Consider the following 72,089-nt stretch of genomic DNA (forward strand, 5'->3'; position numbering starts at 1 on the left):
TCGTACAAATACGATAATTATCGTACATCTGGCAACACTGGTGTGCACACGTGCTGTTCCAACAAGCATCTTCGAGTGTCCTTATTTTGTGTGGTACTCAGTTTTGTTAAATTTGTTGGGTTCCTTGTCTATTTAATTCAAATCGGTTATTTTGTATTTAGGTTATCGGTTATTTTGTTTTGTATTTTTGTTTGATCTTGGTTTTGCAAATCTTCAGTAGGCTATGGGTTTCTTCTTGTGTATTGTGATTTAGTTTTCATAATGTGAAATTGGATTATTTGACTTTAAGCTGATTTCATTTTTTTCCTTTGTCTTAATTTAAATTTACTTTTTGTTAATTGATTTATTTTTGGTTGATAATATTGTGAAACATTTGTTTGTTCATTTGTTGTAGTTTATTTTGAGTTAAAGTATTGTTTAAGTTTTTTTTCCTTTACAGTTGTGTAATTAGTACAATATATTGTATTAATGTGTGTGCGCGTGTGTGTGCGTGAGTTGTGTATTGAGTTCTTTCTGTCTAGGAGCTGCAGGCCTTCTTGACCAGGGCGACCATTCCTCTATAGATGGTGGTGGTGTTTCTTCATTGTGTGCTGTGGTTTGTGGTGTGCACTGGGGTTCTTTAATGGTATGAGTGTGCTGTGCAGATTGTGAGATCCTTCATTATTGGAGCATCTTCCCTGTAGTTTGGCTGCAGCTCCATGACATTTGAAGTGACTTATGTAAGCCCGTATTAAAATTGATGTGTGAGATTGTCTAATTTATGCTTTTATGTCATCATAATAAAACTTTTGTATTTGATTGATACCGGTCTCCACGTTGCTTGCCACTGGGTAGGGAACCTGTGTCAGCCTTGTGAGTTAGATTCTTTGGGTGAAATTCCCAAGGTGGCGTAGTCAGGCATTATTCCTTAATTTGATCATCTCAAATCCATTTGTTAAATTTACCTGGGCCACACAGGGCCTCGGTTACAACTGCATAGTTTATCATAGATTAAAGCTTATAAAAGCCAAAATTATTCATTATATATAATTTAATATTTGATTTGCGACTGATTTTCTCTTTGCCTTTTGTTGTTTGATTCACATTAATGGAGCAATCGTCAGCAGGTTTATTAGACTGCTGCCTCTTTAAGACCAAATGCAGATCTATTCATACACATCATATTTTCTCCCAACTATTTACGCTCATTTAAGACATAAACTGTATTTAAGTGAATAAACTGTTTAAGTGAATCTCCAAGACGGCCATTTTGACATATTTTTGTGTATATTTGATCGTTTAGATGCGCACACGAAGCCCAAAATATACGTTGCTTGTCTCGTTGCGGTGTGTTTCGGAGCACGCGCCGCATTTGGAACAGCGTCTATTGCTCAATTTTGGTACTTTTAATAGCCTTTTATCAAACGCGTCCCGCAGTTTAGCAACAGTATAGACTACATTTTACAACAATCACTGATCGTGCAGCTTCTGAAGTTATGTTTGGGATTTAGGGAGAAATGACAGCGCACCGCTGTGAAGGGAAGGAAGCTGCGCTGGAGAGAATGCGGCTTTAGTTTTTAATGGTTATACATCAAATATCTTTTTTATAATCATTGGAAGCCAAAATCTAAATCTAAATTGCTGGATGAGCATCGGACACCTGCACCACTAGAGCCTGCACCGCCCGACCCGTGTTCGTGAGACTCTCCTCCTGTGCATCCATTCGTGTAATACTGCGGAAGATGAATTCATCCAGGCTGATTGCTGATTCACTTGCTGCATCCATGGTGGGTCAGATCGTTCTGTCACAAAACAATGGAGGATGCAAGATCCAAGTAAAATGGTTTATTTTGAGCAATAAAAAGTCAGGTCAGAACAAACACACAAACACAATGGCTGAAGAGTGGCGCAGGGACCTCGATGGGCAACCCGGTGGTGGTGGATGAGTGACAGGCAACTGGTCCGCGGAGTACAAGAGGTGAGAAATAATCCAGGCGTGAAACGCCGAACACGGAGAGAATAGTCCAGGCGGGAACGCTGAACATGGAGATCGCCAGACAAGACAGGAACGGGACACAACACCGTAGACTCCACAACGATCTGACAACACAAGACACCAGTCACTGAGCATATAAAGGTGAGTTGAGTGGAATCAGCTGGCGCTGATGATCAAGCGGTAATCAGAGAACACACCCACACGCACAATCACATGAGACGAGGAAGAGACAGTGAATTCAAGAACCGTGACAGACACACTTAGACATCAACACTCATCATACAAACGCACAATCACATGAGACGAGGAAGAGACAGTGAATTCAAGAACCGTGACAGACACAGTTAGGCATCAACACTCATCATACAAACCTCAACAATGATGACAGTCAACAAGATATTCAGATAAACAGATCAACTTCAAACGTCACAAAACAAGCTGCTAAAATTCATGTCACAATGCATGCTGGGATCCATGGATGAGTTTTGATTGGTGCACCCAGAATGCATTGCAGCATGAAGCATTATGTTGATTGTCACCATTGTTGAGATTCATATGTTGATTCGTTAGCTGTGTGATTATAAATACAGTAGTTTTCAAGAGAAATAAACTCAATCTCAATCTTTGTTAAATCTCAGAAACAGTTTTATACACTTGTGGAAAAAACAAAGTCAAACTGGCTAGTAACAAGTTAAGCTGGTAATGCTGTTTGTGTAGTTGTTTAATCCTCTTCTGCTGAGATCTTAATTGATTTAATTGATTTGATTTGATAATAGAAAACTTAAAAAGTATAAGTTCACTTTGCTTTCATAAAGTTATTTCAACTACATTTATGTTCAAATAACTACGTTTTTCAAGATGATAATACTAAGTAAATACAGCTTAACTGATTCCATGTAAAAAGATAACCCAAAAAGTTAAGTAAAGTATTGACAGTGTAGTACATGTAAGACTGATGTGAAGCACTGAGGAAAATGTCTTTGTCCCAAACACTTTGGAAGGAAATATATGTATGTATATCAGCTATATATTTAATGCTGTTTTCTCTTCTTTATATCTTGAATTTTCTTCAGCACTCGATCAACTACCGAATGAGCACAGGAAAATACAACATGGTGAATCTGTCTTTTTTAACTCATTTAATTAATTATTAATGTCAAGTCTGTTTTTTTTTTAATCCACAGAATATTTAATTAACAGACATTATGCATTCACATATTTGAGACTAGTATATATCCTGTAATTTGTAATTATTGTTCCTCAATCAGAAATTATATGTTATTAATGCTTATGTTGTCTGAATTCTGTTTTCTCTTGTCTTTATCCTGAATTTTCTTCAGCACACAAACAACTACAGGATAAGCACTGGAAAATACAACATGGTGAATCTGTCTTTATTTAGTTATTAATTAATTGTTAATTTAAAGTCTGATTACAGCCATAAAATATCTACTTAACAGACTGTGTATTCATTTAGTTTTGTGTATATCTTGGGTCTTATAAATGGTTATATTATATATATATATATATATACATATATATATATATATATATATATATATATATATATATATATATATATATATATATATATATATATATATTTATTCAGTCACTGATGTACTTGTGTGATGTTAACACAGCCTATAAACACAACTAATGATTGTAACTTGTTTGTAATTTCAATGTCAAGTCAAGTCACCTTTATTTATATAGTGCTTTATACAATACAGATTGTTTCACAGCAGCTTTACAGTGATAACAGGACAATAATGCAGCAAAGTTTGATTCTGCTGTACATCAGATCTATAATGTTATTTTCTCGTCTCCTCTGAATTTTCTTTAGAACATGATCAACTTTTACGAAGTCAGAAGATTATTCTACCAAAATGTGAATTTGTTTATATGCCTTTATTAAAATATTAATTACGTTTGAATTATTTTGCAAAACAATTAATTCATACACTGTATATTCATATATGTCTATAATTAATTATATTTAATTCTAGTAAGTCTTCTTGGATTTTGTTGCTCTTCAAGCAGTGATTAAAATTATTGATCTCATTATTGATCTAAAGATGAATTCTGTTATGAACCCTTTATAACTTGATACTTTCTGTTTCATACTTAGCTGTTCCACATTTAAGAAAACACAGGTGAGTAAAATCTATTTAATTTATGTATTAATGTTTTTGAGTTTTGGGTATAATGTACTGTAACAATAACATCTTAAAGTGTAACCGAATTTTGTATTGCACATATCTGGATTCCAGTATCATAGAGACAAGGAGGCGGGGCTCATTTCACTTAGGAAACCAATCAGTCTCTCAGGATCATTGTGAAGCTATCAAGCCCTAGCAACCATAGCAACAAGTTCCATAGACTTCCATTCAAAGAGATCAAATGAGATATCTTGGGATAGAAGTGTCATAGAAACATGAAGGTGTGCAGCAAACAGCCAATCACGAATCACCTTCAACACTTCCTAGCTCAACCCTAGCAACCATGGTCAAGCACCCTAGCAACCCAAACCCAAAGAGGGATATCTTCAAATCTGAATGTCATAAAAGGATTGAGCTTGTTTTATATCATTCATTCTGACAAGCAGCTGTTGGAGTTTCATTATCACTGGCAGCTGCCAATCCACTCCCTAGCAACCAAACAGAGTACCCTAGCAACAGTTTAGCACAGGGGTGTCCAGTCCTGCAGAGTTTAGGTCCAACCCCAATTAAACACACCTGAACCAGATAATCAAGGTCTTACTAGACATACTACAAACTTCCAGCTGGCTCCAGACACCCATGGTTTAACAAGACCTGTATCTCTGCATCAGGACGTATATAGAGATGAGCACAGGCTCTCTGTCTCATGCTAGCAAGCAGAACTTACAACACATGCTACACATACTAGCAGTGAGTAGTTACATGCTAATAGCGATTAGTTAAGTGTGAAAACATGTTAAAACACTAATTATTAAAACATGATAAAAACAAGTAAAAATGTGCCAGCATCAAGCTAACAACATGCTAAATCATGTTAGCATATCATAGCTATGTGCTATAACATGCAAAAAACATGTTAAAAACTATAAAACTCCATAGTAATCATCAGTGAAAACTAACAACACCTTAATAACCACTGAGACCACCATAACAACCACCTACAACACCCTAACAACCACATAGCACTAGAAACCATCCAGAACACCCTAGAAACCACCAAAAATACCCTAGTCACCACCTGGCAATACTCTAGCAACCACTCAGAATACCCTAGAAACCACCTAGCAATGCCCTAGAAACCACAGAGAATACCCTAGCAACCACATAGCAACACCCTAGTAACCAGACCAAGTACAGCAGCAACTGCAAGGCAACAACCATACGTCTGGATTTTGGCCGGACAGTCCGGATTTTAAGCCCCCTGTCTGGCATCCGCCACAGCCTCAAGCCGGACACTCATTTGTCCTCCTTTTTGGAGTTGCGCTGAATCAGCCTAAAAAACCCGCTCTAGAAACTTTATTGGGACACAGCAGCATAGTGTCTAATGCCGTAAGATCTCTGGTCAAACAAATGATTGGCTGAAAGCAGTGTCAATCTGATATATCATTGGTTAAAAACGTAAACAGGCCTCCACGACGTGCTGGCTACGGCATATCATAACGTAAACATGCCGAAACGTCAGACCTCATTTAATCCGGAATGGACAAAAGAGCACAAATTTGGCCATGATGACCCTAGAGGTGCCTGAGCTGCTGCAGAGGGTGAACTTCTTTGTTAAGAACTGAAATGTGTATTTATTTATTTTTTATTTACGCATTCATTATTTCGTGAGCTTAGAATTATAAGGTTCTATCTCCACTCGAAATTTAGTTTTTGACATAATCTGATCCATTAGGTGTTTATTAATGCCTGTGTGGTGTTATTTTTGTAAAAAAAATATTTTGTTAGTAGTTATTAATAAAATAAAAAGGTTCCATCTCTCCATTGCCAGCTGGGATGTAAAAACTTTGATGCTCAATATCTCAGAACTACCCTAAACGGAGATAGAACCTTATAATTCTAAGCTCACGATTTGTTTATTTATGTATTTTATTTCCAGAAGTCCAGAAATGTTATGTTTTCTGGCACTGTGCACTTTGCAAGACAGGTTCATCTCAGTGGTCAGTTTTTGAAACAGACCTCACAATGTCTTGAATAAATACAAATACTGTGAACAAACACTTTTTTTCCTCTTCTGTTATACATAGGTCTACATCAAGATATATCGTAGATCAAATTGTCTGGCAATGAATAGAGTAGGCTATTTCAGAATCACTGTATCATGATACCATTGATATGATGGACAACATTGTACATCGAGTACGAGTACACCAGAGTCCTATGCAATTATTCTTGCCTCACTAAATGCCGCAAAGTGTCCTCCTTTTTGGTGTTATGGAAATGGCCACCCTACCTAACAACCATCTAGAATGCCCTAGCAACTGCATAGCAACACCCAGGGAAATGCCCAGCAACCATATAAAACACCCTAACAACCACCCAGAACACCCTAGCAACACACTAGCAACCACCCATAATACCCTAGCAACTGCACAGCAACCAGCTTGAGTACCCTAGCAACCTAGTAGCAAAATCCCAGAACACCCTAGCTACTTCAGACTTTCTGCTCTGGTTTTCTCAAGACAACTTCAATGTTTGCTTACAAACTTTTTAATCTGGTTTAGAATTAATGCAGTATTTTTATTTTTGTTTATCTTGTTCTAAAGTTACCATTATTCTTATAAAAATACATAATTGTCTTTATTTGATCATTTACTCATCTGTAAAGCAGACTTTTCTGCAGTGAATGTGATTCTGGATGCTGTTTCGGCTCATCCACGTCTCATCGTGTCTCATGATGGGAAACAAATGAGAGATGGAAACAAAGAACTGAAAGGAGAAGATGTGGGAAAAGACAGGTTTGATGAATATCTTGGTGTTCTCGGGAAGGACGGATTCTCCTCACAAAGTTTTTACTATGAGGTTGTTGTTGTTTTCTTTCATCGAAGCAGAGACCAGGAGACAGTTGGGATCACGTTCAACAGAAGTTATTCTTTATTGAGAACTCCGCTGTACGTGGCTGCAAGTACTTCCAACATGATCTGACTGAGGGAACTTTACATGGTATCTTATAGGCCATTCAGTGGGCTGTCCTTAAAGGTGCTGAACTTACACACAGCCTTAGAGATGACTACTGAATCTAATCATCTAAAGACAATAGAGGCAATTACCCCCAACTGAGATAATGGTACCCCCCAAATTGTATAAACAACACATGGTCACGAGAACTAAGACTAGGTAAACATTCATACATAGTTCAACTCTTAGTAGAAAGATCAAAGACTAACAAAACCCCTTCAAAGGAAACTGTTAAATCTAATCAGTAAATGGATGCCCTCATGTTCACCTTGAATGCCTAATACAGTTTAGTTCACCTTAGTTTTTTATGTGATGTTATGTAGGGAAATAGGATCAGCAGATCTAAAAACATATTCTTAAATTTTAATCCTTCAAGGTGCAGGTGAAGGATCAAACTGGGTGGGATTTAGGAGTGGCCAGAGAATCCAGTAACAGGAAGGGCTGGATCATTCTGAGGCCTGATGTTGGATACTGGACTGTGAGTCTGAGAGATGAGATGTATTGGGCTCGTTATTCTCCATCTGTCCCTCTTTCTCTAGGAGTGGAGCCTCAGAGGATCGGGGTGTTTGTGGATTATGATGAGGGTCTCGTCTCCTTTTATGAAGTGAAGTCCATGTCTCATATCTATTCTTACTTTTAACAAGAAACTCTATCCTTTTGTTTGTGTGGGGTATCGGTGGAATAAAAACTCCACACCACTGATTATCTGTGATGATTAATAATGACTTCAGTGAATGAATTTACATGATCAGGTGAAATAAAAGGAAATGCAATAAGTGTATTAGCCATAAATATTAATTATTATTCACAAATGTTGTTCAACTGGCACCTGTTCCCCATCAGCACCTCCTCATCTCCACTAGATAGTGAATGAAAAGCATCATGAAGTGCTGATCGGACAGTTAACCGTATCTTCCTGAATAGTGTTTGGTGTTTGTTGATGAATGTCCAGATTGAGTAAAGCTGGAATCAAAGAACAAGCTCAAATATAAGACATTTTAATTTCATGAGATTTGTGGATAGCATAACGAATTTGAAGGCGTGTCAAATCTTCTGATCCTAACTGATTAGATCTTGAAAACAGATGAATACTTGAGTTTAAGTTTATCCATAGTAATATATATTTTTAAGTAATAATTGACATATATTCTTCATTTTAATTTTTTATAGTTCATTTATTTGAATTAGATTTTGCTAGAATGTTTTAAACTTGTGTGAAAAGGTTAATGACTAGGGCTGTGCAATAAATAGAATTTAAGTTTTGTTTCTGATTTTGGCTTCCAAAAATTATGAAAACACAAAGCCTCATTCCAGTCCTTTCCTTTAAAGTGCTGCTCTGTCACTTTTCCAACAGTACACCCGACTCAAGTCAAATCATGTAACGTGACTGCCGTAACAAACAGTCTCCTGCCGGACTTGATCGATGCTAAAAAAAAAAAAAAAAATGTTAAAAGCATATAGAGCTGCGAAAGAGTTGCTGTTTCCCAGGCTTTCTGTGCGCGCAATTCCAGACAGAGCGAAACACAGACAGTACAGGGTACTCTGGGATTTGAGTGTGTGTTTAAACAGACAGTACACACAAAAATATGTCAATATGCCAGTCTTAAACTGTCTAACCCAGGGGTGCCCAATCCTGCTCCTGCCGATCGACTGTCCTGCACAGTTCATCTTCAACCCTCATCAAACACACCTGCCTTTCATTTTCAAGTGATCCTAAAGACCTTAATTGGTTGCTTCAGGTGTGTTTGATTACACTGTAAAATGTAATTAGTTGACCTTACTTAAAAAAAAGTATGCAAACTTGTTGCCTCAAAAAAATTAAGCAAAGTAATCTTAAGATTAGTGAGTTAGAAAAGCTTGTTTATTTTAAGTGTGCAGTACTAAATCAAGTAGTACCACTAGCATGTTTTGTTTATGTTCATGTAACTTAATAGCCATGCTTAGTGTTAACTTAGTTTTTTCATTTTGTGTGGACTGCTTGATATAAATTTAACCCCACTTAGAATTACTAAATACCTACAACTTAACACTTTTAGTTCTGCTCACTCATTTTTAAAGTTCACATAAATTAAAGAAACCAATTTCTGAGTTAGGTTTACTTTATTAATTATAGCAGCACTGTCCTTGTACAGCATAATATTTAGAATTTCTTAAAAGTTTCCATTATACAAAAAAAAATATATATTTTTTGTTTTATTTAGTTTTTAGACACATTGACATCAAGAATCAGCCTGTGAATCTCAACAATGGTGACAATTATAAAGCATGTTGCAGTGCATTCTGGGTGCAACCAATCAAAACTCATTCATGGCTCCCATCATACATTGCTGCATGAATAAATAATGAGCTTATGATCAGGGGTGATCTGTTTGTCACCATTGCTGAGATTCATACGCTAATTCTTGATGTCTGTGTGTGCCTACAAAAAAAAAAAAATATATATATATATATATATATATATATTTATTTTTTATTTATTTGATTATTTGGATTTCATTGAAATGGCTAAAAATATTATGCTGTACAAGGACAGAGCTGCTATAATTAATAAAGTAATCCTAACTCAGAAATTGGGCTCTATATGAGTTCAGTGAATCAGGTCAAATGATTGTGAAATAACGATTATGTTAAAACACAACTAACACCATCAGATCACCTTTTCTCGTTGTTCATCTGACTGTTGTAATTCAAGTACAGCAGCGAAACAAAGTCTAAAGTAAATGATATAAGGGTCAAGAGCACAACTAAAACAAACACTGATCATCACAATGGTGGCTTAAAATTAAGGTTTTCCCCTTCAGCCAATAGTAGCTATTCAAGGACGGGTCTTGGCGTGGCCATATATCGCCGTCTAACGTAGAGAGGAGAAAAGCAGGTGTTAATAGCAGGTTGAAAAAAAGAGATTAAGGTCAATTTACTATTTTTAATTAAATACCATGTTTGCATTTACAGTGTAGGGTTGGAGATGAACTGTGCAGGACAGTCGATCAGCAGGAGCAGGATTGGGCACCCCTGGTCTAAACTGAACATAAACATTTGGGAAATGCTTGTCAGTGTGTATTCTGTGCATTCATTATTAAAGTGACAGAAACTTGATAAACCTGCTGATGTCTGTCATTAGAATATTATAAACATTTTTTTTTAGAAACGCTGATTCATTTGCACACACACATCAAATGAATCTCAACAATGGTGACCTGCTTCATGCCGCAGTGCATGCTGGGAGCCACCATAGTTTAAAACTCTTGGCTCCCAGCATGCATTGCGGCATGAAGCATGTTGGCCCTGTCCCAAATGGCGCACTTCATGTGGACTTTCGGTCTCGTGGACTTGAATTGCGTGTGCTCGCTGAGTCTACGAGTCCGTAGGCCGTCCCATTCAGCATCTTACCGCTCTGAAGTGTGCTCAGCAGTGCCCCCTTTGTACCCTTGAAGCGGTCTTCCACGAAGCCCGCATAGATGTAGGCTCCACACACTTTAACTACCCAGGAGTCCTTGCGAAAGGCCAATCAGACAACGGATGGAAGGAGATTTTGCTCAAGAAAATATTACGTTTTTTATGACCTAGATGTACATTTTACCAGTTGTAACCTACAGTTTACAAACATTATGGTCATCGAGCAATGGTTGATGTCTCAAACATAATAATAGCGCGTTGAATAATACGATCGCATTATGATTTATTAAATAAATAGAACCGAATGTCAGGGCTTTACTGAGTCATATATTTACACAGTATGAATATTGAAACCTGTAAATTCATCTGAAACTCATGCACATTTTCATTATGTGTTAAAATTGTAATCTTAGTTCAAATGGAACATTACGTATTATTATGTACAACTGTACACATAATTTAAATAAGCATGATGTATTGTCTAATGCCCATCTAGATGGCATGCATAATATCAGAATATAGAACTGTAAAATTAGGCTGTGTAGTCGACATGCAGATAAGACGTCGGAGCGCAAAAATGTGATTTCTCCTGTCCAACAACAACCAGGCTGTTATTTCCGGCGTGACGATCGAGTCTGTCCCAAAATACCTCTCAATGCGCCCTTGTGGACTCGCGCCAAGGGCCCTACAGGTCTGCACTACATGATGTCACCAAAGTGTGGACTCTGAGGAAGTCCACAAGTCCGGAGTGTGCCATTTGGGACAGGGCCTTTGTAGCTCCTGTGTGAGAAAACAAGAAAACACATTCAGTAACAAAACGAGAAAGTCAAAGAATGATTATACCATCTGGATGTCATATGCCACAGCTGTGCACAAGGCGCCCCGCGTTTGAGTCTCAGCTCAAGGTTCAGTCTTGTTTATTCATTAATGACGTCAGCAGTGACTAGTCAGCGTCGACTCGACTTTCATCACATAAATGTCGACTTTAAAAAATCTTCAACCAGTAGGATACCTAAGATATTAGTATCTAAAATAAACTAAGTAGCCTATTAGTAGCATGAAATAGATATGAATTCAGGTTGATTGGGACACCAGTCATCCCAAAGGCAAAAACTGTCCCAATCAAATCAATTTACCCTATGTTTTAAGTATGTTAAAATTGCTTGCAATAGTAGGCTCGTTTGTAAAAAAAGGATACTGTGTGGGCTTTTGAGGTTTCATTTGTGCATGTCTGTAATAACGAGGTCCATATTGTGACTGCTTCTTACTTTGTTTAATATTATGCTGTATAAAAAAAAACAAGGGTCCACTATTAGGAAAGCATCTATTTCATCTGGAAATGAACTAACATCTTATAAACACCAAATGTTCTTAATATTTTCCCTGTCCTCGATGTGATCATTTGTGTTGCAACACTTTCAGCCCTCCCCCCCCCCACGAGCAAGCTCCACACTACAGTTCAGTAGGGGGCGATAATTCATCTTGCGTTTCTTTGCCACCCGCCAATAACAACACAAGAAGAAGAAGAAGAACAAGAAGAAGAAGAACAACAACAAACACAACAACAACTCCTCTTGAGTTCAGCCCTCTGTTCTTGCTGTGCGGAGCATTTGGTAAGTGCTGGTTCTAGTTCGATTCATTTTGTTATTATGGTTTCTTGATTTTGGGAGTAATTTTAATGTCTTATATTTGACTTTCTGGAACTGAAGTGGATTCTGTGCTGTCTGGAAATATGTTTTCAGTGACAGACTCAATGTGTACAGTGATTTTACGAATTCACTCCTGTATATAAATTAAGAATTTATTCACTACCGAAACTTTGCAGTGTGCACGTGACTGTTGGTCCACTTAACAGCATGACAAATTATGACTTTATGCAAATACTGAATAAATTAGGCTACATACGGAAGCGAGCAAACACAGGGATGTGTGATATTGACAAATTAATTCTTCATATTATCTGGGATTTTGTCGATAACGTTTAATATTGAACGTTTCTGTGTGACTTAAAAAGTCTTATTTCGCCCTTCCACAAATTAAGACCAAAGCAAAGAGTCTAAAATTCATAAAGTAGTGGCAATGTATAATAAATGCATACTGGAATTTGAATATGGTTAACAATAGCTTCTATAATAATTATAATTATAAATAAATAAACAAAACAAAAATGAACAAAATAAATAAATGAAAAAAAAAAAATCAAACATTGGAGGCAAGGATGAAATGCACAGCAATCTTATTTCACAAATGTAGTGTTGTTATGGTCAAATAATTTATAACTAATCCAGTACACAGAGGTTGTATAATTTATGAACAACAATTACAGCAGTTATGCATTTATAGTGGCTAAATTACATTTATATATTGCACATGATTTAACAAAGTAGTGCAAACATCAGAGATATGTAAGTGAGAGATTATAACTTTTCTGTTCGTAAGGCGCGCTGCGGGTAAGAGAAGCTTCCAACGAGCTTTGCTTTGGGACAGAAAACTTTTCGTGCTGCTTAGTTTTTGTGGCTGAGGTTTGTAGCAAGCTCTAAACACTCATAATACTGAACTTTATGGTGATGTTGTAAGTGGTGGAAAAGATTTGATTTGCTTCCACTTGTTTTTATGGCATTCTTTACAGATGGCTTGTTTTTGCTGCTCATCAGATCTTTTATATCCAAACCATTTCCAATTAGGCTAATTGAACCATTGTTTTTCTTTTTACTAACCAGATCGTCTTCTGCAGTGTGGACCCGCGCTGTTTTCCTCCATGTCGCAGGCAAACTTATGATGGTCTGGACGAGGTCCGGTTTGCGCACAGAGCGAGAGTGGAGGAGGGTCACATGATCAAACCATGTTTCGGTAAGACAGAGAGCATTGCTATCCCTGACGTCTCGCTGGAACTCTTCGGGCTCTAAAATCATCCAGCTTGTTGTCAATTGACTGGATATTCGCTAAGAATATACTTGGCATTGTGTTGTCCCGGACCACGGTACCAAAATTATGACTTCGATACGATACCTGACTAAAATACCTCGATACTGATACTAAATCAATACCACGTAGGGCTGCACGACATTGGAAATAACCAGTGGCGGCTGGTTAAAAATATCTGTGCTATATTCAGTCAGTTTCAATAGTTTGGTAACCATGGGAGTCAGGTCTTTAAGCGTTGTGGCTCTTCCTCAAGACATCCGTCAAGCATCCACCCTTCTCTCCTTCAAAAACCTCTTAAAAACACATTTTTTCTCTGAATATTACTCTTCAGCTCACAGTCTGTAAATTCTACCTTGTTAATGTTGATTATGTTATTTGCTTGAATCCCTCTTTGTTTGTATCTTTAACCTAACTTTGCAAGTGACCTCTGTCTGCGTATATTATATTACCTCTGTATATTACTTTCTGCCACAATACACAATGGTATGTGTATTGTGCGTTGATGTTTATTTTGTTCTATTCCTTAACCCAGTGTTCTCAAACTTTTTAGTGTGTTGTACCTCTGAGGCTTTTAACATCCTTCTACGTACCCCCTTCTCTGCAGTCACACCTTTTTCAGTAAGGGACAATATTTGCCCCCTTAAATTGATTTTCCCAGTGCATTTTTTACCTTTACAAATACCTTTATAAAATAAATAATGCTTTAAATAAATAAATAAAAATCAATAGAGAAATATGCAATGATAGTAAAAACGAAGTGATCCTTTTAAATATTAAATTAAAAGCGCCAGTAGATGGCAGTAAGTCACTGTCTTTATGAGTGAGTCATCGAGTCATTCATACATACAGTAACGAAGCAAGTGGCTGTATTTATGAATTAATCATTGGCTCTTACGATTCGTTCAAAGCCGCAGATTCGTTCACAAACACTGCTGTGTGCTGCAGTTCTGCTGTGGCTTTCGTTGGAGCTATTATTTTGTTGTAAAAAAATACTGACAATACTGTTTTGAAAATGAACATTTATACATTAACATTAATTAACCTTAATACCTTTAACATGAACATTAATACCTTTCGTTTGTTGAACTGTTGTATAAAACCAATGTCACATTTGCAATCGTGTGGATAATGTGATCAACACTAAACACAGGAATTCACACAGGGTATGTATTTGTATCGAAGAGAGATCTTAAATCTTAAATCGATCTCTATGCACAGTTTGTGTCTTCATTCTTCATGCTAGTAAATGCTAAATCCCCACTTTTACAAAGGTACATGGTCGAGAACGACAGTATAGCGTGATTTGCCAAGGCAGCCTAAACTGCACAAAACATGTCATATACACGCTGCTTGTGTGAATGCAGTCCATTTTGACCGCAAAAGATGAGGTAATTTGATCGGATGTCATGCATTTACGGCATTTTACCGGCTAGAAATACATGCTCAGTTTTAATGTTAAAATTCAGCATTTTGTTCACGTACCCCGTTCTGTCACCTCACGTACCCCAGTTTGAGAACCACTGCCTTAACCTATCTTTGTAAAGCGACCGTAGGTGTTGGAAAGGCGCTATATAAATACATCATACTAATAATAATAATAACCACCCAAACACAATACAAACTGCAGGATACCAGTGCTCTGTGAAAAAGTCAGTAATTATTTAATGCCAATATTAAAAGATTGAGGCATTCTTACACAAAAACAAACATACTGCACAAACTTTCCACTTGCATTTGAAATTGAACTCAAACTGTTTCGTTACTTTCTCAGACAGGTGTTGCTTCCCTCATTTAATGTTTCAAATACACAACTATTGACAATTTGTATACATGATTTATGTAGGCTATGTACATACCTTATGTATGTATGGCCAGCCACCCCTGGAAATAACTCGCATTGCGATATTTTGTTTTTCTGCTAAATATATATTGCGATATTAAAGCAATTTCACTTGATGATTTGAATAGCTCTATTTGTAAAGAATTAATTATTCTAGGATGATTGGGGTAATTTTGTAAGGGGCCGAATCTGCACAGAAAAAAAATACAGAAAAAAATAAACCAATCACAAGCATAGATAAATACAATAGAAGAAAGATACAAATGAAATAAACAATGCTTTATGTTTTCAGGTACAGACATTGAATAATCAAATGTAAAATAGCACTGTCTTCACTGTATAAATTTAATTTAATTAATCAATTAATACATTTTATCTTTGTAAAGCCACAAAATAGATTTTCTCTCTCTCTTTTTTGTTGTTTGATAAATATTGGTGAGATAAACAGCTGCGGGTATATTAGGCTGCTGTAGCTTTAAGACAAATCCAATATAATGATACGCATCTGCTTTTTACACAATGCAATTTTGAATGGACGTGTCCATTGAAGCTCAAAAAGAAAGAGAAAGAGAACTGAATTCGACGTTCATGTGCTGTTTGAGTGTCTCTGTGTGTGAGAAAATTTAGGATAATGTAAGCACACAATTGAAATAAATATATAACACTGTGCAAGTGGTTTCTGGATATTTTGATGCAAGATTCTTACATATTGAACCTTTTAAAATTCATTGTTTTATATAAAAAATAAAAATAAAATAAAAATATTCCTGCCCTGCCTTTTGACCATTCCCTCCCCTTTATTTAAAAATAAATAAATAATAATAATTACATGCTACAGTGTGAACATCCTTACAGAGATGTTTGCAACTATCACATCATCAATCATGTTAACATTCACATCATTCTGAACAGGCTGGGATAGGGGTAGGTGACATAACCAAAATCTTATTTCATTATATGAGTAATTAATGTTTTTAAAAGTAAAAAAAACAGGATGTGCATTTTGACATATTTTTGAGCATTCAAGCCAGGGCTCCAGTCTAACATTTGAGAGCAGTAGCACCAGTGCCACTAAGTTCTACAGATGGAGGCACCAGCACCTGATTTGGTAGCGCTGGGGGGATTTTTAATCACAAAGTAAATTTAATCAGAATATTACTATTGGTTGCATTAATAAGTGCAGTTACTAATAATATTAAATGTTTGTTTATTGGAAATTTGACAGTAAAGCACTGAGCTTGAATTGAGATGCAGATAAAATTTACTTTTATTAACAACAGTAACGTGAAAACCCTTTTTTTTTTTTAGGGAAAATTCTACTCTTATAAAATATACCATTGTTCCACTCTTTACTTGCTTTCTGTGTAATTCAGTCACAATTTGAATAAAAGTTTTTGTTTTTCATGAGTCTTTGTGACTTCCTACTTTTTTCTATTAGGGAGTGGAAATGGCTAAAGCCTTGTTTATACTTTCGCCTGGCTCCGCAGCGCGAGTCTCCGCAGACTGGGCGCGCTTCTCCCCAAACGGACAAGGCGTTTATACTTGACGCGCTCGCTGTTGTACTATTCTTTGAAACGTTAGGGGGCGACTCGAGTAATTCTCCTCTAAACCATCAGGAATCAGCAGTGAGAAGAAGAAAGCTATACACACGTGACAATGTTTATTTTAGTACACCACCACCAATGCCACACTACAAAAAGAATCGTGTAAAACCCAGTAAACCCTGAGATTATTACTCATGACAATAAAACAAAATATATGGATATGAGAATGTGTATAGCCTACAACATAATTAAATTAACGATCTCTTACATATTTTCTAATTTTACTAAACATTTCATTGAGTTTCGTGAACATTTTTATTAAACATGGACCTTTATGTTAATTAAAAATACTTTTTATGCTATTGTATGCTCATTTTTTAATTGTAAACAACTAATTTAGACGTGCAAACTGGGTGCCGGTGTGGTGAGAAGTTCGAGCTCGGCCAGATTCGGCTCAAAGTCGTTCATCTTAGGATGCGGAGCCGCACGCGCTCTTACAAAAAAAGCCATGCACACCGTCAAGCGAAATGGGGTCTTGTGCACCCAACGCGCACGACCGCCCACACCGCAATGACGTCATTTTTGCCGCGCACACCTTCGCGCTCGTGCGGACGCGTCGAGTATAAACCTAGCTTGAGAAGTCAATAAGTGCTCCTCGGCCACCATCGACTGGTTATAGTGGTAATTTCATGTCTTTTTTTTTTTTTAACTAAAAGTGTTTGTTTGCCACGAAGTGTTAGTTTTCCTAAATATTTAAACTTCAAATCATCACATTAACATTGAATAATATTTAGAGCTTTGAAGTGCTGGAAAAAGTGTGAAGCACTTGAAAGCTCTTGGAAAATGCTTGAATTTCACTCTTAAAAGGTTGTATGAACCCTGAAATGAATAATGTAAAAAAAAAAAAATCTGCCATAATACCATGGTTACAGTTAGCATTACTACATTAAATCCACGGTGAATGTTGGTGATTTGTGGATTGAAAGGCGTTCTTTAACTTGTTTGTTCCTAGTACAATGTTTCTCATGGTTTCCATGTCAGAGCCGTTTGTCCATATACAGCACAAGCTGCAGTTTCGCAGCACAGTGCAGAAGGAGTCAGATTTCACTTATTACATGATGAGATTAAGGAGAGATGACTGACAAGACGGTTTATTAACAAAAATCATTTACTATGTACGTTAGTAGCTTATTTATGCTTACAAAAAACAGTTGCAAGGAGGTAGACTTTGGAGGTAGAACTTGTGGAGTAAAATAATAAACCAAAAAACAAAGCAAAAAAATCATCTTCTTTATTCTATTTGGCACCCAAAAGTATAACTCCATTATAGCTACTTTCCACATTTTACTGCATTTTCTTGATTCTTTCCTTTTATCTAAACTTTTCAAACAGATGTCTACGTCTGTCATTTACAGATACAAACTGTTGGCCTACATCATTAAGGTCCACTTTGTCAAGGGCCTCTTGATGCACATTGCATACAGTTACATTATTTAGGCGCTGCTGAGACATAGTAGATTGTAACCAAGTTTTCAGTCTCGTCAGTGCACTAAAGCTTCGTTCATCTTCAGCTGAGACCACAGGGACGGCCAACAACAACCTAAAAAACTTCTCAACCTCATCAAAGAAGCCTCTCACCTCACTTGGCATTGCTTTCAGAATGCATGCAACTTCATCAATTGACGTGATTGTAAGCTTTAAAAGAAACATTGGTAGCTGAACCGTCAAAATATCCGTTTATTTCTGGATACTGTAAAATCACATCATCCATCTGCCCAGTGAGGAGAATATTTTCAATCTGTTTCAGTTTCTGTAAGTCTGGTTGGTTAAACCGTTCCTTGAATTGAATGTCCAAACTGTCCAACACCTTGAAAAAATTCTATAGTATTCCTCTGGTGTTTTTGGCTTATGCTGACCGCCTGTGAATCTTTTGGGGGGATTTCTTTGATGAAGGATTTGAATAGGTTAAATTCCCAGGGAGTCTACCATTACCACTGCCTTCTCAAACACTTCTGCAAACTTTTCCTCACTCCTTTTTTCTTGAAGAGTTGAACTAACATAGTCAACAGCAGCTTGCATGCCTTTAAAGTCCCCATGAAATCAAAATTGACCCTATTTACTTTGTCAGCGCATATTACTAGTCTTGTGGTGAACAATTAATCCGTGCAAGTAAATATAAAACAAATTTTTTACCATGGTAATCTTTAATCAAAATCTGAAAAGTTACTTCCGGTCTGGAATGCCGTCTTTTTCTGATGACGTAGGTTTGACGGCTTGGTTTGAAAACACTTAACCACTCCCCTCAAACCGTTAGTCTGCTATGAGCGAGAGATGGAGAGGAGGAGCGCTAGAGTAAAACCCTGCCCTCTGTTCAATATTCCGTTTCACTTGGAAATACGTCATAACACTGGAGAAAAGTCGTTTGCAACTTCCGGTTCACGGGATCTTTAATTGTTTGGGACTATTTTTGCAATGATTTGTTTAAGCACTCAAGCTCTCCCAACACCTCTGATGCTACCAGCAGTCCAAGAAAAGTCTTACCCTTCTGGAAGCGATCTAGGAGACCATTGGCTCTAGTGCCAGTTTCAGAACCGACTAAGGCCATTTCCTCCAAACACAACACAGCCCCATACTGGCTAAGAACTGGATCAACAGCTTGACCACGCACTGTCCACCTAGTTAAACACAGAGGTTTAACTGTTTTGGTAGGCCCCTCAGATGTTAGATGGCTAGCCAATGCCCCTTTGAATTTCCCTGATTGGTTGCTCAGAGTTCCAAGGTCATGGACCCACTGCAATGTGTCACATAGTAAGGTAGAGGCACTGAAAGCACTCTGTCTTATAAGATTCACACAATGTGCACCACAATGCACGCATACAAAGCCAATGGCTGTTCTCTCTTCAACACTGCCTGTGCCCCTGAGAATTTCCCTGACATATTGGCTGCTCCATCGTATGTCTGACCTCGCAAGCCGCAGATTGGAATATTCAGTCTTAGGAGCACATCAATAGCTAGCTTAACCATCTGCTCACCAGTTGTCCCTAGCACCTCATACAATCCCACAAAGACTTCCTGCGGCACAAGGTCTTGATCCACATATCTGAGACATATGGAAACCTGCTCTTTCCCCTGTATATCCTGAGTACCATCGATTATGATTGAAAACTGAAGCACAGACAAGGACCTGATTGTTGAGGCAATTTCCCTCACAATTGTGTTGACAAATAAAGCTAAGTACTCATTTTGACACTGTGGACTGATATAATCATGGCAACGTTTGAACCAAGAGGATAGAATAGGGTCATTGGTTGCAAGGAATTTCACAAGATGGTAAAAATTACCCTCATTAACCTCATGTCATCGAAAGGCAACTCCCAGCCTTGCTAGATATCATGTTAAGAGGGGACATGGTTTTGTGGAACCCTGCCTTTTAACATGCATAACCCCCCCCCCCCCCCCCCCCAATTCATGACCAAATAAGTTAACTTAAGGTCATAATCTTCTAAACATCCTAAAACTTCCTTGCTTGATGTTTTGATAATTCATAGTTCATAAAGACCTCACCTGAAGCCCTGAAGGTCCAGCTGCTTCTCCCTCAACCTGCCCTACATCATCTTTACTGGGTTTCTGAGTTTCCTATAAATAATCAAATAATCCATGCTTGAATAAATATGATGATTGGTTGAGCATCCTAAAACAAAACAGCAATGCTGTAGCCTGGATGCCAGCTGAACTTAGCCCCGCCTACAACATTTGAGGTCAGGATGTTCGGTCTGGACTTGATCCGTTGTGGTTGCCTAGAAATCTTGACGCACCCTAGCGGCAGCTTTATTTTGCAGCCAGGGTGGTCTAGCAACTCTCCGTTGGCTTTCGAGCTTGAAAAAAACAAACATTAGTTACGCCAATCACATCGTGTATAGAGTTGGCGGGCGGGCTTAACATAATGACGACAGAGTTGTGACGGTTCCCTTCTACTTGAAAACAAAGAAGAGTTGCTGCTTCTGGCGAACAGCGGTCTTTCGAATCGGCTTTGGCCGCGACTCTGGAGGACTTGGAGTTAAGCTTTTCTTCGAGAAAAGAACAAAGAACGGCACTTAAGTCATTCTTAAAAAAGGAAGATGTGTTTGTAGTTTTGCCGACCAGATACGGCAAAAGTTTAATCTATCAACTAGCTCCGCTGGTGGGAAAACGCTCTGGTTGGTTGCAGCGCTATCCTATTGTGTGCAGAGGGAATTTGAAAGACAACCTTTATCCCGCCCCTCGGATTGAGCCCTGCCAATGGTGAGTTCCCAGACCCAACATCTTGATGTGGATCTGGCTTGCCAGGCTACCGTTGTGGAGCAACTATGCTCGAACCAGAGCTGTTCGGACCAATCAAATTGTCAGGGCGGGCTTTATACGATGATGGACAGATGATCAACAGTAACGTAATCATCCACCTCACCAAAGAGCTCTTGGGTTTCGAAAAGATTTGTTTGCTGTATTGTCGAGTTCTAATCCTAAACTGAGAACTTGTTCGGATATGCATTCACCTTTTATATCAAAAACGATGATCGTGTTGGTAAGTACTCTGTGTCTCCTTAAATTATTTTTACAACACCGGCAAAGATTGTTTACACTCATCATCTTCTTCTACTTCTTCCAGCGTGCGTGCAGTTGAGTCACTTACTCTGTTGTTCTGATTGGTTGTAGGTCCATCCAACTGGGTGCAGGGGCATTTTCTTTCCTGGTTCGGTTGAAACAAGCCCCATAATCACAGCCCAATTGAGCAGTATCAGACTCATATTCTGACTAGAATCTGAGTATGACGACGTCAGGCTAGCAATGCTGATGACTCCAAATGAATTGACAATTTGACATAGGCTAATTAGAACTTCACCTGAAGCCCTGATGCTGTTTCCTCAGCCTGCTCTACATCTGTAGTGGTTTGATGCTGTCTTTCCTGCATACAAAATGTGGCCATTTTGTAGCCTATCCTATGACTAGCAAGTTGTATATGATAGTGTTATTTGGATATTATTAATCAAATAATGATTCATTATATTTGAATAACCAACAGTGTTAACTTTATTCACATTGCCAACACGTTTTTCCAGCACATGTGTCTAGCAATGCATTGACAGTCCTTCATTAAACTGTGAATTCGGTGGTCTCCCTTTTATTTCTCTGCATTGTGTAGGCTACACTCACAAATACATTACATAAACAGAATATAGAAACGAAAAATGTCTCAGATCCACTGTTTATTGTGACTGCAAGATTCTAACTTAAAGGAGAACTCCGGTCAATTTTAACATTGAGCTCATTTTTTTGTACATTTGGAGTGCTGTCAATACAGAGAACAACGACAAAAATCGGTGTTGCCTACACCGAGTTATTCTATTTTTAAAATTTGCACCCTGTTGACTTCAATGGGGCAAGTACTAAACCTGCTTTTAGCCTCTTAACATCCTTGATGTGTCATTACAAGTGCACAGAAAATGTGAGTGATTCCTTCTGAGTGAACACGAGTGAGTCTGACTGCAGTAGATGTGAAAGAAATGTATAAAAATGATGTTATTTAAGCCAGCGCAAATACCTTTGTTTACATCCTGTTTTTCGGTTGAAGTCCAAAGTAGTCGATTGCCGAGTTCACGCGCGTGATCATAGGTATTAAACCTATGCGTGTGAACTCTGCAATCGACTGCTTTGGACTTCAACCGAAAAACAGGATGTAAACAAAGGTATTTGCGCTGGCTTAAATAACATCATTTTTATACATTTCTTTCACATCTACTGCAGTCAGACTCACTCGTGTTCACTCAGAAGGAATCACTCACATTTTCTGTGCACTTGTAATGACACATCAAGGATGTTAAGAGGCTAAAAGCAGGTTTAGTACTTGCCCCATTGAAGTCAACAGGGTGCAAATTTTAAAAATAGAATAACTCGGTGTAGGCAACACCGATTTTTGTCGTTGTTCTCTGTATTGACAGCACTCCAAATGTACAAAAAAATGAGCTCAATGTTAAAATTGACCGGAGTTCTCCTTTAAGGTAGGCTAATTAACATTCGGTGACTTGGTAACGTAGCATTCTATCATAGCGCGACTTCTATGTGACTATCCGTGCAGCACACCCCAAATCAATACTCCTAACCTTGAATGAAAGATTACAGAAGCTAGGTTTAGCTTTAAAAATATCCTGGGTAACATATACTACATATACTATCACCAGTTTATAATATTTTCCATAGTAGAATCTGCAGTTGAAAGCCTGGTCACTACCACTGCTAGTTTGTGTGGCTAGTTATTTTGCCTACTTACACTCTGCTTTATGAAAAAGCTTTGTATGTCCCCTTTCTTCTTCTTGGGTGGCATAGCTGATCTACAAAGCAAAAAAAAGGGACAAATGTGTACATGCTGAAGGGCAAAGGGAATATTAAAATGTTTTACTCTGGACCTTTATGGGGTATTGTCGTCAACACACCCGTTCGCTTGTCTGCCAGCACAAAGCAAAGTAGCCTGTGCTTTGACACTCTCCCGTGCGTGTAGTGTGTCAGATATACCCCCCCCCCTCGTTTTTTCAGCCAATCAAATGACGCTGTTTATTTTACTGTCGTCCTGGCCATCGGAATCGATCCAAATAGCAGCACAAAAGAATTTGCTAAAATATTGGTGGGGACAATTTTGTCATCTTAAAATATTGATTGGGACAAGTACCTAGCGTCCCCCCCAAACCTACACCCATGGGAAACGGGTAGGACAGGTTTGGTGGTATGGGTAGGTTTAAGGGTGGGTTAAAGGTGTAAGGGAAGGGTGTAATTGTAGATGTACAGTACTGTGCAAAAGTCTTAGCATGTTAATACCCCCCCCCCCCCCCAAAAAAGGTTTTAAGTCAGTTTTTTATATTTTTTGCTGTAGTGTGTCAGTAGGAAATATCAGTTTACATTTCCAAACATTCTTTTTGCCATTAATTGTAATAATCCAGTGAGATTTGTGTATGCACAAGGAATCTGACAACAGCCAGGATGATCTGATCTCACCATCATCGAGTCCGTCTGTGATTACATGAAGAAATAGAAAAACTGCGGGAACATCTCCGAGACGCTTGAAGAAACCTTCCTGCAAAGCTACAGTACTGTGAAAAGTACTGGCACTTGTGTTAAAATGCTGTAAAGTGAGTGCTTTCAAAAATAAAATCACAAATTGAATTTATTTATGATTTGACTTCTATTAACTAATTCAAATCGATATATGGTGTAATTATCCTTTGCATTTAAAACGGCTTTTGTCCAGGTACACTCGCGCATAGTTTTTCAGGTAGCTTTGCAGGAAGGTTTCTTCAAGTTTTCTTAATTTATTCATTGAATAAAGTTGAAGTGGAATAAATTGTATGAAGTAATGTATTGTATAATCACTTTTTTCCAGATCTGGTCCTCCATACTACATAGCAATGAGCTGTGATGTTGTAAATATGGAGTTTATTAAAGAGGAGAATGACGATATGAGAAATTCAGAAGCATGCAAAGTGAAATGTGAAGATGCAGAGGAACAAATAGGTTGGTGTCCATTTCATTAATGACTGCTGAAAAACCTGAATGTAACAAATGTTCTGACTGATTAATATAATCATAGGCTGATGTTACATATCCATAGAAGCAAAAATTAGCATAGTTGTTATCAATAGTGCAAGGACAAATAGAAGTGACATTTAAACTTCACATGGAATTAAATTATATTTTCATTTTAGACGTGATGAACATGCAAGAGAAAAGTGAAGAATTTAATGAAATGGAGAAGAAACGTCAGTTTCAGAAACTTCATGATGCTGTATCTGGAGGACAAAAAGGACAAGAACTATTTCAAATAACAGGAGCCAAAAAGTATTTTACCTGCCCTCAATGTGGAAAGAGCATCACAACTAAACAAAGCCTCAAGGATCACATAAGAGTTCACACTGGAGAGAAACCTTTCACATGTCTTCAATGTGGGAAGAGTTTCAAATATAAAACAACCATTCGGATTCACAAAAGACTTCACACTGGTGAGAAGCCGTTCACATGCCCTCAGTGTGGCAAGAGTTTCTCACAGAAAGGATCCTTTCAGAGACACATGCGTATTCACACTGAAGAGAAGCCATTCACATGTGATCAGTGTGGAAAGTGTTTTAAATGGTCATATAGTCTCAGAGTTCATATGCTCATTCACTCTGGAGAAAAGCCATTTGATTGTGATCAGTGTGATAAGAAATTTGTTAAGGAATCAGATTTAAAGGGCCATAGGAAAGTTCACACAAAAGAGAAGCCTTACTTGTGTTCTGTTTGTGGAAAGGCGTTTTCATGGCTGGGCCGTTTTAAAGACCATCAGAAAATACACACTGGTGTGAAAGAGTATTTGTGCTCTGATTGTGGTAAAGCTTTTACTACAGCCACTGAGTTGAAAGTGCACCGAAGGATCCACACTGGAGAAAGACCTTACAAGTGTTCATATTGTGGAAAGAGTTTCAAACAGTTAGGAGGCCTTCAAGGACATGAGAGAATTCACACTGGAGAGAAGCCATATCAGTGCCATCAATGTGGCAAGAGATTCGGCCATTCCAGAAGTGCACAGATTCACAGTAAGAAGTATTGCCCAAAATTAAAAGGAATGTCAGTACAATTGGAAATAGAAGACCATAAGAGCACAGATATTAATAAGTGCTGAATTATTGTCCTTGATCTACTTTATCCTGTTATTTGTGATTCAAAATGTGAAAAATGTCCAAAACATACCCAAGGGGCATGCAGTCATTTATTGAATTAAAATTACATGTGAAAGTTTAATATCTTCATTTGTGATTTTTCATACACTTGCATTACTGTAATTATCTGATTTTTTAACGTTGTGTTGCTGAGTCACATATGTTTCATAGAGTTCGCTGACCAGATTTAAGTCAAAGCAGCATTAAAGTCATTAACTAAAGTGATCCAAATGAGATCCCAGTCCTGTTAAAAAATGGCCACTGGCAGAGGTGGACTTTTTATTAAAACAATTATTCCACAAATATTCATGCAAACTTGTCACCTTTTAGCAAAATTTTGAGTTCTGACATTGAATTAGGCCATTCACATGTTTTGTGCAGATCTGAGGAGGTTTTTTACTTTTTTGCTTCATTCTTCTGGCTCCACCATGGTTTTCCACTTCACTGGCTCCGCAGGGGTCTTTTCCTCCACCGCCATCAGCTCTGTGGTGGTTTCTAGCTTCCCCTACACCCTGTGAGTCCGGCTCACATCCACTTTGTGGTCTTGGCCCTCCTAAAGCCAACACCCATAAAATTGTCAGCGCTCATTGACCTTTCTGTCCTGGGGCTAGTTCCCACCCTTGCATCCACCCTTAAAGCCCTTCCTCTGCGGCTGTTCCTGTCCAGTCTGTTGGACTATCTGGTTCTGCCCAGTTCCCTGTCCCTTCTTCCTCCACTGGTTTTGTCCAGCTCGCTGACACCTCATCCTTCTGCTCTACTGGTGCTCCTCAGGCTCCACCGGCATGACCACGCTCTCCTGGCTATTCAGATTAATCATAGTCTTCGGACTTGTGGCACAAGTTGCGTTTCCATTACCCTTCAAACTGCGCAAATTGAAATTATCGCAAAAAAGTTTTTACGAAAATTTGAAAAAAGGAATATTTAGTAAAACTACCGTACACCTGGTGTACTTAAGTCATCATTCTTTAAAGATGACTTGGTACATTTGGACAGAAGATGGTAGAGTTTTTATTCTTTATTTACTACCATTGACATTTTGAATCCACAGTTTGCATAACCTCCCAGAAACACCTCATACCTGGCAAAGTATAATGGGCTTTCCTTGCCACTAATGCTTGTACAACACACCTACGTCTCCTTCGATTAAAAAGAATGGCTAGTTCGGTGGCTGCGATATACGTAAACCTACTAACATTCGTCACAATGATTTTTGGAATGACTTATAGCAAGAGGAAAAAAATATGTTTTAGTCGCATAACATCAGTTAATGGAAACGGCGTCATTTCGCAATAGTTTTTTTTTATCGTCATTTAGAAAATATAACAAAAAGATTTGCGCAAATAGGTAATGGAAACCTACCCGCAATTTGGGAAGTTTGACCCTCTGGCTCCACCTTGGCCCTTCGATCCCTCAGCTGCTCCGTAGTCCATAATCCCTCTGGCTCCACCGGGCTCTTTCGTCTCTCCAGCTCCATCTTGGTCTGTTGTCCCCCTAGCTCCACTATGGACTTGCAGTCTTTTAGCTGTGCTTGGGCCCTCCACCCTTTGGCTCCAGTGGGGTCTTCCCACCCTCCAGCTCCACTGTTATTTTCATTCCCATCAGCTCCATTTTGATCCTCCGAACCCCCAGCTCCACCTTGGTCCGTCAAGCCTGTGATGTTGCCCTGGTCCTGTTTCCCTGCCTTGGTCTCTACCTTCTCCAGCTCTATTTTGGTCTTCTGATTCCCCGGCTCCGCTATGGTCAATGGTCCCCCAGGCTCCACCTTGAATCTTCATCCCTCCACCTCCACCGTGTATATGCTCCTTAAGGAGGGGGCTATGTCACGATCGCCGGCTGGAGTGCCCTTGATATCCACCAGAGGGGACTCCACTCTTGTTTATTGTCATTCCAATATGGACTAAATTTTCCATAACTTTCTGCCTGGACTCATCATCCCTGATTGCTGTCAGCTGTATATCCTTAACTGCACACCCGAAGGGTTAATGCGGCCACAACATGGACTGGCTGTTGCACCTCGGCTGTGCATTATTTTTCAATAATTCAAGGCCCAAAGTCAATTATTCAGCTTATACTACGGTTACCAAACCTCAAAACATTGTTCAGATGGTGTATTTCAAGACATTTCTCAGGTTTTTGTCCTTTTGACTAATTTCTTACGTATCTAATCCCATGCCTCCATTGCTAATTCCAAAATGTCATTTTAGAGCTTGTAACGGAGGCTTGAGCCACTGATAGCAATGACTACTGCAGTTATTAATGTAGTTATTAGAGAGAAAGAGAGAGAGCTATCAAGTGTGTATAAATTATAAAGTCTTTGCGTCTCTCAACAGTGTTCAACTGCAGCTTCTCTACTAATATCGAAACATTTTTTTATCTGTTCCAAGAACAGAGTCATTATTAGGCTACATCGCTAGATAGAAATGTCTTGTAGCTTTTAAGTTGTTAAACTATTTTACTGATAAAATCGTCAGAGCAGCACTGACAACATGTTTCTGTGCGAGTGTGTGTCCGACTGTCTGTACTGTACAGTATGTGTGTGTGTGTGAGTGAGAGAGAGAGATGGAAAAAGAGAGAATGTGCTGTCCTTAATAAAACGTAATTTTGTGGCAAAAAACATGGAAATAACTGGTTGTTTTTATCCTATTGTTTACTATATGTATTTGCTTGGTCAGTGTCGTTGTGGGATTTGGTTATTTTTCTATTGTAGGCTGTAAAGACCTTTGAAATTGAAAACTGTAATGCGGTCAAGACCTGCTGGAACTACTTTAGCTGTGCGTTTCCCTGAAAATAATTGCACACCTTAGAATGATTGTCAACCAATTAGATTCAAGCATTCAAAAGTCATGTAGTATATACGGCTGCCGTGCCGTACGGATGTAAGCCCAAGTAGACGAGAACGCGCATGACGTCACATTTTGTGAATTTCCGCACCGATTCGGGCCCGATTCCTCCACGCACAATTGAGCCTACAGGCTGATAGAGGCAACTGTGGTGGACAGTCAAGGTGTCATTCTTTTTATTACATCATGGTTGGCTCATACATATACAAATGAAAACTCTATCTTAAAGCTGCCGTCGGCAACCCTGGAAGATTGAGTGGGCTTAGCCGAAATTTTGAATGTTTACAACTCTCATGCCCCTCCCCCACTATCCACGAATACCCTCCCATCGAGTTCGTGCACGCCAGTGCGTGTGCACCAGATTTTCTGTGAACGCGCCCGTCTCCACGGACAACACCATGGAGTACTCGGAGGTATGCTGCCCTGGCTAATATACCCATAGATAGCAATTTGTCAGCCTCATATCATAATTGTCTAAGTCATATTAGATAAAAAAAAAAAAAACAGGCAATTATGCTATGAGACTAACGAATTGCTAACGTCATTTATACTCTAAAAAAGGCTTATTTGATTTGTTAGGGTTTTGAAAGCGAGATACAAGTCTCGTATGAAGACTATGTCCCCGCGGATGTTTCTACACTCCAGCGGACGGACCAAGGTAATAGCCCGAAGCGCGGAGGTACTGCTGGAGGGAGCGTTGGACCAGGCAGACGGCGCAGATTGCGCTACACCCAAACAAACCTTGGAAATGAGGACGTGACCCGGGTCAATCGTTTGCGACTGCAAAGAATTGAATTTGAACGTGTAAGTATAGTCATAGTCTTTCACTAGTTAGTACTATGCATGTTTTAGAGATAAATTTATGCTACTTTTATGGTGTTCACTTGAGTGTAGTTTAAAACACAATAATAAACAAGTAATAATGTTTATCTCTAAAAACATACACGTTACTTACATCACTTTCTCTGTTTTACCATTACTTTCAGGGTCAAATCCAACGACTAACACCAGGGCAGTCACAGCAAGTGTTGGAGAGGTGCCTGACACGGTACCCCAGCCTCATATTTGATGTGATGAGCCAATTACCTGCTTCCCCTCAACCCGTACCTCCAGTCCCTGGGAAACCATCATGGTGCATCTGCATCAGGTGCAGAGAAATGGCCACTCTTGTTGAGATGAAATGCTGCAACCAGCAGCCGGACATGTGTGTCTCAACATTACCTCAAATGGAGCAGTATATTATGGAGGAGGGGGTGTTGCGCTTGGCCCGAACCATTTGGAATGACCTGCGCGCAGTTGCAGATGTCCCAGAGGAGGGAGAAGACAACCGGCAGTTCCGCCATGCTGCTTACAGGCAGTTTGTTGCTTGGCAGTGTGGGACTCTGGGTGCTGGACACAGGGTGGTGATTCCAAGCTGCGTTGTGTGGGCCATAAGGGATCGTTTTCCAGACCCTAATGGCCAGTACAGGGGATTTATTCCTAGACCGGTCTAGCTGCTCAAACATTGTAAATTGTAATATTTGCAATTATGAATATAGTTATTGTGTGACCAAATAAAGTTTGTTTTCTTTCTGAAATATAATCTCTGTCTAACTGATTTCAAAAGAATATATGACACCTTATTATGTAAAATTTAAAGATACATTGGTTACCCATAGAATAAACTAATATAACAAAACAAAACACCTTTATCTAGGGGGCATTATGAACCAGTGTTAGGAGGAGTAATTGAGTTCAAACAAAATTTAAATATAAATATACTTTATTTCACAAAACAATTTAAAAGTGTGCAGAAGAAATTCCATTTCTTCTATGTCTGGGGCAATGCATGACCTGTGGAAAGACCATACAACTTTACGAATGAATGTATAAATTTGAACAATGTTACTAGTAAAAATGATATGAACTGACTGTAATCTAAAAAAAACACTTTCAACACTACACCAACTGACACCATCATTACTATTTGGCCCTTACCATGCACCCGGCTGACTTGTGTGTTCAAGAGTTCCTCTGTTGTTGGAGCAGGCACATCAGGCAACAATCCATATTTTCGGGGATCATCCGGTCTCTTTCTCGCCAGCCGTGGCATCCCATGTCCCGAGGACACTCACTTCCTCACGATGGCCCTTTGAATGTCATCAATGTAACTGTAACAACATAACGTGCTTTATATAAGTAAACTGCATTTTCATTTAGGTGAAATATGCCCACTGTGAAACAAAAGCTTTGTAAAATGGCCCTTTTGTGCGGCTCTAAATTAATTTAGGTGCGTCTGCATTTTAGTGAGACATACTACAAGGTATTTCACTGTAATGTAAACACTACTAGATACACACATATATAAATTTGTACATGCAGCACATACATACATACAATTATACCCAAATCGTTGTAAGAACAAAAGTGCTTTTAAACTAACCATACCAACTATCTTTATGTAGCACCAACCTGTAGCTTTTCTTCTCCTTGACAGTGTACAAACTCCACTTCCTGGACTTCTTATTGAACTGTTTTTTGTATCTGGGGTTGGACAAATGTAAGGCGAAAAGATAATGAATAAATAGAATAAAGTAATCTTTAATTTATGTTGTGAATTCTTATATTACAGACCATTATCTGCTACTGCATGCTGTTTCCAATGCCTTGACTATGCATCCTCAAACACACTTACATCACCTATACTTACTGTATTGAACCGTCAGGTCTTCTCCTTGGCTGCCTGCTGCAATGGCTGTTGTAGTCCAGGGCGGCCAGAAAGATACGGGCTTCATAGACCGCAAATGTGAAGCTGTTCCTCTTACTAGCGTACATCAACAGATGATTGTGGAATGACTCCAGCTCGGCTGTGGACCTGAAAATACAATTGCAGAAAAAAAAAAATAGCTTGTCATTAACTACCACCACACAGTATAATTTGTCCCATCGATGCTGCCTGACAGTGGTGATCCTAAGTTGACTTCAAGACATTGGACTCTGCATTTCTTAACTTATCTCGTAATGACCAAGAATTTATTTCAACAATACCTGAAGCGCAAGTACTTGTGGACCTGTTTGAGCCATCGGCCATTGAGGACAACATCTGACAAAGTGTCATGAGCCACAGATCCCTTCGGAATCCATTCCCTTTCCCTGTCATCGGCCATGGGACCGTGTTGGCAAGCATCAAGGGCACACACGTGCTCACCGGTGACATGGTGCAAAACACCAATCCACATAGACTTAGGCAGAAAATACCATGGCATGAAGTTAGGATAGATAAAGTACTCTAATGAATTATTTAATGTGCAAACACATGAATGACTGAATTTCTGAGTCCAACACATAACTTTTGAGATACGGTAACCTTACTTTGTATAAGTGAATAACTACTTACAAAGAAGTCATCGTAGTTATCATTGACCTTACAGCAGTACCAGAAATGGTTGCAGATGTCCCTCTTCCACTGTAAAATAATTGAGCAACCCTTCTGCAGACCAGCCTTTGAAATAAAAATAAATATTAAAAACATTATGGGGGTTAAAGTTAATATGAATAATAAAAAGTGTATAAAAAACACTCACTGACTGGATCTTCTTCCCTAGATTCTTTGATCCATGCCACATGTCTAACGTGTGATGAACTCCGCTATCCTTATATTTCCCTCTGTTTGGATCTATAACACAAAAGATCAAAAACAAAAAGAAATGTCACTACTGAAATTATTAGATAAGCAGCAGCTAAAGAAAGGTTTACAAGTGCTATTCAACTGGTAACGATGGATAGCAGAGGTAAGTTTGTGTTTATATAACACGTTTCAGACTGTGGCTGTACAATGCCCTATACAAATGCTAAGTATGTGGTGATCATTTATCTTCAAAGTGTTGAGATGCTTTAGCTGTACCACAGACTAAAACTTCAGATGTGAGTTGAAGTCAATAAGTAAAGGAAAATAAATATACTTACTGAAGAGAGCCGATATCTGGATGTGAGCATCTGTGCAGATTTCGGTCAGTTTCACCTCCTGTCGAAGCTGGTCAAAAGATCTAATGAAGCCTTCCTTCTCCATATTGACTGAAATTCTTTTGGTCTCTCGCTTGTCGATGTTTACTACGGAGATTATTTGTTTTGTGGCATTTTCCATCACTGTGTACGTGCAGAATTGAGCACAGAAGCCAGGACTGTCCATGCGACCATCGGCTGTGAAAACATTAAACATTCATTTTGAATCCTATAAAACAAATACATCAGTGAGAGCAAGGATTACTTAGGCATTTAACAGATATATACTCACCCAGAGCTACAACACTGTCCTTTGTCTTCAGCCCTGAGATTAGGGCACTTCTGTGGTCATGCCATAATTCTCTTATAGTGTCAACACAGTACGCATCCTGCACTCTGAAGAAGGTGGCGCGGTCAACGATCCTCATATTCATGTATTTGAACAGAAGGGCAATTTTGCAAAAATTGTTTCCAGACAATAAAATGTTGGTAGCCAGCATGAAGTCCCCAGCCTGCATTCCAAACTTGAAGGTAGGCTGGGAATTCCATTGCCAGACACAGTGATTGTTGGGACAAATCTGTGAGTCGTAAAGTAAAAATACAGGACTTTTTTTTTAATACCACTAACTACAAATATTATTAATAATAATATTAATAATAATAATTTAAAAAAAGAGTCATTATTATCTTATCTACTTACCCATTGTAGAATGACAGCTGTACCTCTCGATTTACAATCGATCCTAAATGGTCCAGGAGCACGACACTCAACAGAAGTCAGTGGGTCCTTGGCAGTGCACAGTGGAATTGGTAGTAAGAGGTACTCAGCAAGTCTTTTTAAACAGATGAAATAGGTTATGGCTGCATGTTCGCCAACAATGTCAGCTTCCTCCAAAATCTGAACCTTTTCAAACACTGTGGTCTCTTCTGGTGGTTCGTTATCAGGAGAATCGTGAACAGTCTCCTCCATGCCTATGGCGTCAAGGTCCTCCAGGCGTATTCTTGTTTTAATGGCCCCACCGCTTCTGTAGGAATAAAGAAATAATGAGAAGTAGACTCATTTTCATAAAATGCCATATTGGGGAGGAGGTGGGTGGGGTATATTACCTAATGCATAATGGAGGGCTATAATCCTCATCGTCACTATCATCAGAAAAGCTGTCCTCTATCGTCTCATCTTCCTCTGAGGGGGAAATGTTTTCTGGATCTTCAGCAGTCTTATCCTCTGCCCAGTCAATGCTATGAAGAACAACACATTAGTCAATGGAACATAAACAATTCAAATATTTCATTAAATTAAGCACTTACACAGAATTCCTTATGTCATTGAAGACATCTTCATCAATGTCATCTTGAATGTCCATTGATGACATACTTTAAAAAGCACAGAAAAATATACTTTAAAAACACTTATATGTAAAACCAACAAAGAGTATGACGTCAAGATACATAAAATACAAACTGTTGTCATCCATGTCGGTACCTAGTATCAATTGCATCCAAAACAATTACCTTTGTTCTAAAAGTGGAATTGTTGTGGTTGTTTCACTATCAACACTCAAAGACAGGGCTTCCTCTGCAAAGTCATCTTCCCTGCAGACAGTCAAAAAGTGTTTGTATTGTAACATTCAATCCCAATTTCATGTAAAGGCATGGATATAGAATTTCAATGTTCAGACAAAGTAATTGTAGTGACTGTGATTGAAGAAGTGTTCGACCTATTCAAATATAGCTTTTCATGAATACAACACCACCCTCATTTATTTACCTATCAGAGAGTGAATCGCCAGCTATAGTTGAGATGGCAGGCAAGGGACACCTCAAACGTTTTTTAGGAGTTGATGAAATTGCTGAAGAGCCTGCCTGGTAACTAAAACATAAATACAAAATAAAATGTATGTATGGTTGTTTCTGAAATCGCTCGCCAACTAGAGAGCAAACTTCAAAAAACACAATCAGTCAGCTGAATTATTTTATAATCATTCAATAAGATAAGACAGTAAGCATGCAAACTGACATGATATTAGTATGATCTAGCTGCCTCAGATGGTAGACTGTTACGAAATGAATTACCCACCAATTAATCGTAAATAAACGTAAATAAACAACATCGTCTGTCTGAAACGTTATTAGTGCAATATGGTATATGCGGCAGGCATACTTAGATTACTAACATAACACTAAGAAATAAAGTAAGTGGTTGATAAAGCACTATTACCTGTCGAGGAGAAATATTGCAAGATCTGCATCCATCTTGAACCCAAAAAAGTCACGCAAATCCCTCCACCTTTCAAATGCTGCACCGATGTTGATCCTGGTTTTATTACGGGCACGGTCTCTTTCTTTCTTTAATTCTTTATTTTCTAAAGGTGTTTTCTTTTCCTTCGTTGTTTTTGAAATCCTAGGTCCTTTGGTTAACCGAGGAATTTGAATCCTTTCCGCCATCTCTCTTCGTTACTGCGCGAACTTCAGGCGTGTGCATGTGATTGTAACGTGCGCGAGGGGGGAGCGGGATCTGTGGCGTGTGCACGACCTGTGATTGACAGTCAGATCTCACACCCCCCTGCGCTGATTGGACCCGATGAGACGGGAGCGGTGGATTTTTGCAAAACAAATAACACGCTCCAGGTGGAGTTAGAAGCTCGGGTTTTTTTCTAAAACCACCTTATTTATGTTGTTCTGTCGGATTATAGTGTCAATTTCAGTGAATTTGATCAAAAAAATGTTGCCGACGGCAGCTTTAAAGATTTTTTTAAGTAAAAACCTACACATAGCCCCTTTAAATTGAATAATCCTTACATGTTATTCATATTATGAATTAAGAGAAAAAGAATAGTTAAAATCTTAAATTTTAACATTTTATTATTATTTTTTATTTATGAATAAGAATCACATATTCTAAATGGTTTATACATTTTCAATTCTTAATTCATAATATGATTCATATAGAGCTGGTAAGTCCCGCCCCTTCCGCTAACCCCACTGGACCTCTAGGTTGAAAAATCGTCAATGCAAGTGAATGGGAGAAAATAATTATTTTCTGGTCCCGTTTGAATTTTGCCATGAATGTGAACATATGTTGTCTGTGAATTTTTAATATAATTCTTCGTGTAAAGAATACTACAATTTAGCTGGTAGAAGTTTGATACGGTTAGACTTTGTGTGAGAGCACTTTGTGGACTACAACTCTTCGCTGCTTTCGATGCGTATCTGAAGAAAGAAATAATTATTTTCTCCCATTCACTTGCATTGACGATTTTTCAACCTAGAGGTCCAGTGGGGTTTTACGGATGGGCGGGACTTACCAGCTCTATAGGGATTATTCAGTTCAATCTGATGGAATTTTACTATTAACTGAAATGCATACATTTTGAAAAAAGGCTTTTTTTTTTTTGTTGTTTTTTGTTTCTTAGTGTACCTTGAGTAAATCAGAAGTGAAAGGTTTAATAAAAGTTGTTATAAAGATGTGGCAAGAGAGATGGGATAAAGGATGACATAATGTACTAAAACAAGTTGGTCATGAAAGAGCTGCTTATGACTTCAGAAGGGATGATGCTTTATTATCTCTGCTGTGAATTGGACACTCTGGTTTTAATAAATCACATCAGACGATAGGAAAACATGAATAACGGTAAATAAATGTGGACTTCCAGAAACCATAGAGCATACGCTGATAACTGAATGGGATATGAAAGAGATAGACCGTTAAAAGAGGAATTAAAATATGCCGGCATAAATTCTTTGACTACAGAATGTGATAAACAGTTCTTATGAAGGTGATAAAGCTCTTTTAAGTTTCTTGAAAGTAAAGTTGTATAAAAAAAAATGTAGGTAGGCCTATGACTATTTTTTTTTTTACATTTTTGTATTGTTTCTTCCTGATATCATCGCATCACACTCCATCCCAGTAGGTGGCGGAATATGGACCAAAAGCTGATTTGCCTACCGTCATAAAACATCAAGGAAGCAGAACAACAACAACAACAACAAGAGAACTCGTACGCGGAACGGAGCATTTGGTAAGTGTCGGATGGTTCCGTTAAGTTATTGTTATCTAGGAGTAATTTTAATGTCTTATACTTGTCTCTCTGTTACTGAAGTGGACTCAGTGGTGCCTGAAAATCGCATAGATTTACTGAGGGGACTCTAGTTGGGGAGTCAGAGAGCATTTGAAGATGTTTTCTATCTTAGTGTGTTCAGTGACTCAAAGAGTTTATCAATTCACTGACTACCTCAGTTTAAATTCAATATTAACTCTTGAAACTTTGCAGTGTGCACGTGACTGTTGGTCCTCTTGGCAGCAGGAAAAATAAGGCTTTCATGCAAATAGTGAATAGATCATGCACGAAAGCGAGCAATGGTAAAAAAAAAAATTCTGTAAAGCAGTTCGAAATTTCTGTGGCTTTAAGTCCGCAGTGCGCTGTCGTAGTACGGTGACCGGGAGGCGACATGTTCGGTTCACTTAATTTTGTTGTGGCCACGAGATATTATTCGTGGGAACGTGATATTATGTTGTGGCCAAGAGATCATTTTGTCGAGGTAAGACATCCATAGCTTCCCTATGCCCTACTCACTCCAAAGGGCAAACATTTATAATGTACATATATAAGGAAGTTTTTAAAGGGGTCATCAATTGATAAGTACAATTTTCCTTGAGCTTTTGACATAGAAGAGGTCATCATATTAAAAGAATATCATGTAAGTTTCAAAACTGAAAACTTCCTTGTTAGTCCAAAAACAGCTTTTATTGAAACCAAGTCCAGAAAATGACTAGTTTAGGAATGTCTATTATGATGTCATAGATAGGTCTGCAGACGAAGGTCAACGCATACTTCTACATGACAAGTAGCTAGGTGAATAACTTCTTTTTCTCTCTTTTTTTAGGAAAATAACATGTGACGCTAACACTGGATCGATCAGCTAAGCAATAAACATGCCTTTGAAGATTGCTAAATATTGTGCAGTGCCAAGTTGTAGAAAAACCCAGTCGCTGCATAACCTTCCTTCTGATTCAAACATTAGGAATGCGTGGTTGAACTTTGTTTTTAATGAAGTTCCAGATCGCGTGAATAAGACACTGTGCGTTTGTTCACTTCATTTCGCTGCGGATTCCTTTGCAAACAAGAAACAGTTCGACGCTGGATTTGCAGAGAGACTGAGATTAAAAAATGGTGCTGTGCCTTCTATATTGGATCCGACAAAAGCCGCGCAACACACTTATGTGAGTAAAAAAAGTTTTTACTGTGTCACGATTGCTTTGTTACATGATCAGTGCATATCAAATTTATGTGTGAAACCAAACTCACCAGTCATCTGTGATTTCTGAAATGTAGGCTAATGATTTATGTACAGTCAGATGTTCTTTGTCTCAAAATCGTTTATTGCTGTAAATGTCAGTAAATCAAACCAGTGACAAAATGGTCAACTTCACATTGTTTCTCTTAGTAGGATGAAAATAATATTTTATTTAATCTGTGATTAAATTATATATAGAAAGTAAGGATGTTAACGATTAATCAACGATAATACATTTAATTGATAAACTTACCAATCGTCGATTTAAGCAGGTTCATGCACGTTCGTGCTGCTCAATCGTCAAACGTAAGGTAGACACGATGAAAAAGCCATTTTACTATGAAGGTAAAAGAGTAGCAAAACTCGAGAGCACGTAGATGTGAATTTGAGAACTTGTCCAATAAATATTCGTACTTGTACGCAAAAATTTACACTCACAGCTCCAATGTGAAAATAAAATAAGAAGTTGTGATGTGTTTTTCTTCTCTATTGTGATGTGTGTGTATATATATCCAAATGAAACGGCTTCTCGAACAAAAACAAATGTGGGGCGGGGATAGATTTTGTCCTTGGGGAATTGTTTGGATGGTTGTGGTTTGCTATTGGTGGATCTCATGTGAGTGACAGGTTGCCCCGCCCTCACACCAGTAAACACGTCATCAGAAACGAGAAGAGATGTCACTGCAAGAGGAAGGGGAAGTTATTTTGATTAAAGATTACGAGGCACATTAATAATAATAAAAAAAAAAGTTATGTGTGAAAATAAATCATTTATGATAAATACTTCTTCTATAAAAAAATAAGAATTTTCCATTTTTATTTAATGGTGACTTAAGTATATTATATAGAAATATTAAATTATATAGACAAAAATACATTCAGGGCTCATATCTTGAATTTTAAAGGGCATTTTTACTTTCAGTTATGTTCTAATAGGACTCTCAAAACCTGTTTTCTTTTTTTTTTTGCAAATTAAGTGACTTACTCAATGATGTTAGCTTCCACATTGTTACCATATCACATAGACGATACGTCACACACCCCAAGCTAGGGCTGGGTATTGGCAAGGGCCTTACGATTCGATACATATCGCAATACATGCGCCATGATACGATTTATCATGATATATTGCGATATGATACTTATTGCGATATATTGCAATACTTTTTTTTTTTTTTAATATATAAAAAATAATAGAGCTGAAAATACAACTTGCTGTGTACCAGCTGAGGTATTCTGGAATGAGTATCACATTATATTGATAACTCAGCAGAAAAATAAAAAGCTTTTTGCATTGCAGTGTCACTGAACAGTGAACACACTGAAATGTATATTGTGTCACTGAACACTTTTAACTAAAAATGAAGATGACACATTTTTTTTTTCTGTTGAAGATGAGTTATTTTGACGAATGTGGGTATCCAAACAGTTGCTGGTCCCCTGTGACTTCTAAAGTATATTTTCCTATTATGGAAGTAAATGGTGAACAGCAACCGTCTGGTCAACCACATTCAGCAGAAGAACAATTAATTCAGGTTTGGAACAACATCAGAGAGTAAATAAGAACAGAATTTAAATTTTTGGTTGAACTATCCCTTTAAGGACAAGCGGCAGCATGTTTAATATTAGGCTACTGTCAGTTTAAGACCGGCACACATGCATCTAATATACACGCGTATGAAACACACTCGATTTTCTCTCAAATGTTTGCTTACTATGTTTACATAAACACAGTTGGTTATGTCTAAAGTGAGAGTATGACAATATTAACGCAATAAGACTCAAAGATAACTTAGTCCAGTAACCAGGCGCTGTTTGACAGGCTTTAAGTGCCTGTGTGCTTTGGGTGTACGTGCTCAGAAAAGCGCATGCTAGAACAGCGCATCAGCATGCGAATGAAATGTTTAACCGGCAAGGCTTTAAAGCACATGCAAATAATGAACTTTTGTGAATTGCAGTGTCCATGAGTGTAACTCTATCTCTGCGTTAACATGTGATGTGCATGTACGTCGCGTTGTTGAGATGGAGGCGCCAGAACTGCAACTAATACAGTGCACTGTAACACAATACTACGATATTTATTCAAAAGCAGATCGTAAAGGCATTTTAATCATCCACAATCAAAACTCGTGATATCACACACCCCTAAACCAAAGTGACCCACACATCGGCTCTGCAAGCTGGAGGCGCTCATATTTTCCGTAATGCTCGCTCCCGCTTACTTCTGAGACATTGGCCTTATGAATTTATATGACGGGCAACTGTTAGCTTTGTAGACAGCGAGTCAGCGATCTACAGGAACTGAAGAGGTCGTTTAAAGGGGCATTCCACCCATTTGAACATTGTTTTTTATTTAAAGTGGGTCATATATGTAGTCGAAATGTAAAATAAATTTTGAATTTGGTGCCTTCGTGACCGAGGAAAGACAAAAAATAACTTCAGGACGCATTTGTATGAAAGACAACAACTCCCACAATGCACCACATTGCACAGCTCCGCAAGCCACTCCCACTAATCCAGAAAGCGCATATCTGCCTATAAGAGAAATCACTCTTCCGTCTACAAGGCTAGCTACCACCAGAGCTTGAAATTCATTTCACATTCACACAAAATGTCTAGTTAGTTGGCGAACTCATTAGTGCATTACTCCTCGTTTGTATTTCTTTCGAAAAGGTGAATTATTGCATGGTACCGGGATGTTCAGTCAGAACATATGAGGTGCGAAACTAGGATAGTTCTCAACACAAACGTCCGTGTCCTCGTCTGATTCAGAGATTTCATCCAGGAGAAATTGTCATCGTTGATATTCTTTGCCGCAGACGGACTCTATCTCTGTGTTCGTAGCGGTTCGTAGTTGCATAGTGAGATCACCGGCGCCACCAGTCCACTCTAACTCGAGCCAGTCCGGGCTCCTCGTCCGCGGCAGGCAGGTCTTCTGCCTCGGCTGCTCTTCGCTATAATGCGGCTTGTAAAGGTAGCCACAAACACCTGATTCAAGCATCAGACTTCCGAAATCCTCTTCTTCTATATCATATTGAGCACTCTCCTCCGCTATTGTCATAACTTTACATCTGTCTCCACAGCGCCTGTTAGCTTAGCTTCAAACAAGATGGAGGATATTGCTTTCAGTTTCAGAGAGTAAAGTCCCACCCACTGATCTGTAATAGGTCTGTAGCGTGAGCGGGTCCCGCCCCCTGGGAAAGATGAGGAACGAGTGTCTGTAGTCTCAACAGAAATCCCCCCCTCTTACACTTCCTCCGACAATGACGCAAAATGACGATTTTTGCGTCATTGTAGGAGGAAGTGTAAGAGGTAAATAACGGATTTCTCCCGTCTCAGGGGAAAATGAGAGAGTGTTGCACGACCATTCAATAGTATGACTGGGTTTCTAACAATGCAAAGCTTAATGCAAATGGGTGGAGTGTCCCTTTAACACGCAAAGGGATTTGAGAAAATTTTAACATAATTTTAAATCCGTTTGAAACATGATTTTTTTTTTAAGTATCGATACTTAGAGGTTGTAATATACATACACTATCGTGAAAAAACAAAACAAAAAAACATTGCGATAGTTAGCTGTATCTATGGCCTTGTTTACACTGCAGGGGCCCGTTCTTCGTACGTTGCTTATTACATCCGAGATCAAATGACACATCCAAGATGATATCAGCGTGCGAATCATGATCTGGCTAACTCGGTTCTTCGAACACACTTGCCGGATATGATTAGTATCGCTGGATTGAGTTATCTGAGATAATTGCGCGTTCATGCGCTGGTTTAAAAGGGGATATGTATCGATAGTATAAACATTGATCAGCAACGCTGCTATTGGCTGATCAGCGTGGCCAAAGAGCGGGCTCAGTTTTTCTCCTCAGCAGAGCAAGAACTAATAGTCGAAGTTTATTCGGAATTTTAATGTTCAAAACGCCAGGGAACACCTCAAAGTCTGCAAAAGCCAGGAGAGAGGGATGGCAAAAAGTAGCAGACAGTTTAAATCCATTAGAAGTGGCCATGTTAGATGTTTTATCACTTATTAACCTATATTTTTGTATTTTAATAATTGTATAATTACTTTGTTCATTGTAATGTCAGAGTCACCACACTAGAACATGGGAACAAATAAAAGTGAAGTACAAAAATATTCTACATAATGGTAATTTTTTGTTATATTATAGTCTCTTTTATAAAAGGCACTGTTAAATAAATGGTTGTCTGTTTATAAAAGCAACCAAGAAAAAGGCTGAGGAAAAAAAAGAAAAGATCTTAGAAGTCTACACTGTAAAATAATTTTTGCTGCGTTAAATTAAGGCCGTATAGTCATTTCATCTGTTAAATCTTGAGTAATGATGAATTGCTTTGACTTGTGAAAGTGAAAACTGATAAACTTATGTTAATGTAAACATTTTGCCATGAGTTATTGATCACATTTTTCCCGAGTGTAGTTCATTGTAATGACATTGTGTTTTCCTCTTTTGTGCACTTTTACATAATACACCAACACTTGTATCTGTTCCCAAGAAAGTGGTGGCTGAAATATGTGCAGTAAGTGGACATTTTCTAACTTTCCAAAGGAAAGAAAGTATAAGACTTTGTAATGTCCATTTGTTTCCATTGCACTGGACAGTGAATAAACCCTCTCAGATAACTGTCATATGGAGGAACTAGCCTACCTGCAAGTGCATAAATAACTTTACTTAATTTATACTTGTATGCTTTATGGCTGCAATATAAGTTGCAGGATTCCACATCTACAGAAAGGCCTACAGAAGAGTCTGCACAGACAGAGGAGACATAGGCCTACAGGTGGGCAGTGGATAGCCAACTTTCCCTTTTTATTTGTTGCATGAGGCATGTGTCTAATATCTCTTGTTGCAGGCACTTGACCACTGGCTTTTCTTTACAAAGAACAGTTGAAATAAAACTCAAGGAACTATATTCCAAAGCATATTTGTCTTTTATTAAACATTTAATGAAAATTGTTTTATTTTATTTTTGTGGCAATGTTGTGTAATATGGCACATGCAACAATGTCACAGGCCCTGTCAGGTGTGCAACCCTCAGACTTTTCAGACACTGAAATCTTCCCTTTAGTTAGCCAAAGTACATTTCATTGTGTGCCCTTGTCCTGGCTAGAGCTGCATTGTAACTGGTTTGGGTCAGGGAATGGGGTCATAAAACGCCTGTCTGCAGGCAGGAACATGTCATAATCACCTATGAAAAAATGCAGTTCTGTTAGGATCAGCATAAGTGTATGTAATACAGTGAGCTTGATATTTAATTGTGGAACTTTTCTTACCACTTTCAAATAATGTGCATAAATGTGAATGTCTGAAAATTCTTAAGTCATGCACAGATCCTGGCCATTTTGCTTTCACATTTGTGATATGGAAGATTTTAGTCAACTGCCTTTTTTTATTTGATATAATATTACTTATCTGGAATATTAAGAATCACAATAGTAACTGGGCTGCACATTTACATTGTGAATCCCCTTTCTGTTCACATAATCCCCTTCATTGAGGCCTTGATGGCAGACTATGGTAGCCTATAGTCTATATGGTACCAATCACGTTAGTGAAGCCTGAGTGACATATCTGTAATCGGCATGGTCATGATTGTATGATCTTCAGAAAAAATTATGATAGCCTAAAAAAAAAAAAAAAAAAAAAAAAAACTGCTCTACAACATTGGCTCTTAAGTGGCTTGGAAATGCCACAAAAAAAACTAAAACTGTTTTTTAAACCTAAAAGCGACAAAAACCGACAATCTCACGAATCACGAGAAAAAAAATATATCTCAGAAAGTGCACTATCGCGCTGCGCTGGACTTCCCGTATCAGCTCCGCTTATGAAGCCGGGATCTAATCCTGTTAACATGAAATAAGCCTGCTCCCGAGCAGGTTTAAGTTTGCGCACATGTTGCTATGACAGCAAGTCCAGGATGAGCGTTGAAGAACCAAACAATCCAAGATCATGCCAAATCGCCAACAATCAAATCCAGCTAACTGAGTTAGCGACGTACGAAGAACGGACCCCAGGTCTTGATGCCCAATTCTGATTTGTTGCCTATATCCGATTTAAAAAAAAAAATGTATACACTTCTTTCGATTGTGACCCATATGTGTTTACACTCGCCATACTATCTGAAACATTGCGCATGCTTAAAGGGTTAAATTATCTTGCACAGATGGATGAACACAAAATATGATTGATGCTTGCTCTGCGATATATGCGAAGTTCGCCAAACATCACTAAGGTTATGAGGCGGAGGAGGGCGAAAAGTGCCATCATTGCAGCCAGCGCATGTACTTCAGTGATTGTGTGCGAGAGAGATCTCAGGACTGGTGGGAGCATATCGTGGCCGGCTTTAATGAGGAGCAGTGGGTCCGAAATTTTAGGATGAGCAACCCAACCTTCGATATGTTGTCAACGTTTGTCCACATTCCTCTCCTACGATGACACAACGTTTCGTTGGGCCATCTGTCCCTTTGCCAGAGGCGCGTCGAGGTTTCTCTCGTCATTAAACCGCAGAGATAGCCTAATGCCTCAGAAAATCCAATCTGCCTGTTTACATGACACATTGGCACATATCTGATTTCCACAAATGAATGAGGCCTGAAATCGATCTCGAAATATCCGAATGCGTGCGTTTTTTTTCCTGTTTACACTGTCAAGTCAAGTCAAGTCATCTTCATTTATATAGAGCTTTTAACAATGGAGATTGTTTCAAAGCAGCTTTACAGAGATAAACGTATAATTTAAGGTAACAGAGAATGTTTTGGCTTTATAGCGGTTCTTTAATAAAGTTATTTTACAGCTAAAGTTAGTTTTGATTGATTCGCTTCCGGCGCAACGATCATTTGTTATTAAATTAGGGGCCGCTAAGACGACAACATTCTCTCTACACAGACTTTAAACGCGAACCTGTGAGAAACGCTGATGGCGTTCACATGCGCATTAAGAATTGGTTCAATAGTTATGTGCGTTTGAATATATGTGCGCAGGTTTGGAATTCCCTTCAAACCAAGCCTAAACAAATTACTGGTGTTTCCTTATAATTTTTGATACAGAATTTTATTTTATTTTATCAATTCGGGGTAGATACGCAAATTGAGTTTCCCGACGACGCTTTATCTGTAGAGTGGTAAAGGGATCCTCCATAGGGAGAGACTAGTTGGCACTTCAGCACTGCGTTGTCATCGGGTCCAGGCGAAGGGCCTTCGTCAGATCTGGATACGGCCTGGATCCGGCAGGCTGCGGGAAAACCTCGGGATAAACAAAGACACTAAAATTAGCGTAGATGCCATTCTTCTCATGATGTAACAAGTACATCAGGATTTATGGGAAGTGTTCCCGGTTCCAGCTGACCTAATCTATGCAGCCTAATATTGAATTATAGAAGTCTATAATGTATTATGTGAATGCTATGTCAAAGAGATGTGTCTTTAATCTAGCTTTGAACTGACAGAGTGTGTCTGCTTCCCGGACAATGTTAGGAAGACTGTTCCAAAGTTTTGGTGCTAAATAGGAGAAGGATCTACCGCCAGCAGTCGATTTTGATATTCTAGGTATTATCAACTGGCCGGAATTTTGAGATCGCAATAGACGTGACGGACTATAATGCGTTAAGAGCTCGCTCAAGTACTGCGGAGCTAAACCATTTAGTGCTTTGTAAGTCATCAGCAATATTTTAAAATTGATGCGATGTTTAATAGGCAGCCAATGCAGTGTTGACAGAACCGGGCTAATATGGTCATACTTCCTGGTTCTGGTAAGAACTCGAGCTGCTGCGTTTTGAACTAGCTGTAGTTTGTTTATTAAGTGTGCAGGGCAACCACCCAGTAGAGCATTACAATAATCTAGCGTTGAGGTCATGAACGCATGAACTAGTTCCGCATTTGTCAATGAGAGCATATGACGTAATTTAGATATATTTTTAAGATGGAAAAATGCGGTTTTACAGATACTAGACACGTGACTTTCAAATGAAAGATTGGTATCAAAGAGCACACCCAGGTTCCTAACCGACGACGAAGACTTAACAGAGCAGCCATCAAGTGTTAGACAGTATTCTAGGTTATTACGTGAGGAAGTTTTTTGTCCAATACATAGAACACATCCGATCTGTGTCACATGTGAGCAAAAAATCGGAATTGAGTCACATTTCACTGACAGTGTAAACGAGGCCTATTTTTGCACGGCCCTACCCCAAGGTTACAGTTACTTTATTATAGCTCTTCTTTTTGTGTCCTGTGTCAGACACAGTGGTCTCATTTAAGATTTAAAATGCATTTAATTTGTTGAATCATTGAATAAAGTGAATCATTGAATGAAGTGGAATTAATTGTATGAAGAAATGTCTGTTCTGTACTTTTTTTCAGATCTGGTCCTCCATACCTCATAACAATCACTGCTCACACCTTCATCCAAGCCATTCCCAAATGAAAGCTGTTGTAAAGATGGAGGTTATTAAAGGGGACAGTGGTGATATTAGAAATTCAGAAGCATGTGGAGTGAAAGATAAAGATACAGAGGAACAAAGAGGTTGGTGTCCATTCTTGATTCTTCATTAATGACGGCTGAAAAATGAAACATTTTCTGACAGATGAACATAATTGTAGATAGTAGTTAAAGATTCATAGTAGCAAAAAATAGCATAGGACAAATAGAAGTGTGATTAAAAAATCACATCTAGAAATATTATATTTCCATTTTAGACTCAATGAATGTGCAAGAGGAAAGTGAAGAATTGAATGAAATCAAGAAGAAACATCCGATTCAGAACATTAAAGATGCCAGAACTGGGGGAAAAAAAGGAGACACAAAATCTCAAAGAGCAAAAGCCAAAAAGACTATTACCTGTCCTCAATGTGGAAAAGGTTTCTCATGTAATTCAGTCTTTATTGTCCATACAAGACGTCACACTGGTGAGAAGCCGTTCACATGCCCTCAGTGTGGAAAGAGTTTCATAAATAAAGGAAACCTTAGTAGTCACATGCAAATTCACAATGAAGAGAAGCCATTTACATGTGATCAGTGTGAAAAGAGTTTCAAATGGTCATATAGTCTCAGAGTTCATAAGCTCACTCACTCTGGAGAAAAGCCATTTGATTGTGATCAGTGCGATAAGAAGTTTGTTAAGGAATCAGATTTAAAGGGCCACATGAAAGTTCACACAAAAGAGAAGCCTTACTTGTGTTCTATTTGTGGAAAGACATTTTCATGGCTGGGCCGTTTTAAAGACCATCAGAAAATACACGCTGGTGTGAAAGAGTATTTATGCTCTGATTGTGGTAAAGCTTTTACTACAGCCACTCAGCTGAAAGTGCATCAAAGGATCCACACTGGAGAAAGACCTTACAAGTGTTCATATTGTGAAAACAGTTTCAAGCAGTTAGGAGCCTTGCAGGCACATGAGAGAATTCACACTGGAGAGAAGCCGTATCAGTGCCATCAATGTGGCAAGAGATTCAATTGTTCCAAAACTACACAGATTCACAGTAAAAAGCATTGCCCAAAATTAAATGGAATGTCAGTACAATTATAAAGCTGTTTGTTTATTATTATCTGGGACGGGTGTTTTTAAATAAATGTGGGAATTGGCTGTCTTCAGAAAAGTGTCAATGGTGTTTCTTTTCTTCATACCTCTGTATAATGCTGAATAAAGTTTATAATAAAGTTCATTTATAAGTGCAGTTCTGCTTTGTGTACTGGGCCTCTCTATTTCTGCGGTTCCTTAAGCATCACCTAGAGTTCGAGAGCTTTCATTCAGCATATCTGCTGTTTTTTTAAGGGTAATTATATATAAAATACAAAATCCTTCTTTTGGCTCATTTTGGATTTTTTTTTTTCTCTTAAAGCTACACTGTGTAACTTTTTTAGTTGATTCTTAGCAAAAATATATGTGCTCATTAATGTATATTTACTTCTTTCAAGTAATAAAGTATTCTCTTAAGTTTATAATCTGCCATTGAAAGTACATACGGGTGAGGGGTTCGAATGCCGGTCGCCATGTTGCCCCTCCATCTTGAAACTACATTAGCCAAAGAGGGACATACCTGTAAATTCAAGCTTCGCCTTTTGCGTTTTTCACTCAGTGACACCGTGACGAATGCGAGGGGGAGATTACTCGCGAGCTCGCGAGTGCCGGCAGATTTGAAAGATAGTGTGGTGTGTGTGTGTGTGTGTGTGTGTGTGTACTCACATTTGAAAGAGAGAATTAAAACGTCAACGCGACAGACAAATCAGCAAGACCATAGTCAATATTGGAGTAACTTTTCCCAGATGGAAAGAGCTCATGAGGAGAAAAGATTTTAAAACGGACGCCGAGGTTGCCTGCTTTCTTCTCGACAGGTAATTCAGCCTGTTGTAATTCATTTGTGTAAATTCGAAGTTTTATAGTTGCTTGTCTAACCATAGCAAGGTTGTGCATAATGCCAGAACGACCTCTAGTATAACTTCATCCTCGCGTCAATGCCAATGGTGAAAAAGTATTGTTTACCTTGTAACATAAATCTGTGCTGCGACGGATCACAGGTGATGAATAGTTTTAAAGGCGCAATTTTTTAAGCTATATAAAAAAAGGACACTGTAAATTTTAGTTATTTTTAATTGCTTTTACTTTGTACACATTGTAACGTTAGCCTAATCTGATTATGCTGGGATAGCCGATTCCAAGGGTGACGTTTACCTCCTGACATCTGTCCTGTAGTTTTATTCATTTTAGACGTATTGTTTATTATTGTCATGGATGAAGTCGATAACTGGAAGCCATGTTAATCTTGGAATAATACGGCCACCGTATGAGTTAAAACGCCCTCGGAACTGAGAGGAACAGAAACTAATATTCACTGGGTAGTCATGTACAATTTCACCGCTAGATGGGGGTAAAAATCACACAGTGTAGCTTTAAAATAGTCCTGTGAGTTAGATTATAATTTCCTCAAAAGTCAATTTAAAAGATTTACATGTAATCTGCAATATATTCTCTGCAGTCTGTAAAAATATACTTTCAGAACATATGCAGAATTGGCAACATTTGGAAAACAAACTTTTCCAACATTTGGAAAACAAAGGAGATTCTTCAGTTGCATGGCGACGTGTGTATTGACTGCAGAAGACTTCTTCTGGAGTGGACGATCACACCTTTCTTCTTGGAGACAACCTTGCCCTTTTTGGCCTTTGTCCCTCTCTCTGGATTTATACCAATGAAGCGCCTGAAATCAAAATAGTCTAAGATCAGAGTGGGGTTGCAACAACATACTGTTTTGTGTACATTCAATTAAATGCAATGATTTTTTTTTTTTTTTTTTTTTTTTTTTTTTTGGTGTTTCTTCTATTTGCACAAATAGAGTGGAATTGAATGACATATAGAAGTGACATCAAATGGAATTATAATAAAGCCTATAGTCCAACAAAATACCCAGTGTGTGTTGTGGCTTGAAATGTACAGTACTAATACCAATTTATGCAAAAAAAATACAAACACATTAATTTAATTGTATATATCCATATTATGATGACAAGGAAGGAAGGGGTTTTACCTCTGAATGAATTCCAGAGTGCAAGCTGCCTCATCTTGATACTGAAGGTTGAATATGTAGTAAATTGCAAACACAGCAGCAAGTCCCGTTGCAAATGTTGGTGTGATGCCCTCAGAGATTACACAGCCCTCGAAGGTGATCATCCAACCTTTAATTGTGATTTACCCTGTTGCACCTGAAACTTCAATTCATAGCAACATGGGAATGCATGTTACCTTGTGTAAACATTTGCAAACTCAATGAATCTAAATGAAATGTATACCAGGCAGTATCAGACAAGGACTTGCAGGAAGATTGAGAGTTGTCTCAACGTCAGCTGCAGTGGCAGACACCTGTAGGGAACAAATACATTTTGCTTACCATAATAAGATTTTTAAGAAAAAAATTATAAAAAGGTCAATAATTAGTAAACACTAGGTGAGATTAACCTAGAGGTGAATGAGGTAGGCTTCTGCAGGACCTACAGTCAAACTGCTAAATAGATTTGGCATTCAAATTTTAAAGGGTAACAATTTTATTTTTACAGGTCTTGGGTATTCTACTGCAAATTTCTAAAAAGTAGAATGAACCCTTTTGTGGCTCCAGAGGAAACTGCATATAATCTGATAAATTGCCTTCAGTGATGTCAAGTTGCATTGTGGATAATGTAGGCACCAGGTTTTGAAAAGGAAGAAGAATATGTGGAATAAAAAAGGTAATATTTCTGTTTCTGCTGTATTGATTCGATCATTTGCTTTTAAAACGTTCAACAGTGGCATAGTAGGGCAAAGAAGACAAGTGAAATACTTTTTAAAACCTTGCACCTACTTTACCCATAATGCAATTTAGCAACTGTGTGACAACATGGAGGTAATTTATCAGCTTACATGCAGCTTCCTCTGAGCCACAAAATAATTTATACTACTGTTTTCACATATGTAGTAGTACTCCCCAAAACTAGTACACACATTAGGTGTCTGGACACTTAAGACTGGTGGAGTCACCCTTTAAAAGACAGGGTTAGAAAGAAAACAATAAAACTAACATCTGTAAGAAGGATCAGCCCGGTTAGGTCCTCTCCAAAGTGTGCCATGAGCAGCTGAACAACACGAAGTGCCATGTCATTATCTTCACCATTAAAGAGGATATCCTTGACATCTTTGTTGGTAGGTTTTCCCCTGAAGTATTTTGTGATGGCTCTTCCACATTCCTCCATACTGAGTTCCAAGCTACGAAGCACATTGATGTCTGTGAGCAACTCAAAATATGCATATATATATACCTTGGCGTGAAAAGAAAAGGCCATTTGCTTTTCACATCTTCAATGTCAGGTGGTGGAAGTGTATTTATATGGCGACGTTGTAGAGAGAATGTGAGCTCTATTCGATTTTTAACTTCTGCTCTTTCTGCTCCACCTGCACCCTCCTGTCTGTAAATCTCCTCCAGTCTCTGGCGGTGCTGCTCCACTGTGTCATCAGTTTCTTCTGGGGCTAGCTCTGGCTGAAATCGTGTACATCCATATGTGTCAGTTGGACCTCTCTTGCCTGTAGAGGATTGGTGGCATAAGAAGCTTCTGTCACGGTTCACATTCTCAATGCGGTTTTTCACTTGAATCAAAAGTGATGTATAACCTCCACACAGAAGTGACCCATCTGGTGCAATATCAGCAAAACTCTTTGGGTACTGCCTGGTGATATTTCTAACCACAGTTAGGCACTGTGCGTGAGTGGGGTTAGCTTCATACCTTCTCATTTCATCCACTCCACTGGGTTAGGTCCATGGGTCCATGGGTCATCTGCAATTGCAGAATGAATTTCCTGTGGCATTTGTTCCCAAGGGACCTGGAATGTTTCTGGACATGTTTTCAGTATCTGAGATGTGGAAGGTCTGTTGCTTGGCTCGCTGTTTCTTGCCTGTCTTGAACATGAAATGGCCGATAGCTGTGATGAGTTAGAATTAGGCGGAGTGCATAATGTTGGTGATGAAGACCCAGACACTGACCAATCACTACTCAGTGGTGACGAAGTTGGAATGACTTGAAAATCCAATGTAACTCTCTCGGTTTCTAAAAAAACAAACAAACAAACAACAAAAGAATTAGGGCACATACAGTGAGGAAAATAAGTATTTGAACACCCTGCTATTTTGCAAGTTCTCCCGCTTGGAAATCATGGAGGGGTCTGAAATTGTCATCGTAGGTGCATGTCCACTGTGAGAGACATAATCTAAAAAAAAAAATCCAGAAATCACAATATATGATTTTTTAACTATTTATTTGTATGATAGAGCTGCAAATAAGTATGTGAACACCTGTCTATCAGCTAGAATTCTGACCCTCAAAGACCTGTTAGTCTGCCTTTAAAATGTCCACCTCCACTCCATTTATTATCCTAAATTAGATGCACCTGTTTGAGGTCGTTAGCTGCATAAAGACACCTGTCCACCCCATACAATCAGTAAGAATCCAACTACTAACATGGCCAAGACCAAAGAGCTGTCCAAAGACACTAGAGACAAAATTGTACACCTCCACAAGGCTGGAAAGGGCTATGGGGAAATTGCCAAGCAGCTTGGTGAAAAAAGGTTGGAGCAATCATTAGAAAATGGAAGAAGCTAAACATGACTGTCAATCTCCCTCGGACTGGGGCTCCATGCAAGATCTCACCTCGTGGGGTCTCAGTGATCCTAAGAAAGGTGAGAAATCAGCCCAGAACTACACAGGAGGAGCTGGTCAATGACCTGAAAAGAGCTGGGACCACCATTTCCAAGGTTACTGTTGGTAATACACTAAGACGTCATGGTTTGAAATCATGCATGGCACGGAAGGTTCCCCTGCTTAAACCAGCACATGTCAAGGCCCATCTTAAGTTTGCCAATGACCATTTGGATGATCCAGAGGAGTCATGGGAGAAAGTCATGTGGTCAGATGAGACCAAAATAGAACTTTTTGGTCATAATTCCACTAAACGTGTTTGGAGGAAGAAGAATGATGAGTACCATCCTAAGAACACCATCCCTACTGTGAAGCATGGGGGTGGTAGCATCATGCTTTGGGGGTGTTTTTCTGCACATGGGACAGGGCGACTGCACTGTATTAAGGAGAGGATGACCGGGGCCATGTATTGCGAGATTTTGGGGAACAACCTCCTTCCCTCAGTTAGAGCATTGAAGATGGGTGACAATGACCCGAAGCACAAAGCCAGGATAACGTACTCTGTTACTAATGTAACCTCGGTTCTCTCTAGTAGAGGGAACGAGTACTGCGTAAGATATCTTACGCTAGGGGAAAATCCTTTTTCCGCGAGATATTGAAGCCAAAAATTATCCTTAATTTTTTAATAATGCAAAACGCATTGCGGCAGCATACAGACATAGGCGAGACAGCTCGCGCGCCTATTGGCTGCTCTGCGGCAACTGCAGCAGCCTATCTAGCGAGGCCTGGGGTGACGTCAGACCCAATGAGGGCGCTTCGTGCCCGCTGCGTCACATCCCGCCGAAATATAGTGCACAATCACCCAGGGAACTCACAGGGAGTCCGGGAAGAGGGAGGGGCGAAGCCGCACTCTCCCGCGTATAGCAGCGTCGCTTAGACGCAAATTACATCATACAGACAGGGCGTGGTACGGCCTGAACTGATGGGGAAATGTGGGTCTTATACAGTTTGGCCAAAACACATCTTTGTGCTGTTTTTTTTTTTTTTTTTTACACTGTCGATCATTGAGCTGTGCTCAGTAGACGCAGCATTCTGAGCTGATAGCATCAGGACAGACAATACTGGTTATCTAGACCAACAGCAGCCTGGCCTGCAGGGCGGGAACCGAGGCCCAGCCTGCCGCCGTACATATATCTTGCAAGGCAATCCCACTTGACCAGGCCACGATGAAGCCATGCTTCTCGTGGAGTGTGCTCTGACACCCAACGGGCATTGCATGCCCTTGGAAGCGTATGCTAGCGCAATAGCGTCAACTATCCATCTGGATAGGCTCTGTTTCGACGCGGCTAGTCCCTTAGAACGCCCGCTGAACGAAACAAAGAGCAGCTCTGTCTGTCTGAAAACAGACGAGCGAGACACATAAGCTCTTAATGCCCTGACTGGGTAGAGGAGGCTCGCGTCTCCTTCCTCATCAGGGACCGGTAGGGCTGACAGGAAAATGACCTGCGCCCTAAACGGTGTGTTGAGGGATTTTGGAACATAACAGTGCTTAGATTTGAGTATAACTCTTGAGTCATTTGGCCCAAACTCCATGCACGTCGCACTCACTGAGAGCGTGTGTAAGTCCCCTATGCGCTTCACTGAAGCGAGAGCCAGCAGAAACACAGTCTTGAAAGACAGGTGTTTCAGATCAATTGTCTGTAAAGGCTCGAATGGGCCACCTTTCATGGCTTCCAGCACCGTAGAAAGGTCCCATACGGAGACTGAGGGAGGTCTAGGAGGATTCAGTCGCTTAGCCCCTCTAAGGAAGCGGATGACTAAATCGTTCCTTCCTATTGACTGACCAAGCGTTGTTCTCGAGAACGCTGCTATAGCCGCCACATAGACTTTGAGCGTGGAAGGGGTCCTGCCCTTATCCAGCAGCTCTTGTAGGAAGGAGAGCACCTCCGTCACCCCACAGTCTATGGGTGACACGCCACGGGCTGCGCACCAGCCCGAGAACACTGACCATTTCAAGGAGTAGAGACGTCTCGTAGACGGAGCTCTAGCCTGCGTGATCGTGTTTAACACTCCTTTTGGGAGTTCAGCGGGTACCCGTTGATGGCCCAAACATGAAGGGACCACAATTCTGGGTGAGGATGCCAAATCGAGCCGTGGGCCTGGGAGAGGAGGTCTCTCCTCACTGGCACTGGCCACGGGGCAGTGCTCGCTAGCTGCATCATAACTGGGAACCAAGGTTGGTTTTCCCAGCACGGTGCTACGAGCAGGTTCCCGGACCTGAGGCCGCCCTGGCGATTTACGTAGGACACCACAGACATGTTGTCCGAGCGGACCAGGACGTGGTGTCCTTTAATTTGGGGACAGAAACGGGTCAGAGCGTTGTCTACTGCCAACATTTCGAGGCAGTTTATGTGCAGAAGCTTCTCCCGTTCTGACCATTGGCCGAAGAACGGTCTGCCCTCGAGCAGTGCTCCCCATCCCGAGGTGGATGCGTCCGTAGACACCACCCTCACACTCGAGGAAGTCCCCAGGCTTACACCTGATTGGTACCAGTCGTTTGCCTTCCAAGGTTTCAGAGCTGTGATGCACTTCTGATTGACCTTGAGACGAAGCAGAACGGAGGTCCACGCTCGCCGTGGCACTCGCGCTTTCAGCCAGAACTGCAGTGGGCGCATGCGGAGCAAGCCCAGCTGAAGCACTGATGATGCTGAAGCCATGAGACCTAGCATCTTCTGAAATTTCTTGAGCGGGACAGATGCGCCGCAGCGGAAAGAGCCCGCTGCGCGCTGAATGTCTACCGTGTGCTGTGGTGATAGCTGTGCTATCATGGACAGCCAGTCCAGCTCTGTGCCCAGGAAAGATATCATCTGACTGGGGGACAGAGAGCTCTTCGCCCAATTGACTCTGAGACCCAAATTCTCGAGGTGATCGAGTAAAATGGTCGTGTGCTCTGTGAGCTCTGGGCGAGATTGAGCTAGAATCAGCCAATCGTCCAAATAGTTCAGTACTCGCATGCCCCGCAGTCTGAGGGGTGCGAGCGCTGCATCCATGCACATCTCAAAAATCGCCTGTGACGTGACGCTATCTGTATTTGAAAATACGCGTCTTTCAGATCTATTGACACAAACCAATCTCCTCGGCGAATCTGCGCGAGGATTTTTCTGGTCGTGAGCATTCTGAACTGTCGCTTCACAAGCACTCTGTTCAGTTGCCTTAGATCTAGTATGGGTCTGAGACCCCCGTCTTTTTTCGGCACCAGGAAGTATCTGCTGTATAGCCCTCCTTCGCTCTGAACTTGAGAGAGAGAGGCTCTATGGCCCCTTTGTTCAATAGTTTCGCGACTTTGGCTCGAAGTAAATGTGCTACTTCTGTTTTCACCGTGGTCTCGACGCGCGCCGCATAGCGACGAGGGCGTCAGCGAAACTGCAGCGAATAGCCTCCTTTTATAATGTCTAGCACCCACTTCAAAACCCCGGGCAGCTTTGCCCATGCGTCTGCATGAATAGCTAGGGGTTGAATACGAAGCGCGCTCCGTTCGCTCAGCGACAGAGAAGTTTCTGTGTGCTGTAACATAAGCATCGCGCTTATGACATTTGAGGCAGGGGGCGCGCTGATAACAGCAGGCAGATTGCCCGCGCTCGACTCCTCTGCGGCGGTCAACATGTCTGTGTGTGGATGTGGGCGCGGGATAGCGGGCACATTTACCACACTGAAAACATTGTCCGCTTGAGTGAAGCGAATGCACGTTGGTTTCGTTTTTACAGAAACCTTGAGACATGCAGAACGTAGTGTTTGTGGGCACTTTGTAGTGGGCCCATTTACCACGTTTAATGCGCAATCGATCTGAGTCGATTTTATGTGCGCGAGCCCTGTGTGACGGGCTGTGCTTGTGTGTAGGAATGGGCACTGGGCAGAGGGCATTTTTTCTACACATAAAACACCATCGGCCGTGGCCGGGACACCAGAAAAATCACTCTTATGGGATTTATCTGGGTAGCCGTAAAAGCGGCGTTTGTGTGCAGGCAAGCGTGTTGCGTCGCTGACTTGTTTACTGCAGAATACACTGGAACAGTCACATTTACTGGAAATGAACGTGCGAGAAGTTGCCATAGAAACAGAGAGCGTCAACATGCTGGCGTTTATTTGCAGGCCTGCGTGAATTACAACAGGCTCGTTCACTGCAATATTGACATTTCCAGTCGCCTGAACTTCAGAGGGGAATGAGAAATGTGTGAGAAATGGAGGTCGGTCCGTCCGCAGTGGGACCAGAAACACTCTCTTTTCTCCTTACACCAGTGACGCACGGAAACCATAGAAACGGTGTTTGGGTGCAGGCGAGCGGGTTGTACAACGCGCTCGTTGGCTGCAAAATACACATCTGCAGTCGCCTTTTCAGGGAACTGACAGAGCGAGCATTAACGCCATAATTTTATCTGCCGGCAGACCCGGGATCGAACACAGGTCTCCCGCGCGAAAGCCTGAGAGTCTGCCACTGGGCCACAGGGGGAGACACATGGTCATTCAGTTAGCGCGAGTATTATCAGAGAGCGTCAACATGCTGGCGTTTGTTTGCAGGCATGCGTGCATTACAACAGGCTTGCTCACTGCAATATTGACATTTCCAGTCGCCCGAACTTCAGAGGGGAATGAGAAATGTGTGAGAAATGGAGGTCGGCCCGGCCGCAGCGGGACTAAAAACACTCTCTTTTCCTTTCGCCAGTGACGCATGGGAACCATAGAAACGGTGTTTGGGTGCAGGCGAGCGGGTTGTACAACGCGCTCGTTGGCTGCAAAATGCACATCTGCTGTCGCCTTGCAAAGCATTGGCGGCATAATTTATCTGCCGTTAGACCGGGATTCGAACACCGGTTTCTCATGCGAAAAACCTAAGATTCCACCACTGAGCCACAGGGGGGGAACACAAAGGCATTCAGATGCACGAGCATATAAGAGAGCGTCAACATGTTTTCTTCCTTGCAGGCGTGCTTGTAATATAACAGGCTCGTTTGGTGCAATATTGATATTTCAAGTCGCCTGATCAGGGAACTGAGAAATGTGAGAAATTGAGGTCAGTCCATCCTCGGCGGGACTAAAAACACTCCTTTCTCCTTTCGCAGTAACTAGCTCGCAGTGAGGGCAGTCGCCGTCCGCGAGCGCGAGAGCTGCGTGATCCTCAGGAAAGGGGCGTCTTGAAAAAGACACCCGGCTCTTTTAGTGCAATGAGAGTGTGTGTCGCGGCGGCGAGCACACACACATACACTGTAAAAAGTAAAACATTGCTGTTTTTCGTTTGATGTATTTTTTTCCATTCCAATAGAGTAAAATTATTAGATTGTTAAGTAAAATTACATTTTGTAATTTGTATGTGTCTTTCAATCTATTTTCTTAGATTGATACAATATAAAATTATAACATAACAATGAAATTTAAATTATACATTCGATCAAACTACTTTTATTAGATTAAGCATGGTTTGCGCATGCGCACGCATGAAAACTCCAGAGAAAGTTCTGGAAGAGAGACCGAACGCAGAAGACGGAGGGTTATCTGCTGAACAGCGCGAAGCGAACAGGACATGTTTGTCAGGTAAGGGGGAGCAATTAACCAAAATTTGCTCGTCTGCGTTATCCTTGCCCTTTATTTCAGCACTCACAATATAATTTTTATAAGGCGACTAGTTCAGTTTTTATAAGGTGACTTCCTTGGCTCAGTTTTACTGATAGCCTCCCGTTCCCGTCCGAGGTGTCGGTGTGGCCGGGTGTGCTCGGTCCCTCTCCCCCGCCGTTCGGCGGTCTCCCTCGGGGGGCTGTCGGCGGTGGGCCAGGTCCCCGGTGGCGCCGGCGTGGAGGCGGGCTTTCCGGGGGGGGGACTCTGGACGTGCGCCGGGCCCTTCTCGCGGATCTCCGCAGCTAACGTTATGGCTCGCCGCTCGCGTCGGGACCTCCGTCTGGGCGTCTCTCAAGTGACCGTTAACATTTGTGTTTACAGGCTAGCTCGACCTATCTAGCATAATGTAATGGGGAAACTCATTCAGCATTTAAATACTTGAAAAGCATTAACGTCATATCATTTAATGATCAGACACGCAGATTAGAAGTTATTATAGCACATAACAGGGTCTTTCTCATATACATGCAGCTTACGAAATGCAAAACAAGCATAGGTGTACTCATTTATGATCACACAACAGGGGTTACACTCTCACTCAGTTCAGGAAATGCAGAATAAGCATAGGTGTCTCTCACACACTCAACTGGGTCTGGTCAGCACTCTTTATTCATTACTATGTATTGTCTCGCCAGGATATGCCAGGTGATGGACTGGAGCAACCAATGGCTATCTTAATCAGTGAGACAGACACCAGGGTTCTCATTGAGGGCACAGAGGTCCTCAGTAACGTGCCCTCAACCGCAGCTGCTGTAGCAATGTTATTTGGACTGACATATGTGCTAAACCTCAAGTATCCAAAAGAACTGAAATTCACTTTTGAGTTTTTTCAGAAAGTGCTCATGGAACTTGACACAAGAAAAATGACCCCCAAAATATGTCGCCTCTGCACACTGCTGCATAGTCAGTGACTGACTGACAGCCTCCATTTCAGTGCTTTGATGAACACAATGTTCAACATCGTAATAGTAGTTCAGTAAGTTTGTTGTTGACTGGATGTGGTAATATCTATGTTTTGTATTTGATTTACATTTATTTCTTCTGCCAAAAATGTTAATTCCTGAGAGAAGCAGTATTTTTAGGTAGGCTATTTGTTCTTATTTCTTATTCTTGTTCTTTTTGTTCTTATATGATATATTCACATTTTAATACTGCTATATATGAAATTCAACTTGCAATGAACTGATTACTTGAACTGTCTCAGAATTACATTTGTATTTGTAAAACAATGTTTGTTTTACCAAAAAAGTCTAATCTTAAAAACTGTGATTTTCATACAAAATTGAATAAATATTTAAAAGAACGTTTGATCTGACTCATTTAAATTGTATGTGTATATATATATATGTTGAGATTTTATATTACTTGCAATTAATACATATTTCAGATTGAAGAAAAATCAATTTAGATCAAGTCTTTTTTTAAATTTATTTAAGCCAATTTAAAATATTGATTTACACCAAATTCAGAAAAGAGTTTGCTTGAAATCAAATCTGTAAAAAAAAATTTTTTTTTTAATTTAAGCCAATTTAAAATATTGATTTACACCAAATTCAGAAAAGAGTTTGCATGAAATGCAGAAAATTAGTTTGAACTGAATGGTTTCTGAACATTAGGTCAATGTAAAATCTTTATTGTGAATGGTTACTTCAAATTTATTAAGTTAATCCAATGTTTTACTTTTTACAGTGTACACAAAACACAGTAGCATTGAAAGGATATAACGGCGGATAGCGCAGCAGGAAGGCGACTGAAGGCGGCGCAGCCAGCGGCTTCAGAGTGTCGACTCATCCTGCTGAAAGGCTTTTTCAGACGGCGCGGCTTCTCTCCAGCTCCAGCGATGCGTGTGCTTCGCTTGAAGGATGAAAAATCAGATATTAGCTGCCTGCGAGCTGTATTTATAGGCCTAGGCCACGCCCGTTTCGGCGGGATGTGACGCAGCGGGCGCGAAGCGCCCTCATTGGGTCTGACGTCACCCCAGGCCTCGCTCGATAGGCTGCTGCAGTTGCCGCAGAGCAGACAATAGGCGCGCGAGCTGTCTCGCCTATGTCTGTATGCTGCCGCAACGCGTTTTGCATTATTAAAAAATTAAGGATAATTTTTGGCTTCAATATCTCACGGAAAAAGGATTTTCCCCTAGCGTAAGATATCTTACGCAGTACGAGAGACCTCTCGTAAGAGAACCAAGGAGTGGCTCTGTAAGAAGCATATCAAGGTTCTGGCGTGGCCTAGCCAGTCTCCAGACCTAAACCCAATAGAGAATCTTTGGAGGGAGCTCAAACTCCGTGTTTCTCAGCGACAGCCCAGAAACCTGACTGATCTAGAGAAGATCTGTGTGGAGGAGTGGGCCAAAATCCCTCCTGCAGTGTGTGCAAACCTGGTGAAAAACTACAGGAAACGTTTGACCTCTGTAATTGCAAACAAGGGCTACTGTACCAAATATTAACATTGATTTTTCTCAGGTGTTCAAATACTTATTTGCAGCTGTATCATACAAATAAATAGTTAAAAAATCATACATTGTGATTTCTGGATTTTTTTTTTTAGATTATGTCTCTCACAGAGGACATGCACCTACGATGGCAATTGCAATTTCAGACCCCTCCATGATTTCTAAGTGGGAGAACTTGCAAAATAGCAGGGTGTTCAAATACTTATTTTCCTCACTGTAACTAATAAGCTAAATCAGAGTCACTGAAGACATTTGACCAAAAGTCTACTTAACTCTCATTATTTTAGGCATATTTGAAAAGTTTAAAGGTGCATTATGTGCAAAAGAAATTCCACAACTGAATATAACAAGAGAATGCCATACTAAATTAACCATACATTACCTAATTTGAATGCATCCAGGAGTTGTCTGCGCTGGATAACAGGTAACAGATCAGCAATGTCTTCCTGTTGTACATATTTTAAGTCTTCTTTTGACAGAGCTCTGAAGTTTCAATATTATTTGCCACTGGGTCTCTTCAGACAGATTTAGCAAGGTCTTGCAGATGATCTCTTTGATTTCTTCACTCATGTTCTCCATCATTCTGGACTAGAGGGAAAGTATGGTGAAGAATTATCAGTGGTGTGCCATGGACAGTGTACTCAGGCAAGGGATAGTAATCTAGCAGATTCTCCTGATTAATACAACAGTAGCTTCTCTGCATCAGTGTGAGGCTGTAAACACCCATGTCAGGAATACGCAGGGCATGATACTATTCAGCAATGAAATATACTGCTGAATCCTTATGAACGAGAACCACTTAGATTTTTCCAGTAACAAGCCCCTCATCATCATCATCAATCACAATGAGCATGTTCTTTCTGTATTTTGTCCCCTTCACAGTCACTTCATTGGCTATCAGAGTGTTTGTGGACTCAAAATTGTGATGTGCAACTGCTTCTATGATTACATGAAAAACTGTGTGCCCCTCTCCACTGAAACACCTGGAGGGAAGAAGGTACCAGCACTCAGAAAGGCCTACAGAAGCTGATGTCGCTCTGCAAGAGTAGAACATGGCATCTTAAAGTTGTGCAATTTTCTCAAACACTGCTTAAAATATGTGTGTTTGCTTTCGAATCTTAAAGTCCATACGCGAAAAAGTGGTCCAAACTGGATAATGATCTCAGGATAATGACTGACATGATGTTTGGGCTTCAGTGGGTTGTCAGGAAAGGTTTGCATTTGGCAATGCAAATATTCATCAATCAGAACTCTTAGGTAGGGCTATCTGGCCATTTAAAATTGCAACTAAGGTCCACAACTTCTCTAAGTTGCAAAACCAACTGCCATACTTTGTTGTCACTGGATTTTTTACTTTGTCTCCGATCAAAACGGGCAACATTCTCAGCAAACACCAATTCTGCACAGCATGTCCCCCAAGTTTTCCACACTCTGGATTAACCTCACACGGTTTGTCATTAGCATCCCGAACGAGATACTTGAACTGATTTATTCGTCGATTCAAGTCAAGATAGCTAAACATTTTATCCACTTTAACAAGATGGTTAATGTGCGCTGCCAGATCAGAGGATACAATACCTTCAAAAGATTGTGGCCAAGACATGGAGGCAACCCTGGCTGATATACATGGAAGTATTTGAGCGTATTAAACACAGAGTCAAATTTAACATCTCCACTAGATGTAGACTGTCCTTCACTGCTCTGAACATGACCACTGCATGACTGCACTGTGCGTTTTGTGCCCTGGATAAGAGGATCTGCATGGAATGCTTCTCTGCTGATATCACAATATCTGCAGAAGTGTGAACTCCTGCTGAAGTTCTCCACAAAGCCTACTATGTTATGTAAGCCTAGGTTGTCGCCTGCAATGGCACACAAAGTTCCCTTGTAGACCTTTCCATCAGACAGGGTAACACCATTGAGCTCAAGATCTTTAAGGTCATTGACGAGGGTGCCCATAACCAAGTCTTGACCAAAATACTTAAAATCGTGTTCTTTACAGAGAAGAACAAGTTGCATTTGATCAGTGTTGGATCTGTTGTGTGGCATTAAATCTGCAAGAGTTAGATATACTGGAAGTATCTTATGTTTTTTCTTTCCAGATCCCAGTGGGTTTACCACTTCAAATGCAACCTGATACAGGATCAATCTCAGTGATGAGCTCTCCGTCTGGAAGAGCACATTCTCAGCCATATTTTTGCCATCCCACACATCCTTAAGAATATCCTTAGAACCAATACTGGAGTGTACTTGCTTATATTGTTCCTGCACTGATTGGTAATGGAATAGAGAATCAATTGTCTGTTTAATAGGAACATACTGGGCAAAACACTCTTTGCCTGCCTCATTCTGACCTAGATAGATATAAAACTGGCTCAATATAGTTGAAGCTGTTCTTGAAAACTGTTTTTCTTTTCTGATCAGTTTTCAGTTGCTGAGTGTTGCAGGTCTTAAAGAGATCCTCAGTTTTCATGACTTCAATCACATTGTTTGTGTCAGTTGTAGTGTAATCAACTTCTCTTTTAGTTTGAAAAGCAAATGTGACTGGCTTATATCATGTATTTCCTGAAAACCTTCAATAATTGTTTGGATGACAGAGGATGGAAGCAAACACTTTGCTTGCAATTTCAAATAAAAAAGGGCTACATTTTTAAAGAACTGTGATTCATAAGCAATATCTGGGTAAATCTCTTCATCACCTGCATCACTGGGAGGATCAATCTGCATATCAGACTGATCTTGTTCACTCTCATGGGAAACACCAGGATTCACAACGGACTCAGCCAAACTTTCCTCTGCACCATTTTTATGTTTCCGACTCGTGTGATGTGAATGTTTATAAAACTGTAAAGCTCTTGCAACAGTGTCTATAAGGACAAGCGACTGTTTTCCCCTCTCTAATGTGTGTTTTCAAATGAGAGTAAAATGCCGTCAAAGTCTCACACCTTGCACTGCAGATATCAACATGATATGTTAGTTCAACACCAGACAAAGTAGGCCTAACTACACGTTTGTTATGTCTGTAAGTGTGACACTTAAACGTTGAAAAGGTTTGAAAAATATGACTGCAATCTGGCAAAACACTTAAAAGTTTTTTTTTTAATGAATTCTCATGTGCCTTACGTATGTCACTATTGTGGCACAGTTATAAAAACAGATCTGACAGGGGAACATTTTGTTACTGCCCGATGGTAAGTTCCTTTTCATCAACAAACATGCATTAGTCTTGATTACAGCTGCTGGCTGCTTTTTAGTGACACCGTATCAGTCTTCACACAGAAATGTTTAACCTTAACCGAGTTGCAATGTTAAGATTGTGAAAGAAAAGCCACAGATGATGCAAAACGGTTTGACAAAGCCTATACTCTAAAACAGTTGGGAGAAGTAGGCTGTGTGAGACGCGCTGTGAGAGATAAATAAACAAAATGCATTCACAAAGAGTCCAGAAAGGCAATATTTTCACACCAATTTTCCGTTTAAACAGAATAATGCAAAGCCTTGAGGATTCAAGTGTCTCTCTTTAACCGAACTACAATTGGCTTAATTTTCCTGTTAACTGTTTGTAAAACACACTTCATTAAAAGTCGACACAAACAAAATAAAACTCACCAAAACCATCTTGGTTAGCCGATGTTGGTTAACCATCTTGGTTAGCCGAAGCGGATTTTAAGTTTGATAAAGCGGATTTTAAGATTTTTGCTTTAATGGTACACAAGATCCTCCTTCTTCTAGACCCCGCAAACAAGATACTTCAGGCCAGAGAAACTGATCTGTACACTGGCCTAAAACTTGTGCATAGTGTGTGGGAATGCATTAAGAATCTCTGGTGTGACAGTGATTCACACTGTGATTCACTGTGAAGCTGTGATTTTTAAAAATTCAAAATAAAAGTGTGTTTGCATGTGTGTGTGTGGGTGGGTGTGTCTGTTTTGCACTCCTTGTGTTTTAGAGTGTCATCCCTTCATTGTTGAGCACTTTTTTTCTGCATCATGGCCGATTTGTAGATTGTACACACACAAATTCTCAGAATTTTTGTCAATTTCCCATTCATTTCCTATGGTCGATCATTTTTGACCGAAGAGCACAAGTGTGACTATTTTTTTTACGACCACTTAGCATGCTTGGATCATGACCTCTTTTTTCTTTTTGCGTGTTCACATACCAAATGCCATAAAAGTCGGAACATTTAGATGAAGCTGTGATTTTAAAAAATTCAAAACAAAAAATGAAACAGGACCTGAAGGAGTTTTTCCATGGAAAATTGGGAATTACATATTTGTTGGTAGCACTGAATATCTGCTTATCTGTGAAGGTTTGTGTGCTTGTCATGCCTTTATTACTATAAACCTTCATTTCCAGATGGGACCTTTAAAAGGCCAGATCCAGATACCATAATTTGACAAAGACCTGGAAGTGGACATTGTAAAGTCATGGTCCGATCTGAACAAGTCACTAATAGCGGAAGGACTTTCCTGAAGGATCAGGTTTGGACTATAGTGTGACATTGATCAATATGATCCTAAATGTAGAAAGCTGTGGTATGAACATTACACTTTTACGCAAGGGAACACAACACGGTCAAAATGTTTGAACAAATGCATTTACAATGTTGTGTGTCTAACTAATAGGAGCCACTGTGGCAAACCCGTACTCAACATCTGTTCGGCATTCCACTTTGGTAGTGGCACCATGGATGCGAGAGCACAGCAGAGTTGGACACATTCTCCCCAAAACTGAGGCCAAAAAGGCAATGAAAAAGAAAAAAAAGATGACATCAAGCACCCCCCAAAATCATAAATGAGGACATACTACTCAAAATCAAGTAGTAGACACACATTGAAGGTAGAAGGTACACATTGTGCTAATCTCACTACCTTCTCAGTATACTGTTAATTTGTATATATAGCCGTCATTATTTATAAGGTTAATAGCATTATTTTGTTTATTTTATTTTATTGTGTATGTGTGATGTACATGTAATGTACACATATAATATGGCCTTCACAAATTTAATAATTTTTTTTTTTTCAATTACAGCCTCAAAAAAGGAACTCCAGGATGCTATGTTATTTCCACTAGAGGGTAAGCTGGATAGTGACAGAATGTCAGCAAGACATTCAGTCACAGGGACATGTGAGAGATACTCCCTGTATGATATGTTTCAGGAAAAAAATCAAAAGCTTCCAGAAGAAAAGTTAAGAAGCCTCAACATCTGCCACACTCTAAGAAGAGAAGTGAACTCAGCAGTTGCAGAGCAGTTTAATCGTTAAACCGTGGAGCGTGGGCAGTCCTGGCAGTGCAGGAAGCCAGGGAGGCATGATATAATGATAATGATAAACTAATTAGGTCAAAAATGACTTTTACGTTTTGAAATTTAGAATTTTTTTGCTTCATCAGAATGTGATGACACTTGGTGACTTTTGTTGTATTAGCTATGTGAACACACAAAACAATCATGGACATGATTCGGATATGTTAAAGGGTCATAAAAAAATTGTCACACTTGTCTCCTTCGCGGTCAAAAATGACCAACATAGGAAAAGGGAAATACGAAAACTCAGAGAAACTTTTGGTGGTACAAACTACAAATCAGCCACTGTGCAGAAAAAAGTGCACAGTAATGAAGGAGTGACACTCTAAAATATCAAGAGTGCAAATAAGACACACACACACACACACATACACACGCACGCACGCACACAAAACACACACACAGAAATGAACTGGTAAGACTGCAACAGCAAATTTTGAGAATATGCTAAATAAAATAAAAAAATAAAAATAAAACATACAAAAGAGACTCTCTCAAAAGAGAGAGAGAGAGAGAGAGAGAAATTAACTGGTTAGACTGAAACAGAACAAATTTTGAGAATGTGAAATAAAATCAATAAATGAAAAACTCTCATGCTCGCACACACATACGCACGCACAGACAGAAATGAACAGGCAAGACTGCATTTATTGAAATAAAATCAATAAATCATAAATAAAAAAATCCAAAAGAGATTCTTATTCTCTCTTTTTTACACACACACACATTTTTTTTTTTCTTATAAAACAATCACTTTCCTCCCTGCCTGCTACCAAGGCTACTAGTTAGAGGTCGGTGCCAGTTCAAGCAATATATGCCGAGCAAACTGGCTAAATATGGTATCAAAATCTGGGCAGCCTGTGATGCCAAAAGCAACTTCAGCTACAACATGCAGGTGTACACTGGCAAACCTGCAGGAGCACGACACGAGCAAAACCAGGGCGAACGTGTGGTACTTGAAATGTCACGTGATCTTGAGGGGCACATTGTCACAATTGTGACAATTTCTTCAACTCTTATGCTGTTGGCACAGAGCTCTTACGAAGAATAATAAGGATGCTAGGTACTGTGCGAAAAACAAGCCAGAGCTCCCAAGTGCATTGGTGACAAGTGGAACAGGGCTCGTTTTTCATCTCTCTTTGCGTTCACCGAGACACACACCATTGTGTCCTACTGCCCAAAAAAGAAGAAGAAAGTGATTCTTATGAGCACCACACACAAGGATGCAGCAGTCAGTGAACGTGAGGACAGAAAACTGGACATGATTTTAGACTACAACGCCACCAATGTGCTACTTTGTATTTTTTCACTGCTAAAAATAATTGTTCAATAATAACTTATATTCTAAGCTAAATGGTAAATTGAACTTGAAATGTATTGAAAAAAAAGTAAATTACATTATCAATAGATGACCAAACATTTACTAAAATGTTGTGCATGTGCATGTAATATTACAGATTGTTGGAACATACACATGTGGACCGAAGACAGCTCGCTGGCCCATGGCTCTCTTCTTCAATATTATCAACGTCTCTGCCTTCAATTCATTCGTGCTGTGGAGGGAAATCAATCCCAACTGGGGACAGGCGAAAACCTACAGAAGGAGGCTTTACCCATGATAGAGTGAAAGTTTATCATTTGCATGTGTTTTTAAGTCCTGTCAGTTTAAACATCAAGCGCAAGAACAAGACTGGAACTCGCGTGCTGTTTCGCACACATAGCCACGCAGACAGCACGTGAGCGCAGAATTCAGGCCTCTTTATCTTCTTTTGAGCTTGAACCATGGCTTGAACAGGCACGTGCACGCAAAATTAAGTCATAATGTCTGTCTTGGCAAGTATCCTCATAAACACAGTCGGCTATGTGCTATAAACAATTGAGAAAGAAAACCGGATGCGTATCATTAGATCTGTGCATTTGTCTTAAAATGATAGCAGCGTAATATACCCGCAGCTGTTTGTTAATCCAGTGTTAATCAAACAATAAAAGAGAAAGTGAAAATCACTTTTATAGCTTTAACACAGATAAGTTAATAGATAGCTTTCCTGTAGCTCAAACAGTAGAGCATTGGTACTTGCAACTCCAAGGTCATGGGTTTAATTCCCAGAGAAAGCAAGAACTGATAAGAATGTAAATGTGTACCTTGAAATGAAATTTGGATAAAAGCGTATGGCAAATGCATATATGTAAATTATATTTCATTTAGACAGTGAAGACTATAGTCTTATTTTACATTTGATTATTCAATGTCTGTACCTGAATACAGTTAGATTTACCTAAAAAAACAAAGCACTATACTTATTTCATTTGTGATGACGACAGCTTGTAGGATCAGTGTGCCGCAAAAAGTGTACCAAGCAGCATCTCCAGGTGCTCCCTTAAGAACCAGACCAAATAAGTTATGTACACCCCTGTCTATAAGGCCTCATAAGTTGAGGCAACAGAGGGTGGGCAGAATCCCCAATTATGTGCATTCCCTGTGGAACAAGGGAATGAAGATCTTCTTCAAGAACACGACAAACCTCTGAAGCTAAATGCCCTTGGCTCATGCCAACTGCCAGGGTGACCCACACTGATGTGACTGCACCACTGACTGTCACAAAACCCAGTTAAATTTACAGAATAAAACAGTTTCATATTCATGTATGCTAGGGGATTGTCACAATGGGGTCTCATTATAGGAATGACACCCATCCGCTGCACATACAGTGTTGGGGAAACCTTCTGCATCAAAACCCAACTTTGAAATCTCCAGCCTTTGGCCTCTGGGCCAGGAAATGTGGTGGGCCATGTATGTATGAACATAGCAACAAAACTCATGGAGATGGTTGGCAAGGGTGGATTTTGATATGTTGAATCTATCTGCCACCCCAACGATATGACTCCTGATTTCTCGTAATAACGAGATCTTATGTCGTTAAAACATCATTTTTTTCTCGTAATAAAGATATCTTATGTCGTTTTAACGACATCTTTTCGCGTAATAACGAGATTTTATGTCGTTAAAATGACATCTTTTTCTCGTAATAACGAGATGCTATGTCGTTACAACGACATATTTTCTTGGCCTTATAAGGACATGTGTAGTCCAAAATATGCCTTTATCCACATAAAATTGATAGCCAATCATGTCTTTATCATACATCTAAGTTCAAAAAGCTGAAGAAATAGCAGCCCCCAATGGACATTCATGTTAAAAGATCAAATTCTGTACACACCTTGTTAATAGCAGATGAGCCCAGAATACGAACATTGCGTTTAATTGCACTTTAGGCTAAGTGTTTTCCTCCCATAGAAAACCCTTATAATAAAGAAAAAGCTTAATGTGGCTTAATAGGCTACTTCAGTGATAAAGATCAAATGCTGTACACACCTTATTAATAAACCATACTATCCTACAAAAAAGCAGATGAGCCCAGAATATGAACGCAATGCATTTAATTACACGTTAAGCGTTTTCCTACTAAACCCTTTATTATAAAGAAAATAAAGGTGACTCTTAACGTGTCTTTCTATGGGAGGATGGCATTGCGGTGCACAGCAAATCCTTTAAATGGTATTCAATGCAAAACAAAAATGAAAAATATAAGTAGCCATTAAAATAAACAAATTATTGTGGCATTAATTAGCCCACAAACAATATTTATTTTAAAGCTTAAACGAATTTATTTAAAGAAAAACACCAGCGTTGGGCGTTTATCTGTGTTTCAGCCGCCCTTTTCAAACTGGCGCAATAAAATGCAACAGAATTTGATTTGTTAAACATGAAGAGGACTTATCCGTCTGGCATGGCCGCTCGCTCTAACGTTAACCTAGATAAATGTTCGATATTATTAAGCGCATATCCAAGTGTTTGTGCGGAGTGTGGAGCGCGCACTACATGACATGGAGGCGCCGGTGCCGTCACTCACATTTTCCTATCAACAGTGGAAACAACTTAAAATACTCTGGTCATACAGAAAATAAAAAAACAGGAATACAGGCTATAGCCTATTGGGTTTAGTAATTAGCTGCAACGTGATAAATATTAGAACCTCATTGTGTAAGAAACATAGGGGGAACAGAATCCGACGGCAAATAGTTTACCTGTCGAAATCCGTTCCCCCACCCCAATGATGAGAGTTGTTGATGTATCGGCTTAAAATATGCTTATTCTATTCTATGTGTGGATGGAGCTTAAACAGCATAAATTTAATAAATATTAGAACCTCAGTGTGTCAGAAATATGGGGGAACAGAATCCGACGACAAAAAGAACAGCTGTCGGAATCCGTTCCCCAACTCCCATTATGAGAGGTGTTGATGTAATGGCTTAAAAAATGCTGATTTTATTTTTGTGTGTGGATGGAGTTTAACTTGCATCAGTTTAAAGAATATATTTTTTTGCCTTTTATTATGATGGGACAGTATAGTATCAACAAAGTTTGGCGAACCGGGACTTGAATTCGGGTCGTAATAAGCTGAAAAACAATGAATGCCAGTGCAGAGTGTACTGACCACTAGGCTATTGGGTTTATTTATTAGCTGCTATGTGATAAATATTAGAACCTCATTGTGTAAGAAACATAGGGGGAACAGAATCCGACGGCAAATAGTTTAGCTGTCGAAATCCGTTCCCCCACCCCAATGATGAGAGTTGTTGATGTATCGGCTTAAAATATGCTGATTCTATTCTGTGTGTGGATGGAGCTTAAACAGCATCAATTTGATAACTATTAGAACCTCAGTGTGTCAGAAATATGGGGGGAACAGAATCCGACGGCAAAAAAAACAGCTGTCGGAATCCGTTCCCCCACTCCCATTATGAGAGGTGTTGATGTAATGGCTTAAAAAATGCTGATTTTAGTTTTGTGTGTGGATGGAGTTTAACTTGCATCAGTTTAAAGAATATATTTTTTTTGCCTTTTATTATGATAGGATAGTATAGTATCAAGAAAGTTTGACGAACCGGGACTTGAACTCGGGTCGTAATAAGCTGAAAAACAATGAATGCCAGTGCAGAGTTTACTGACCACTAGGCTATTGGGGTTATTCATTAGCTGCAATGTGATAAATATTAGAACCTCATTGTGTAAGAAACATAGGGGGAACAGAATCCGACGGCAAATAGTTTAGCTGTCGAAATCCGTTCCCCCACCCCAATTGGGAGAGTTGTTGATGTATCGGCTTAAAATATGCTTATTCTATTCTGTGTGTGGATGGAGCTTAAACAGCATCAATTTGATAAATATTAGAACCTCATTGTGTAAGAAACATAGGGGGAACAGAATCCGACGGCAAATAGTTTAGCTGTCGAAATCCGTTCCCCCACCCCAATGATGAGAGTTGTTGATGTATCGGCTTAAAATATGCTGATTCTATTCTGTGTGTGGATGGAGCTTAAACAGCATCAATTTGATAAATATTAGCCTAGAACCTCAGTGTGTTAGAAATATGGTGGGAACAGAATCCGACGGCAAAAAACCCCAGCTGTCGGAATCCGTTCCCCCACTCCCAATATGAGAGGTGTTGATGTGATGGCTTAAAAAATGCTGATTTTATTTTTGTGTGTGGATGGAGTTTAACTTGCATCAGTTTAAAGAATATATTTTTTTGCCTTTAATTATGATAGGACAGTACAGTATCAAGAAAGTTTGACGAACCGGGACTTGAACTCGGGTCGCCCAAAGCTAAAAAAAAAAAAATTGTTAGGGCACTGACCACTAGGCTATTGAGGATAGCAATTTACTGCAATTTGTTAAATCTTAGAACCTTATTGTGTAAGAAACACAGGGGGAACAGAATCCGACGGCAAATATTTTAGCTGTCGAAATCCGTTCCCCCACCCCAATGATGAGAGTTGTTGATGTATCGGCTTAAAATATGCTTATTCTATTCTGTGTGTGGATGGAGCTTAAACAGCATCAATTTGATAAATATTAGAACCTCAGTGTGTCAGAAATATGGGGGGAACAGAATCCGAAGGCAAAAAAACCCCAGCTGTCGGAATCCGTTCCCCCACTCCCATTATGAGAGGTGTTGATGTAATGGCTTAAAAAATGCGGATTTTAGTTTTGTGTGTGGATGGAGTTTAACTTGCATCAGTTTAAAGAATATATTTTTTTGCCTTTTATTATGATAGGATAGTATAGTATCAAGAAAGTTTGACGAACCGGGACTTGAACTCGGATCGCCCAAAACTAAAAAAAAAATATTGTTAGGACACTGACCACTAGGCTATTGAGGCAAGCAATTTGCTGCAATTTGATGAATCTTAGAACATTATTGTCTAAGAAACATAGGGGGAACAGAATCCGACGGCAAATAGTTCAGCTGTCGAAATCCGTTCCCCCACCCCAATGATGAGAGATGTTGATGTATCGGCTTAAAAAATGCTTATTCTATTCTGTGTGTGGATGGAGCTTAAACAGCATCAATTTGATAACTATTAGAACCTCAGTGTGTCAGAAATATGGGGGGAACAGAATCCGACGGCAAAAAAAACAGCTGTCGGAATCCGTTCCCCCACTCCCATTATGAGAGGTGTTGATGTAATGGCTTAAAAAATGCTGATTTTAGTTTTGTGTGTGGATGTAGTTCAACTTGCATCAGTTTAAAGAATATATTTTTTTGCCTTTTATTATGATAGGACAGTATAGTATCAAGAAAGTTTGACGAACCGGGACTTAAACTCTGATCATAATAAGCTGAAAAACAATGAATGCCAGTGCAGAGTGTACTGACCACAAGGCTATTGGGTTTATTCATTAGCTGCAATGTGATAAATATTCAAACCTCAGTGTGTCAGAAA

The 72,089-nt window shown here is 39.6% G+C and overlaps 2 protein-coding genes across 4 annotated transcripts; both read left to right on the forward strand.

Moving 5' to 3' along the window:
• The first annotated feature begins 12,058 nt into the window (after nt 1–12,058).
• On the forward strand, nt 12,059–25,660 carry LOC307161476 (uncharacterized protein). 2 transcript variants are annotated; one of them, XM_079876200.1, is made up of 4 exons: nt 12,059–12,164; nt 13,272–13,401; nt 24,269–24,399; nt 24,591–25,654. In XM_079876200.1, exons 2-4 carry the CDS (start codon nt 13,394–13,396, stop codon nt 25,541–25,543), a joined length of 1,092 nt encoding a protein of 363 aa, XP_079732326.1. In that variant the 5' UTR covers nt 12,059–12,164; nt 13,272–13,393; the 3' UTR covers nt 25,544–25,654. The 2 variants fall into 2 exon arrangements, with proteins under 2 accessions (XP_079732326.1, XP_079732327.1); XM_079876201.1 differs by having other exon boundaries at nt 12,078–12,164; nt 13,286–13,401; nt 24,591–25,660.
• Nucleotides 25,661–36,309: 10,649 nt separating this feature from the next.
• LOC307161474 (uncharacterized protein) lies at nt 36,310–47,378 on the forward strand. 2 transcript variants are annotated; one of them, XM_079876197.1, is made up of 4 exons: nt 36,310–36,420; nt 37,286–37,622; nt 46,077–46,239; nt 46,413–47,378. In XM_079876197.1, the coding sequence occupies exons 2-4, from the start codon at nt 37,335–37,337 to the stop codon at nt 47,240–47,242; spliced, it is 1,281 nt and encodes a 426-aa protein (XP_079732323.1). In that variant the 5' UTR covers nt 36,310–36,420; nt 37,286–37,334; the 3' UTR covers nt 47,243–47,378. The 2 variants fall into 2 exon arrangements, with proteins under 2 accessions (XP_079732323.1, XP_079732324.1); XM_079876198.1 differs by having other exon boundaries at nt 46,431–47,378.
• The last annotated feature ends 24,711 nt before the right edge of the window (nt 47,379–72,089 follow it).

The sequence above is a fragment of the Squalius cephalus genome, assembly GCF_949319135.1.
Source record: "Squalius cephalus genome assembly, chromosome: 7".
Classification (NCBI taxonomy): Eukaryota; Metazoa; Chordata; class Actinopteri; order Cypriniformes; family Leuciscidae; genus Squalius; species Squalius cephalus.

Coding starts and splice junctions, on each gene's coding strand:
- LOC307161476 (XM_079876200.1), top strand. Junction 24,400..24,590: donor AGATGCAGAGGAACAAATAG/GTTGGTGTCCAT, acceptor TTTTCATTTTAG/ACGTGATGAACATGCAAGAG.
- LOC307161474 (XM_079876197.1), top strand. CDS start 37,335: ATGCCTTTGAAGATTGCTAAATATTGTGCAGTGCCAAGTTGTAGAAAA. Junction 37,623..46,076: donor AAGCCGCGCAACACACTTAT/GTGAGTAAAAAA, acceptor ACTTTTTTTCAG/ATCTGGTCCTCCATACCTCA. Junction 46,240..46,412: donor AGATACAGAGGAACAAAGAG/GTTGGTGTCCAT, acceptor TTTCCATTTTAG/ACTCAATGAATGTGCAAGAG.